Source organism: Dipteris shenzhenensis, chromosome 32 (assembly GCF_047967505.1).
Source record: "Dipteris shenzhenensis isolate YYH24624 ecotype China chromosome 32, Dip_SZ_1.0, whole genome shotgun sequence".
Classification (NCBI taxonomy): domain Eukaryota; kingdom Viridiplantae; phylum Streptophyta; class Polypodiopsida; order Gleicheniales; family Dipteridaceae; genus Dipteris; species Dipteris shenzhenensis.
The window spans coordinates 42,284,835-42,356,923 of NC_141627.1; the positions used below are offsets into that span (position 1 = coordinate 42,284,835).

The 72,089-nt window shown below is 42.0% G+C and overlaps 2 protein-coding genes across 2 annotated transcripts; one reads left to right on the plus strand and one right to left on the minus strand.

Moving 5' to 3' along the window:
* Positions 1 to 275: 275 nt before the first annotated feature.
* LOC147880780 (uncharacterized) lies at positions 276 to 19,563 on the minus strand. The gene is made up of 3 exons (XM_087371303.1): positions 18,637 to 19,563; positions 1,299 to 1,508; positions 276 to 1,174 (listed from the first exon to the last, which is right to left on the minus strand). The coding sequence occupies exons 1-3, from the start codon at positions 19,419 to 19,421 to the stop codon at positions 373 to 375; spliced, it is 1,797 nt and encodes a 598-aa protein (XP_087227429.1). The 5' UTR covers positions 19,422 to 19,563; the 3' UTR covers positions 276 to 372.
* A 15,248-nt stretch (positions 19,564 to 34,811) lies between these two features.
* On the plus strand, positions 34,812 to 38,235 carry LOC147880781 (putative pentatricopeptide repeat-containing protein At1g56570). The gene is made up of 2 exons (XM_087370362.1): positions 34,812 to 35,169; positions 35,637 to 38,235. The coding sequence occupies exons 1-2, from the start codon at positions 35,146 to 35,148 to the stop codon at positions 37,740 to 37,742; spliced, it is 2,130 nt and encodes a 709-aa protein (XP_087226488.1). The 5' UTR covers positions 34,812 to 35,145; the 3' UTR covers positions 37,743 to 38,235.
* Positions 38,236 to 72,089: the final 33,854 nt, after the last annotated feature.

Here is a 72,089-nt window from a genome sequence, read left to right on the forward strand (position 1 = left end):
CTCCTGCATTACGTTTTCCATTATTTTTGTACAAGCGTAATCACAGCACAATTTCCCAACCATACAAACCATTAATCTACATTCTAGTCTATCATTCTGATTTTCCCACATGGCTTCAGACAGACAATTTTTTAAATTTCTACGTTCGGCTATCCTCTGATGGGCATGCTAAGAAAAGAGGAGAGAGGGGGGCGGGGGGGGGGGAGGGGATGGCATAGAAAGCTTTGTGAAGAGCTTCATGATGCCATAAAATGGACTAGAAGATAGAGACTATATTACAGAACGATGCAAAATTTGTTTTTGAAAGCATAAAGAAAATCCAAACACTGGCACTTATGAGGAAGTAAATACTGTAATGTCTGATCTCGTAGATTAATATCTGGACCTTCCTCTTCCTCTTACAAACCCTCTGCCACCACCGCGCCCTCTTGAACCCCTGTCTTTCCATCCCCCATCTTCTCCATTATTTCTACCACCGTAGGACCTGTTCTCTCTCCAAGCCCCATCACTACGTCTTGAGTAGCTATCATCATCATAGGAGTCACCTCGGTAACCTCTTCCACCTCTGCCTCGGCCATACACACGAGTTCCTCTTTCCCTGAAGTCATTGCGTCTGCCATCTCTGCGGGGTAACTCTTCATCAACAAATATGTCATCATCATCTTCATCCGTCTGCGCAGCACGCTTAGGTTTTGATGATTCCTCATCTTCATATCCCTTCACTTTCATTTTTTTCCTGGAATCATCTCTACGATCAGGACCTCGCTGATCCTGCCCCTTTCTAGGAGAGATGGCTTTCTTATTGTCCTTGACCAGGTCAGAAAGAGAGCTCTTTCTGGAAGTGTCTTTTTCACTTGCACTTGAATCCTCGCTTTCACTGATACCATCAAAAATGTCATCTACATCGCTATCATCACTGAGCTCATCACTTCCATCCTCTCCTGACAATTCATCAGGAGAAGACAAAGCCTTTTCTTTCCTGGCTTGCCTCTCATCCACCCGGACCTTCAAAGCAGCTGTCCTGGAGCTTTTAGCCTCCTCATCGATGGAGGACATAACACTGGACTTCTGACTTGTCTCGTGGTCCAAGTTTGTAACAGATTCAGTACTTTGAGCCCGTTTAAGACTGCATTCCACACATCTGTTCTTTTGATGAAGGTTCATGAATGAGCACCTGCAGAATTCGTTCACACGTTTTGACAATTCTCATAAACAAACTCCCTTATCATAAATAAAACGACAGTGGAATAGGCTATGTAGCACATCCCAATTGTACTAGCAATGACTGGGGTAATCACCTGGGACATTTCCACTTCTCAGATTGTGCCACAGCTCCTGCTTGAGCATCTGCTCCTGCTTCTCCTAGTATTTGAACCTTGCCTGGGATCCTTGGGCCTTCACCTCTTTTGTCCTTCCCCAGCTTGTTCTTAGGCTCTCCTTGATCCTTCTTAATAATTTCCCCTTCATCCGAGGCAGGAGCTTTTCCCTTGTGCTTTTGTGATAAAGATCTGCAAAAAAACGGGATGGGTACAAGCTAAGGATATCATATATTTCAAACCTTCTCATTTGATGGACAGCCATCAATTTTTCTAGAGATCCTGTAAACTACTGTGACAGGAAAGTGTCACCCGGGCCCCTGTTATAAGCACAATACCTCAAAATAATTAATGTATCATTTATGTGTGTTTCTACTAGGGAAATCAATTCTATTTCCGTGATTCAGCAATGAAAATTTAAGAAAATTTGCAAAGTTTGCTGGATCACACTTTTTAAGAAACTTCAAGCTACAGACAGACTCTGAGGAGAGAGAGAAGAATGATGCTTACCCATTTTTGATAAAGATAACATACACAAATAAATCAGATAATGAGGTAACACAATAGAGATTAAAATACATGAACAGAAGTAAATATGAGAATACAGAAAAAAAGAATCGGTAAACATACAGAGCAACAACTTCATCAGGGTAGACTCACAGATTATCCACAAAGGTCATAAAACAAGAACTGAAAGAAATAAACCATGAGGAGGATATTCCTATCGACACAAGATCTCTCATAAATCGGCCGAAATACATTCTCACAACAAGAAGACAGATCTTAGTATTGGTCAAATTCAGTACATATAAAACACTGCTGGATAAGCCCTAATCTCCAATCTCAGAGAATACAAGAACTTCAGGTACTTGCATTACCGAAACCGGCATCTTCAGCTTGCTCATCACAAACAATATGTAGCATAACAAGCCTATCCACATTCTGCTTTTTACCATTTTGGCAACACATTGTAATTCAAACCACCTGAATCGATATGAGGAAAATGCCAAACAGGGAATAGGTATCGTACTGCTCGGCTACACCCAGATCCATCTCCCCCATGTATCGACCATCTCAATGGGTCTGATTCAGGTATCTTCACACAGGCTACAGATCAGGATAGACGAGCAGAGGGCATCCCACGCAAAAGACGGATCTGCACTTTATCTAATACGCAGGAGACCGAGATAGAGGATCACTATGCATGTAATATGCAATAGACCACGATAAAGGATCCCTATGCTTTCAGATGCCTGGCAAACTATGAGATCTGTGGACGGCACCACTGGTGATTTAGTACCGGTTTTTGCCCACTTAGAGAGTTAATGGCATACCCAAACCCAAATCGACTGCAGGTGGTTATTTTCCTTCTTGAGGCCTAGAGACACAGAGATCATCTCATAAGAGCACAAATAATAGAATATGCGGGACCCCGAGTGGACACTCACATAAGTATTGTAGACATATCCTCTCTCCGTGATGTGGAGAGACGGACGACTGGAGTGACGATGACACTTGTCACATAGTGGCCAAATCACAAAGACTAAAGAGGCGGGATGGACCCAAACAGGTGCCGAAGTGACAGCAGCGTTCTCTCATTGATTTTCTCTGGAGGCCAACTCTTGTCAAACCCAAATCCACTGTAATTTGAGCTCCTCTTGTCTCTCCTCAGTCGTCCAACCGTGTTGGTCCCACAAACAGCATACACAGGTCCAGTCACTCACGGAGGGTTGACTGATTTATAGACAACGAGGGGATTCGAATCCCTTTGTGCTTGGAGGAAAACCCCAAAACTAGTTTGACTGTAGCTCCACCTTTGTGGGTTTCCCTTGCAACAATAGCGCAATGCAATACTTTTATTTCTCGTCACAGGCATCGGGCCCCACCCTAAGGTTCCATTATATATGGTTTCTTTTCAGTCTCACAGACCCTTTGGTCTTTCTTAGACATTAATAAACTCTCTTTTTAAGCAAGAGAGCTAAATGGAGGATAGGGTAGGCACACATAAGGCTCATCACTAGTAGATTTTGACTTTGAAAGCAAACGCATGCCTCCCAAGCGGGCCAAATGCGAAAAACATTATGTCACATTTTTCATTCACAACCCCTTGTGTCATCTCTCTCTCTTTCAAGAGGAGCACGACTTTGGTCCACTCTCACGGTTGATCCACCTCCATGACCAAGTCTACGTTGGGCTCTATCTAATTGAGATGTGACAGCGCAACGAGACAGACTCTTGGGTCTTGATGGAGTTAGTTTTGCAGTCCTATGATCTTGCAGACTTCATTTTAGTGGGTTTCCTTGGCCAGATCCTCTTAAAGCAGACCTAGGGATCTTGGAGCAGAAGGATACTAAGAATTTGGCTTAGTTTTGAAACCAGGTCAGTGCAAGGGTTCACTCTTCCATTTTCTTGAATTGCACTTATATCATTAATCATGTTAATAGCCAAAGGGATTTGGGAGCACTTAGTGTCCTTGTACAATGGAACTTCTCTGATGAAGAGAGTCTCTCTTGAGGTCGGGGGAAGAGTGTTGGATTCTGCATAGTCATCGACCATGTGGGAACATATCAACAAGCTCAAGGTGCTTCAGTAGGATATCCTTCAGGCAGGAAAGAAGATTTCATTTGAGGACATGGCCATTACTTTGTTATCCTATCTCTCTTTTTTATTATTTCGCATTTTATTTATCTTTGATTACCACTTTAAAACAATAAATTTCTGAATTTGTACGATTGGATGTATTCTAACCTTACAAAGGTATACTCGATCACCAAGTGGGAGGATGGATACACTTTACATGGAAGGAGTTAGTGCTCGGAGGCTTTGTCAGTCTCGCTGAATAAAAGAAGAAAACAAGGTAGGACCTCTTCTAACAAGAAGACAGATGCAGAGAAGAAAATACTTAAGGCAGAACATACATGCAATCACTATCGCAAAAAATGTCATTATTCGAGGAAGTGCCCTAGAGGACATCCAACAAGGGTCCTAGTACAAACATGTGGATTCTGGATAGTGGAGCCTCTCGAAACATGTGCTCATCCCAATAAGATTCAAGAACTTGGTGATCATCGAGGGTGACATTTGCATAAGAGGCAGTTCGACCATCAAGGCTCGCGTGAAGACAGTCTTGAGATTATTCTGGATGGCAGAGGGAGAGAGCACTCCTCTCAGGTACTGTTTGTTGCGTTTCTTGGGTCTAATTTACTGTTAGCTTGTGAGACATGCAGGCTTGGCTACTGGCACAACAATCTTGTTCGATGTAGGCTATGCAAGGATGAGGGACAAAGTAATTGGCTAGGTAGTATGCACTGGTATGGTGGATCATGGCATTTACAAGTTTATGACGCTCTCTTCTATCATTGGGACCCCTCAAGGTGGCTTGTTGCACGTCAGGTTTGTCACTTAAACATAAAATGCACTACGGCGAGCTGCTCCAAAGCAGATGGTTCTTATTTGATGTGGGTAGCAAGCATGGGCACTGCAATTCATGTTTACTAGGGAAGCAACATTGAGAAGCCTTTTTGAAGGACGCTACCATCAGGGCTTCTTAACCCCTTGAGATGGTTCATATGGATGTTTGTGGACCTATGATGGTCTCGAGCCTTCGGGATGCTTGGTTGGTGGTTTCAGCAGATTTACATGGGTATACTTTTTAGCCATAAAGCCCTTGGCGTATTCTTGGATTGGAGAGTGATAGCGCTCTTGCGTTCTTTTTGAAGGACGCTACCATGAGGGCTTCTAAACCCCTTGAGATGGTTCATATGGATGTTTGTGGACCTATGATGGTCTCGAGCCTTGGGGATGCTTGGTTGGTGGTTTCAGCAGATTTACATGGGTATACTTTTTAGCTATGAAGCCCTTGGCATATTCTTGGATTGGAGAGTGATGCGCTCTTGTGGAGAATGAATCCAGGTCGATCGTGAAAGCCCTTAGGGTTGACAAGGGTGGTGAGTTTTGTTACAAGTATTTAACGAGTTTTGTGTAGAGAAGGGCATACTGCGAGAGTTTGAAAACATAGGTATTGCCTCTAAAGTAGGGGTAGTTGAGAGGAAGAATAGGACAACAATGGAGACGTCTGGGAAGTTCCCAGTTTTCTCTGGGACGAGGCTACAACAACAGCGGTCCACATCCTCAACCGTTCTCCAACCTCATATCTTAAGGTAATTGCTTTAAAAGCATATTTTGGAAGGTAACCTGATGTCTCAGAGTGTTTGGTTGTGATCATGTTCCCAAGAAGGAGAGAGGGAAATTTGATGTCATCAAATCTGCCAAGATGATCTTTGTTGGGTATAACTCTTAGTCTCCAGGGTGGTATCAGTTGTATAATCCTATGAGGAGAGAGATTCTACTTAGTAGGGTTGTCGTCTATGATGAACAGATTCAATCCTTAGTGGTTGGTGAGCCACCCATTCCATTCGAGCCAACTGATGACGACGATAGTGCCATTGTTCCTGTGTCAAAGTCTGCACAAGTGCCAATATATTTTCTAGAAAGTGATTGAGACAGTGAACTAGATGATGATATACCTCAGGTGGCAAGGGAGGGTTCAAGTCCTAGAGAGTACCCAAGTGGTTGATCGAGACCCTTTATGATTTAGGAATGACTAATATTCGCTCTTATGGCTTAGGGAAGAGAAGGTCCTCGTAGTTGTTGCCATCCAATTACTGGTCCATTGGAAAGGTGGGTAACATTAGAATCTGACCTTGTTCTCAACCATCTCACACACAATAGCCATTTCGGAAGGAAGGAGTAGATCTGAAAAGGGAGGCTGGGTGGGAAGCAAAGCAAAGAAGGGGACTGAGGGAAGAAGAGAGAAGAGAGATGGAGAAGACGGTGAAGAGACTTGCTACCTACAATATCTTCACATCCTCACTGTCCCGTCCCTACAAACGCCTCATCTCCGAGCTGAAAATGCCCTCAAACAAGTCGCCCCTTGCTACTACACACCCAGACAATCCAAGCCTCTTTACACTCCTCTTTAGGCAGCTCTGAACACAATCCCAAATCTCCACGTAGTTTGCTGGCTCCAAATGCAGATCATCAGCCAACCTTTGGCTCTGATACCTTGTGAGAGTGGAGCAGAATATGAACATCAAATGGAGAGCACACACCACAAACAAAACTGCGAAATAAGAGAGAGAGAGAGAGAGAGAAAGAAAGAAAGAAAGAAATTTTATTAGAGTCTTCGGAAGACCGATGGGTCTATGAGACTGAAAGACAACCTGATACAAATCCCAGTAAGGGTGGAGCTACTAAAACGAGCATCATCACCCGTGCTGAATCCTAAGTCTAAACATACATAATCAGATACATCTAGGTATGACAGTGAAAAGAAAAAAGACTGGAGCAGAACATAATCCTCCATATGTCACGTCGCCCTAGCTGGTGCATAGCCAATAATGGGGCGCGGGTGTCCGTCAAGGGGTCCCGTGCGTCTCGGTCTCCTGGAGGAGGCTCGACACAAGACCAGAGGTGATGAATCCCTCCTCCGAAATACAAAGACAGTGATCTCTGTAGAAACTCAGCTTCACTACAAGCTCCCTCGACTCCAACCAGGTCCTAAAGGTGTGTAGGTGCAAGAGATCCTCTCGAATGACCTGGTTGGTGTGCGGCCCGATCGGGATGGTAGGTGAGAATACCCGAGGAGCATCCAAATTGTACTGAAAAGGAGGTATCCTATCAATGTGAAACCCTAGTCTCACAAACCATCGTGAGTCCGTGCAAACCAACATCGCTCATCTCCCTCTGCTGCGAACCTCATGGAGGAATCAAGAGCTAACTATGGCAACCTCTGTCTCCCTGATGTGCAGTCGCCATATGATCTAGCCCAGTGTAGATATGTGATGGTCTGAAAGGCTGCATCTAGCTGGAGTGGAGAAGCACCACACTCCGCCTGAATGATGTAATGTGGTACAAATGGTTTTCCCCGGATCATCCGTGAGAGCATGAGGATCTGCAAGCACTCCACCCATGTGCACTCTATCTCTGACATGTCAGGTCCCCAACAAGGGCTGCCATACATACCAACTGGTGGGACCAAGAAGTTGAAGAGAAAAGCCTTGGTCCGAGGGTCCTGAAAGTGTGAGTGGAAACACTGCCTCTCTAGCCGAGCCAGTAAGGCGTATCCTTTGCTCAGTCTGGCATGCATCGCTCGTCTCCGAACGCCCCCATGAAAGTCTCCAGCGCATCGATATAGAGGCCAAGCAGAGTTGGTGATAAGGGACAACCCTGTTTGACCCCTATGGTACTCAAGATCTCATGTGTCCAACATGCGCCTGCTGTCGCTGTCCGAACTCGGCTTGAGACTCTCATAAAGTGCCATGACTGCCCAACTGATCTGATCAAATCCCAGTATCTGTAGGCGTGTGATGAGACGAGCTCGAGGTACTGTGTCAAAGGCTTTGCGAAAATCCACAAAGCAACAATATACCCTCTCCTTCCGTAATCTGGCCTCCTCAAATGACACTCCTGAGTGTGAGTATGTGATCCATAATCCCGTGGTCTCGCCTGAAACCGGCCTAACCCTCTACTCTGAGCCCTCTCATCTCTGCAAACAGGCTGACTGACGCATCCAATACAGCTGCATAGATCTTGAACATCACATGCCCAATCATGATAGTCCTGTAGTTACTATAGTCCTATAGTTACTCTGGTCCATGGGATCCCATGTCTTGTGGATGAGGGTGATGGTGTTGAGTGTCCAAGTGCGGACGAAGCCAAGGCAAGCAGCATCATTGAATAGCTTTGCTAGGATCAAGACTGAAGTGTCGATCCCATATGCGATAAACTCAGTGCATAGCCCCTCGTGATCCTTAGCTCGGCCATTGTGCAATTTCAATGTCGCGTCCTTGACCCCCCCTCTGGTGAACAACGTGCAAGTGGTGGGGCGAGGTGTGTGTATGAGATCTGGAGTGGGCTGGTGTGGGACATCATAAAGATGGTGTGCATACGTGTGCCAGACTCTCGTGTCGGTGAGGGGTGATAGAGACCTACGCTCAAGAAATCTCCGCCAAAAATCCTTAGAGTTGTTGCTGTACAAGATGTTCACCAGCTCCTCATTTCGACGAAGAAATGTTTGCTTCTTCCGGCGTACAAGGCGTCGGTACTTACGTACCGTGTCTGGTGTGTTCGGGAGGTGACATCTGGTTTCAAGTCGAAGCTGTCGGCGATAAGCCTTGCACTCCTCATCGTACCAGTTGTTGTAGGGTACAGAACCAAGAGGTGGTGGTCTAGTGGACCGTGCTGTGTGAGGAAAGATTTAGAGGACAACCTCGTGGAGTGTACGACTAATCAAGGCAGCACGGTCCTCTATGAGTGGTATGTGATTGATGTAGGTTAGGAGTCTGTTTAGGCGTCCAGAGTAGGCTGGGAGAGAGACTGTGATCAAAGTATATGTCGTAGTAGGTGTCATGCTTCCTATGTAGTGTGTGTGGTGTGGCTAAGCGTGGGGTGGCGCACAGGGTGACTTGAAAAGGATGGAAGCTCTTCAAAAATGGGCTAAAACGAACATGCATGTTTCATGTGTCATTGTTGAAACCACATGTAGCATGTGCACATACTTCCAGAGCTTCAACCCATGCAGTGTAACCAAAAAACGTGTTTCAGGGCACCAAAACGCGACGAACATTTCACCCAAAAACTTTCAGCGAAATGCCCAAAACGTGGGTGTCTTGGGAAAACCGCCCTGGTACAAAAAAGCCCGTATGCAATTTTTGACGTTTTGTTTTGCATCGTTTTGGCCGCCGATTTTCTGCTCTTGCTCCATGTTTTGCTTGCAAATCACTCCCTACACTTGTAAATATTTATAAATATATATACTTTATGAAAAACTGCAATTTCTACCATGTTTCTAGGCGAAACGCCTATCAAAATCTAGAAACGTTTCTTGTGACACTGAACCTATGGATGAGCAGGTTCATACCATGTATGTCCCCAAGTGCATTGTGGGTTTCAGAGATAGAGTACTTTGCAACAAGGTCTACATTGAGTACCTCGTCAAATGGAAAGGACTTCTAGAGCACGAACAATCATGGCAGCCAAAGAGCATTGTCTAGAGTACCCTTATCTTTTGAGGCTGATCAGCATCACTTTGCTGTTTCAGCAGCTTGTGTGACAGCCGGAACATGTAATTTTGACGGCAAAATTCTATGGGAAGGAATGGCTGTATTGAAGGGGGGGGAAGGGCCAATTTAGTGGCCCCTTTAGCTAGGGTTAGTTGGAAATGCATCCACCACTCATTGTACACTTACACTTTTGATGCGACATGTAATCCTACCTACTCTCCCTCCTCCTCCCTCCTACTTGCAGCCTACTTTCTCTCTCTCCCTCTCTCTCCTTCCCACCTCTTCCTCTTCCTCTCTCTCTCTTACCCCTTCTCCTTCTTTCACCCCGTCATTCTCTCTCCCTTCAGCTCTTCTATCCTCTTCCTCTAATCTGCCCCTACTCTCTTTTCTAGAAATTTGTAGTCAATTGGTTGTCTTGACTAAGAGTGAGTTAGGCTGAGATCTTTCGGTTGAATTACCCCTTTGTATGAGGATATCTATTGCTATGTTTGAGCTCATTCGCTGGTGTATCAGCCATATAGAATCAGAGTGTGTTTGAGAGAGAGAGAGAGAGAGAGAGAGCTGGCTATCCCAAACCACAAAGTGTTTTGTAAAATCCTTTTAGTGGAGGAAGTTTGAACACAAATGGTGGTGGACCTTGAAGAAACAAGCATTCCAACCACTACAACCATAAATCTCAGAGTCAACTATACCTTTTGGTCAAAAAAGAGTTTTGTGAAACCCTCAGAAGAGTGCTTAGTGGATGCACTAAAGCAAAAGGCCCCTTGCACTTAAAGTCCCTGCATCATTCTTGGACGTTGTGTGCTTGGTTGCACCATTGTCAAAATACCATATGTCAGTAGTTTCATTGAGATTGAATAAGTAAGACTCCCAAGAGGCATCGCAACTAAGTAAAGAATGCCCAATCATGCTTGAAAAAGTTGATAGTGGCATCATCCTTACTCGCATCTGAATGTGAAGAATCTGCAACTACCATCTTTGTTTTTCTCCCTTGCAAATCTCTATGGATACTCGTTGATGTGGTGCCCTAGCTTTTTGCAGTAATGGCGTTTGCCCTTATTATTAAGCTCTTCTTGTCCTTCCTAGATGATTGTCTTGCATCATGCTTTAGCTCAGAACCAACCAACTTTGACTTTCATTTGTGCTTAACAATAAATGCTTGCTCTCCACCATGCATGTTAACTAACATGTTTTCCAAAGTCTGTTCCTCTTGCAACAGAAATTCCACAAGCTCCTAAAAGGTGAGTGGGTTTGGATTACCACTCAGGGACACCTTGAGTACCACGTGAAAAGACATATATTCAAACGTTGCTCATAAGATCTTGAATTTCAGTCACATGGACTGACATTGAGTCTCCTTCATGCATATACTTATTGAATAATTACAGAAATGAGACGCTTGCCTCGTTACTACGGGCTTGATAAATTCCATTCCAAATGTCCCAAGCATTTATAGAAGTTTTGCATGGTATAAAGACAAGGCCTACACATTGTGGGATCCCATCTTCTCTGATCTAGTGTTGGTTGAGCAAGTGCTTGGCCAACACCTCGACCAACGACAAAGCCAAAAGCTATAGCTCTGGGACAGGCTTCATCTATTGTTATGAAATTCCACAAACCTTTGAAAGCAAAATCTTATTAATCATGAAGCTCCAAACAGAATAGTTGGTGCCATTCAACTTCTCCTCTTCAGGGAGGGCTCTAAGCACATCACCCAAATTTTGAGCCATCTCTGATATATGACCTTTGAAAAATTCACTTACTATGAATTAAGCTATACCAACAAAGTTCAATGCTCCACAAGCCGATGCTTGGCCGAAGTCTGCAAAATCTGGCTGAAATTAGACTTGTACCTAGAAATAAAAAATACCGTTGGCACGAGGGCCAACAAATCCAAGCAATGGAGACTAAAAGCCCCAAGGCAAAAGACACTCTAAATGCAAGTGAAAACAAGGCAAAGTTGAGCAAGAAAGTTGCAGTCTGTACAATATCCAAAAAACACCAATATCCTCCTCCAAAACAAGTCAAAATGTTCAAGGTAGCAACAAATGTTACTTACATATTAGGGTTTGCTACAGGAGCTTCAAAACAGGACGCAACCGATATAAAACCCTAAAACCAAAATCTAAAACGTACAAGTCTGGAAAATATTATCAAAAACACATTTTGGGCAATAGAAATGTCTTTTCTCGAAACATTTTCTCACAATGGGTTGTTTTCCACAAAACCCTAACTTAATTTTTGTGCAAGAGTCGCATGCGGCCGCCATACTTTGTTCTCCCGCATTGCTCTTGCTTGCGGCCCTACACCTTCTTGTCTACTTGCTCCAACTCTTCTTAGGCTCTACTCGCCTCACCATCCCTCTAAAATCCAAGTTTACACATGTGTATTAGACTCTAGTATTTCAAACTATGTATTGTTATATTCTATATCTTATATATTAATTATGTGTGTTTCTAGGTAAAAACCCTCTAAGATTTTTGAAACGTTTCTATTCAAAACCCCAAAATGTAGAAAAGGGGCAAGGGCAGATAAGAGAAAGAGGGTAGAAGAGCGGAAGAGAGAGAAAATTATATATTAATTATATGTGTTTCTAGGCGAAAACCCTCTAAGATTTTTGAAACGTTTCTATTCAAAACCCCAAAATGTAGAAAAGGGGCAAGGGCAGATAAGAGAAAGAGGGTGGAAGAGCCGAAGAGAGAGAAAATGAGGGAGAGAAGTAAGGAGAAGAGATAGGAGAGAGAGACAAGAAGAGGTCGGAAGGAGAGAGAGAAAGAGGTGGGAAGGAGGGAGAAGGAGAGAGAGGAGGGTTGAAGTAGGAGGAAGGAGGAGATAGGATGAGATGTCACATCAAAAAGTAAATTGCAAGGAGGGGACCTCTTTATCCCCTTTGACCTTCCTATTTTTTCCAAACACCCCCAAGTACTAATAATCCTAACCCCCACTAACTTAACTGGCTTTTGGCCTTCATTACAACCAGCCCTCCTCAAAAGGAATCCTGTCCTCAACATTACAAGTGACATTTAAGCACCAAGGCCCCTTGCTATGACATACATTATCATGCATGCCACCAGGGTCAAAAGGAAATGTGATATATTCCTTTGCATTGGGTGTTGTGGCACCTCCGGGTTGTGTGGGTGGGACTCCATCTTGGCAAGATCATCACAAACCTCCATAATCATGTAAGTTCCGATTGTCCCAATAGTTTTTGTTATGCACAACGCATTGTGTTTGCTGTCCACTTTCCTCCACATGGGAAGCATTGATTGCTTTGCCATATACCCCACATAGTCTTTGCTTATGCTGTCCTTACCAAATGTGAAGAACTGAAAATTATCTTCATTATACCTAGATGAATCCAAGAACATTCCCAAACTCATCCTCTAAAAACACAACATAGTGCAGTTTCAATCTCACGAGAGTCACTCATAAGATTGAAAACCATAAACTCCATCACGCATAGCAGGGACTAGCTACTTTAACATCCCCACTGACGTCATGGTGTAGACCATAGTATAAAAGTATGCCCTCACACATACAAATCCACACACCCACACATACTTGACCATCCATTTATACAAAGTCTTCGTACTGAGTTTCTGTCGGCACTCCGGAGGTGAAGGGCAAACTCAGCCATGACGAAGGCTAGCACTAAAGGAGAAGGCTAATCAAAAAGTAGTCCAAATCTCTTCATTATAGCTGATGTACTTGAACCCAAACAGCTCCATAAGTTTCTCTCATCCTTCAGCATCCCATGGATCTAGAGATAACACAAGGCTCCAATACTTGGATGCTAGCAAAGATGATGTATTAGTTGCAACCATAGTTTCCACGAGTTTCAGAAATGGGGAAACAGAAACCAGTGGGAAACAGTGTTTTGGAGTTTCGCTCACCAAACGAAATGCTGGAAACGGAGTTCTCGTTTTTAAGGTTAATAAAAAATATTATATATATGTAATTATTATTAATACATGTCATACGACAAGGCCGAAGAGGAGGACAAGGAGGAGAGGAGAGGGAAAGGGCTGAGGAGAGCAAGGAGAAGAGGGCAAGGGATCAGGAGAGCAAGGAGGAGAGGCGAGCAAGAAGGAGATGGAGAGGAGAACAAGGAGGATAGGAGAGGGCAAGGGATGAGGAGAGCAAGGAGGAGATGTTGGAGAGGAGAGCGAGGAGGGGCAGCAGGCTGAGAAGGGGGTTGTAGGATGAGAGGAGAGGCTGGAGAGGGAGAGCAAAAACTGCCCTACCCACTAATGGGATTCTTCCTCAGTGGGGTGTGTGGGCTGGTACTTTTGCTTGAGCATTGGTGTCTACAAGTTCTTACATTGCTGCTTTATATATAAATGGTTCCCTCGCTAGACTCCAGAGGCACTGTAAAAAAAGCTGCCCTGCCGGAAACGCCGTTTCTGGTTTCGAAAGCGGCGCCGAAACAGCGAACCGTTTCGGGTGCCTAGAAACGCCGTTTTTTTAGCACTAGCATCTAGCCTCCGAACGGCCTAATAATCTGAGGGGCAAATCAGGCCTGCTAGGAGCCGTGTAAGCATGGTCCCATAATCTTTCTTCGTCACACTGGATCCAAAGTCCAGCCCCCGACAACAAAATAATGAAACACATTGTCTAAACCTATTTTGGTAGAACAAGGAGCATGCATTGAATGAAACAGGCAAATGCCAGATCCTGTTTGACCTCCATTTGCTTCAGATTGAAAAAAAGCAGCTGTCCATGTTCCTGTTCTAGTAAGCAAACATCCACATCCCCCAAAAGCTATCAGCCATGTGCAACCCAAAGTGCATGTGTTGTCCATAGTCTTAAGTACGCATGACATATTGGCTGCAGTTGAGCACCATTGAGCAAGTCATCTCTGCCATAATCCTCAAATATCAGTAACCAAGATTCGATCAAGCACTCTAATAGTACCCCTTCATTCTTGAAGGCGAGACATGAACTTGCATGTGTTGATATTCAAGATATACTGCAACTAAATCTGTAACAAAATTACCATTTGCTGGCTGCATCCTTCTGGCCCCTTTCCCACGTATCACTGCGTTAGGATTGCAATCATGACAGCTGAATATCGAGGCTTGTCTTGCTGGCTTATGTCTGCACCTTGCTGGGCAAAGACCTTTTTTACATATTTCTTGAATTTCTAGCCCATATACCTTTGTAAGACTAGAATAAGTCCAATCATACAAATTTAGATCACAAGTCATAGTAGATGAACAAAATAGATGTATAATGCTGAAATGTTGAATGAAGGAGATTAATTTCTCAGTTCTCTCTCTCTATGCCCCTAACTCAGCTTTGGAAAGGAAGGGATTATGGGAATCTTTGCAGTGTGCAGATAGTAACTGCATTGCAATGGAGGATTTTAATATGGTGGGAAGCAAGGCAGACAGATGGATGCGAAAGGGAACATGCATAAGAGGCTTTGAATTATTGTCTTGGGAAGAGTGCAAGGATCACTGGAAGTTGGTGGATGTGGGATCATGTAGGGATTTCACTTGGTGCAATAGTCAAGTTGGGGACAATAGAAGGGAGGCTAGATTGGACAGGTTCTATGTTTCTCAAGGTTTACTGAACAGTCATCTTTCTTTGAGAATAGATACTCTCTTCTTTAAGTTTATCAGATCATAAAACTGTCTCACTTAGATGTAATTTTTGTTCTAGTGAGAGAAGCTCTTCTTGGTTCAAAGCTGACCCTAAACTCTTCCTGTTAAAGAGTGTGCAAACTCTAATTGGCAAGGATTGGCATAATGCTTTCTCTAAGCACACCTCAGCTCAAAAAACTACACAGAAAATAAAAGAGAAGAAAAAAGAGGTAAACAAAAACATTTATGAAAAACGAAAGGAAGACATCCTTAGCAAGCAAAGCAACACTTATGTCATCATCATCAGTGCCCAAGCATAAGCAGCATTTCTTGAATTTCTAGCCCATATTTTAGTGATATCTGCATGTTACTAGTAGTCCACCTTGACAAACTATAATTAATAGTCCTGGCATCACCCTGATAGTTTTGTTCAGCCTCATTGTGTGCACATGGTTTTTCCTTTGCAAGTGCCAAAACATGGCAGCAATATTTTCATGTGCTGTACGCAGCATGAGGACACATTCCGAAGTTCTGCCTTTGCATCTACAGCAGTCCTATGAGAAGCCATTGTTTTTACTATGGCTGCTAGTTGTAGAAGGCAAGACTCCCAAGTATAATCACCTAGTGAGCAGTACTGAAGGGCATATTCCCTATTGTCATGCTCCTGAATGTGTTCTGATGCAGCTTCACTATCACGCATATCTTGCTCGTGCTGCACAAGCTGCTTCTGGTCATTGTGTGCAAGTTTACTTTGGCATCCTTTGCTGTCAACTGAGTGGTCTTCTATCTTGGAACTCCGGTTATTGGTATTGCTTGAGGCACACACGAATTCGATGATCTCCTCAAGAAGAGAGGTAGCGCTGCTTTTAGGCATTGCTTGGATCGTCAGGCTTAGACTGCATCTGCTGCACACACTGGTAGCTTCTGCTATTGCGCTTGGATGAAGGCTTGAGCAGAACAATTGAGAAAGATGTAAAGTTTAGGCTATGGAATCTGATGGATGAGCCGCTTATGTAGAAGTCCCATAGCCGGCCTAAATAGACAGTCTTTCAATGCAGGGCTTCTGACTCCAAAGGGAACAGTGTCACTTCTTGCATTAAGGGCCCTTTCATGTCACGTTTTTTTTTTTCCTGCGTTACCTTGTGAAAGGTTGCTACATGGTACGAACTCCAGCGATGGCACGACTCTGAAGACAATGGAGATCTGTGGCGTGGTGCTGTAACTCAGAGTGAAGGGTGAAAGGAAAGCACAAAGGTGCCAGAAAACGAAGTTCTGATACCAATGTAGAAAAGGGGGCAGGAGCAGATTAGAGAAAGAGGGTAGAACAGCGGAAGGAAGACAGAATGAGAGAGAGAAGAGGTAGAAGAGAGAGAGAGAGAAAGAGAGAGAGAGAGAGAGAGAGAGAGAGAGAGAGAGAGGGGGGGGGGGAGAGAGAGAGAGTAGGCTACAAGTAGGAGGAAGGAGTAGGATTAGATGTCACATCAAAAAGTACATTGCAATGAGGGGAGGGTACTTACATAGTACCTCCTTATCCCCTTTGACCTTTCTATCTTCCAAACACCCCCAAGTACTAATAATCCTAACCCCCACTAACTTAACCGGCTTTTGGCCTTCATTACACAAAACCCATTTCTGGTGACTAATCCAGAACAGCCTGTATCTTGGCCAGCTTCAGCTGCAGCAGCTCAACATCAGTATAAACATACAAAGAGTGCAGCAGGTAGTGATAGCACAAGACAGGTCCATTCAGGGCCGTACTGCAGCTGTACGGCAGGTGTACAATAATCATGACTGCAAAAAACAGCTCCAAAGAGCTTTTAAAAACAGGTGCACAGCAGCAATACAGCTCAAAACCAGTAAAATGAAGATTATTTTCACAAAATCAGGGCAGCTTGATGTAGAGCACCTCCGGGAGCTCTACCAATGCCAACACTGAAGGCAGCAGACTAAAACAAGTGCTCCACCAAGGTTTTTGGCGACAAAACTCTGTTTTTGCGACAATAATGGGGCGGGGAAGGCATGGGGATGTGAGAGGAAGCCTGCTCTGATACCAATTGCAAGAAATGGAAGCAAGGAGCACAACAGTGGAGGACCACTGGCTAACTACTTTATTGAGAATGATTAACAATAGAGAGTACAAGGGTATAAATTCCTCAAAACCTAGAGTTAATGAAACCCACATGGGGGGTTAAGACCCATGCTAACACAATAGCTGAGCCACTAGACATGGTTAACAAGGGAAAACCCTCAATGAGGAAAAAAAAGCCCCTAACCTTAAAATTAACCTGATACTCCCAACATAACTATTGAGAGGGTCTTCAGAAAGATGTGGTAAGGCTAGTTGGTTGCAGCCATCCCAATCCCCAAACACATATTGCCATGGATTTCATGGCCCCTTTCTGCGGACACAGGATGAGACAGTATTTATCTGATGGCCGACACGCTTACTAAGCAAGCCCATTACATTCCCATCACGACATAATGTTCGGTGTCTGAGACTGCTTAGCAGTTTATTGACAATGTGTTGAAGCACCATTGGTTTTCCACGGTGATTGTCTCTGACAAGGATTAAAAGTTTATGGGTCAAATTGGGGTCCGGGGACGAATTCTATAATAACGTAGTCCAAGTCCAGCATAAAATCTTAACACAATGGTCAATCTCATAAGGTGAACAAATAAGTAAAGAAGTACACGAGACACTTCTCCGTACCCCAAAAAGATCTTGGATAAAATCTTGCCACATAACCACAGAGAGCATAATTTGAGATACGCCTTTTTGAGGCAATTCGTTACAATGCCTTCCTCTGTGGCATTCATGGCTACCAAAAATCAATAGACAGAGATGCTCTTAGGTTGCTTAGCAATTTATTGACCATATGTTGAAGCACCTTGGGTGCTCACAGGTGATTGCCCATGACAAGGATGCATAGTTTATGGGTCACATTGGACTCGCATTATTTGCTAACGTATGCACTACTCTCGAGTCTCACTTAAAGTCCGGCATACCATCTTACCATGAATAGTCAATCTCATAGCGTGAACAAATGAGTAAAGCAGTACACGAGAAACTTCCCAATAAAACAAAAAGGTCTTCAATAAATTGCTTGGACTTGCGAAATCTCATTACAATAACACGGAGCATAATTTATCGACCCTACGCCTCTTTGAGGCAATGCGTTAGAATGCCTCCTCTGTGATTTAGTCTTTGAACTGAGTTTATGTGAGAATCAAGGTAAAGGGCAGACTAAGGATAATGAAGGCTAGCACAAGCTAATCAAAAACAGTGTGTGCTGTCTCCATCCAAGCTAAACCTCCTCTTGTCAAGACAATTACGTTTACTTTAGTCTCCCCTTGGACATTGAAAACGTGAGGATTCACAAAGCCCCCCCCCGCTCCCCAAAAAAAGAAAAGCACAGGTCTAAAATGGGCTCAGCCTGTGTTTTAGTCTTTGAACTTAGTTTATGTGAGAATCAAGGTAAAGGGCAGACTTAGAATAATGAAGGCTAGCACAAGCTAATCAAAAACAGTGTGTGTTGTCTCCATCCAAGCTAAACCTCCTGTCAAGACAATTACGTTTACTTTAGTCTCCCCTTGGACATTGATTCACAAAGCCCCCCTCCCCCCCGGTCAAAGCACAGGTCTAATTGGGCTCTTAAGACGGAGCACACTAACCTCTCTGGGTCCGTAGAAGAAGACTTCACGTTCACTCCCTCCTTAAGTCCCTTTTCAGATTGAGATTTCAAAACGCTAATGTCTTTTAGAATCGAACTGATTACTTCCTTTTGATTCTTCAACTGTGCTCGAACGCGGTCAAGAGACTGCCTCTGATCTTCGATGATTTTTTCAAGCCTCTTCACTGAAGATTTAAATTCATCAGGACCATTCCCTTCGCCTGCGACGTCTGGCTCTTCTGTAGGCGAGTGCATTTGCTGCTGCACAGCTGCATTTGAATCGTCTTGGCTAACGCTAGATTGCGCAGCAACGGCAATTCCGTCGTCTGCAGAGAACGCAGTCGTTCCGTCTGTAGGTGCAGTCTCCACCACCTCCTGGGCACATTCTTCAGTTGAAACAGCCACGAAGTTAGCAGCTTCCGCACTGCTAAAACTTCGACAAGAGAGAAGGTAGTACGAGACCACGTGATGACGGAAACATGACCTCGCGAGGGTCACACGAGAAGCTGCCAACGGAGAAACAATACCAGGGGCAGCGGAGGAGGAGCCATCCTGAATTAAACTCGGAGACTGGATACGAAGCGGGCGGGCTCTTAAGTACGCAGAGCTGGGGCAGGAGAAAGAATGCAGGGCATTAGCCTGGGCGACGGAAGAAGCAGAAGCAGAGGAGGCAGGGGCGGCAGCAGCACAAGGAGGAGGAGGAGGAGGAGGAGGAGGATGAGGAGAAGGCGAGTACTTGAGCTGCCGTAGAAATTTCAGGGCCTTGAGAGATCTAGTGCTCGACATGGTAAGGCGAAGCGCGAAGACGGACGGAGGAGCTCAGCAGCAGCAGTAGCAAAGTATGAACGAGGAGGACCTTCGACCTAAAACCCGCCTTAAACCCTCCTCTCCAACACTAGGGATCCTCACTTCATCACTCCAAGGACTTAACCTAAGGAGGAGGGTAATTGCAAAGGCGCATAACCCCTTTACGTCGCTTAGAGACCCGCTCCTTTGGGTCTTGCATTGGAATCATAGGTTGATAAATTTTAAGGTTTTATTTATAGATCTTAAACTTTTGAGAAATTTTATGAAATGTTCAAATTGGATTTAGATCAATCTCATTTAGTTCTAAAAAAAGTTTTCGATAGCATTGCATCTCTCTCTCTCCATTTTACTAAATGTTCAAATTGCAATAGCCAATTGTTATCAAAAGTGATCCAAATTGATCCTTCAACATTATATACAGGTGTGACCATGAGATACAAGGGGTGGGCAAGTGACGATTTGTTTGTGGATGTTGGACTCGATCTCATCTACTATATGTACTGATTATGATTTTCTTTTCAGAATTTTGTGTCAATTGCAGAATTTTCAGAATTTCAGAATTTCCCACCTTTGGAACATGGGATAACTTTGCAGGGCATTTTGGTATTGCTTCCGTTGCTTTTCAAAGATTTCGTGGAATTTGCGAGACATGGCTAAAGGAAAAGCTAAACTTTCTAGATGAACTTGCTATTAGCTTGTGTGTGCTTGACACTACACAAGGGTTTGCAAAAAACATTGATTGGAATAAAGCTACATTTGGGAAGTTAATTAAAGTTGTAATGCGGTCCACACTATCTGCATCACAGTTTGTTCCTTTGTCCATTTTGAATATGACAGAGATGGCTAATCTCAAGAATGCCATTGATGAGTGTTCAATTTGGAGTCAAAGATTTATGTGTGTTATTCACACAGAAGATGAGGTGCTGATGGGTTTGCTGATTGAAACATTTGGCATTTTGACATTCTTGAGCTCAGATGGTGGATATGTCAAATTTGATCACCTCTTGCAAGTTACCAAGCCCTACAACATACTTGAGGATAATATCATGGATGATAGTGATGATGAGGAGAAAACAAAGGATCTACAAGAGGCCATCAAGGAACACATTATGAAAGAAAGCATCATGTGTTTTTGCAGGATGATCAGTTTGTAGTTGACTTCTTCACCAAAGGAGTTGTGACAAGGCATGCGTTATCCTATGAAAGAAGAGTGGTGTCGTTGGTGTTGACAAAAGCACAAGCCGTAGAAGTCGAGTCCATTAGTTTTGATCTTTTAACAAATGATCCAAAGATCAGATTTTGGTCCGGAATTGAAAAGCCACTGCAAACACGTGCTACTTCGCCACCACCACATGATTTAGATGATGATGGTGAGCCAATGGGACCGTTGCCTCCTATAGCTGTTGAAGAGGTTATACATCTAGAAGGAACCCCAACATCATACAGGTTGACATTGCCTACTAGCTGGAAGATGAAGATGGTTTCCATGTTAGCATCTTGAAGCCATTTAAGGGAGAACCACCGGTGAGGCCTATTGAAGAAGAAGAACCAGAACTTGAAGACGGGGTAGAATTACTTGTTCCGGAATGAATACTATTCCATGAGTTCAGGAGTACCAAGAATAGACAGAGATCTCGATATTTGGTAAAGTTTAAAGGATATCCTATGGAAGATGGTCAATGGTTCGATGAAGATCACTTGAAGGATTACCCCGCACTTGTTGAAGATTATTTGAAGGCACACAAATGAGGAGATCTGCTTTTCTAAGCAAGAGAGCATGTCACGACATGATTATTTGTATTAGATCCTAGTGGATCATTCTAGGGAATCTGGCGATTACCCTATGGTTGTAACATTGTAAATTGGCCAATTGAATATAATAAAATATGCACATATGCATTAGGTCCTAGGATGGTTAGGAAAGGGTAGCATTGTGCATGGGTATTGCATTAATCAATGGTAGGCATAAAGAGTCATAGGCTAAGGGTAGAATAATGGGGTATGCCCAAGGGATGTGATTCCAAGAGGCATGAGGGTTGCACCCTCTCGTGGCATTCATGGAGTGTGAGTATGGGCATTTGCATGCATAGGATTGTGCGGAGCATGTAGAGAAGAGTCTAGCAAAAAATACACTCACATGGGCACTCCTTCCACCCCATTTGGAGGGCCAATACTTCTCAAATTATGCATCATCTACACACGTGCATTTCTGCATTGAAGAATGTGACAGCACCATTCTCCTTGGCATAGAATTATGGAGGAATGGCAGTGGTTTGATTTTTCTTATTAAGTATATACTTTGACAAAGTGCATCTTTATTGCAACATGGTAGGACGGATGAATCATTTGCATTCACCAACTGACTCAACGATTGCAGCTAATATTACAGGTATATATTTGTTTAGTAACTAACTGTTAACTTGGTTTAGTTAATAATATATTTTTTCACATTTAGAAATAGTCAGGTCCAAGGTATTGGTCAGCTCTAGTGACACCACAGCTATTGGTCAACTTGCTAGAGATGGCATCTTACCTTGGGTGAATAAACTATCCTTTTGTCGCTTTATTTTTTTTGCAATAAGTGAGACTTATTTCAGCTATGTATTAGTGCGTAAGATTGATTCTATTTTTTCTTATAGATGATTTATTTTCCTTGTGTATGTATGACATGGAGTTCTGAGACTCCACAGTACAATCGTGACCAACACCTAAGTGGGACTGCAGTAAGTAGACGTAGGCTTTTTTATTAGGATGTTCATTTTTTGAATGATTAGAATGTAAGAGCTATGATTAAAGGTGTTTATGAACACCACCAAGGTTCATGAGATGATTCTCACTCCATAAATTCCAAGCTGTTTTAAAGACTATGACTTCAGAACCATTGTTCCTGCAAACAATTATGGAGGAATGGTTTGGTTTGATTCTCCCCAGAAATACTATAAAGTGAGAATTTAATGATGTTTGATTTCACAATGAAATGTTCAAGTTTTTAAGCACAATATTGCATGGTTTGTGTTATGATGTAGTTATCAAGGGAGAACATAGTTAAAATTTCATGATTTTGTGAATGATAATGTAGTTGCTTTCTCCTATGTCTCTAGTTTTTCACAGAGGAAGGCTACAGTTTATCAAAATATTGCCAAGCTGGGAATTGGGATTTTCCCAAATTATCTAATATGGTCTTCCCACCTTTACTACACAAACACAACAAAGAAGTCTTTGAGTTCCTTGAAACAACACCACATATTCTAAAAGCAAGAGATCTTAGACAAAAGACATGTAGCAAGAACATTCAAATTCCAAATGGTGCAAGGGACATAGCATGGCTCCACACTGTACTAAGACTAAAAACATGAATGATAGTAGAGATTTGTTTCGGAAACCTAAACATTGAGGATGGGATTGTGAATGGCACAGAGGGAGTTTTCCAAGGCTCAAGGATGAGCGACAAACCACCAATCACATGAATTTCAATTCACCAATGACAACACAAGGAGGCAAACAAGGATTGAGAACTTGTTCCTATACTCCAAAGACACTTCAATAACATGGAATTTACTCATGCCTACGGACACTCTTGCATTCAACCCTTCCAACATGAAAATGCATGGATTGGTTTACACTGCACTTTCACGGATACCTGACCCCACAAACATTTTCATATGAAATAACTGGAGGACAAACACATCAGGGTTGACAGATGCATACTGCAAGAAATTGAAAGACTACAAACAACAAGCAGATGGGAGCTTCTTCAACATAATTTTAGCCACAATGAGACCATGGCTACAACCATACAATCATTGAACACAAGAGGATACCAAGCACACAAACATGACATTCTATCAGAAAAAATAAATCTAGCTTCAACAATCTTGTGCTTGCAAGAAACACACAACAAAGCTTCAACTTTCCCAAAGATACAAGACTTTGATCTCATAGATGTAGACTAGGGACTTGGAATAGCAACATACAACAAAAAATATATTGAACTCCAAAACTATAAATACATCTACCAACCAGGAGTGGAGTCTCAATGGAGTCCTTGCTCACCATTCTAAAATTAAGATCATTCAAAAAAATTGTAATTATTAACATTTACAAGACTCCAAAGGCAAATATTCAAACAGTTTTATGCACAATACAAGACGAACTCCATCAAGTGCAAGATGAAACAAAAACTTACATCTTAGGTGACTTTAACATTGACTACACACACAACAAACATGCACTAAAACACTAAAGTATTTCATGCAAGAAATGAATTTTGTACAACTAATTCATGTACCAAATACCATCCATGGATCTACACTAGACCATATTTGGACAACCACCAACAACGATAATCACAAAAGCAGTCTTGACTTCATCAATTGGTCCAACCACTATCTCGCAACAAGCACAAACAACACATCGGGCAGGCCCATTGAATGAAATTGAACTTATTTGATATTTAATTGGTTTAACATGTTAGCTAGTTTGATTGCCTTTTTAGATGTTAACATTCAATCATCTTTAATAATTTGCAGGTATTGTCAATCAGATAGCAAATAAGAAAAGCAAACTTGGCAACGGATTTGACACTCCACGTAAGTATGACATTGCAAGATCGAGTTATTTTTGTGCAACACATCCAACGCTAGATGTGCTCTCTCATGTGCTAGACATCCAACATCGATGGTGATCTTTTATAAAATAGGAGAAAGGCACGTTCTCCTATGATTATAAAGTTACCAAGAGAGTTGTGTTGATTCTCCACCATACATTATGTATGGATTTTCAATTTTTTTTGCCCTTTTCCCTCTCTTTCCCGTTCTTGTGCACAAATTCTAATGAGCACCTTTTTCTCATGCCTATTTTATATTACTTTAGTTTTCTGCACCAAACCTACTAATCCTTTTTGTTTTTGTTTGCTTTTCCTTGAGTTGCAAATTCAAAACGGACATCAAACTTTGGACAAATATATTCTTTAAAAGGTATACATACCACAACCTACTACATATGTTACAATTTGAAATGGATGTTTAGAAAAAAACAATGTTTGAACATTAGAAAATATATATAAAACAAGGTTGTATTCATCATGTCTGTTATCATGCACATTGAAAATTATAAACCACTCCTATCTACTAACCTAAATATGACTTTTGCGTATGTTTACATCCAAGCTGGCCAAGCATTCTAGTTCAAAAATGGGGTCATTGGGTGATTGCATATGATTGTTGTTGCCACGATCCTTTGTTCCTATTGGTTGCATGCCCCACAAATCATGATCCCTTTGTCGACCAGCTGCCAAGTGGCCATTTTCTCAGTATTGGGGGATTCTCTTTACCACTATCAAGGAATGTTGGACACGTGTTAGGTCTCACAGTTGGCTAGGACTATTCGACTAGCTTGTGTATCCTTCTTGTTCCTTTGATTGGTCACATGTCCTTTGTCCATTATCACTGTGATTTGGCGTCACCATCTGACTCTATTGATACATAGTCCTGCTTGTTGTGTAGTCTTTCGTGGGGCTACTGCATGCATAGTCCTACTAGGTGTGTAGTCTTTTGTGGCTGCTGTCGAGTTACCATACTATTGAGGTCACCATTGGTCGAACAGACTGTGTATGTTGTGCAGTCCATTCGTCCTCTGCTGACCGGAGTCCAGCTCAATTGGCCACACGCCCTCATGAGCGGCCAATCAACCCATCTTTTAGTACCATGTGGAGAGAGGTGCTGGTCAGGTTGCACCCTGATTAGCTTGCATGTTTTGTGGTTACCCCACTGCCACCTCCAACAGACCATGAGTCAAAGCCTGTCAAGGAATCCACATGTCTCCATGACATGTTGCCACCTGCATGGCACTTTATTGAGGGTGTGGCATGGTGAGTCAGATCCTAAGATCCTTGTGTCACCCCTAGAATCCCTTGTTAATGAGTGTGACTCGTTACACTGCTCGCCCCTTCTCTCTAAATGGCTTCCCCCTTGTCTTATTTTTGGTTACAATAGGTTGGGTTAGGTTTGTCTAGTTACTTGGCTAGCACTAGATCATTTTTTGAAATACTCAAATCTTATGAAGCCATGTTGCATAATGTAAACCATTAGATCCGAAATAAGAAAAGATACAACATGGGTCTAAAATTTTCCTAACAATAGTGTTGCGACCCAATTGAGGAAAGCACCACTTCCTTTTGTATAAAGCCTCTAGCTGATGCCAAGTGTGCTCAGCAAAAGTGATATGGTTGGCCTGGTATGCTCTCTCCCTCTCTCTCTCTCTCTCTCTCTCTCTCTCTCTCTCTCTCTCTCACACACACACACACACACACACATATGCATGCACGCATGCACAAATAAAACAAAAATACATAGATCTTCTGAGGTTTGTGTGTTATTGCTTGCGTACATATGCCTCACTTGTCATGCCTCCTGACTAAATCGGCTTGCCCTGCTTTATCACAGCTTATCAGCCAAATGGCGACCCTCCCCTATCGTCAACTGATTGTCAAATAAGGTCAGTTCTTGGTGTATGGTGCCCAATGGAATTTGGTGAATTTTCTAGACCATGTGCATTAAGGATAGACAAAATCTTGCAAATCATCAAAGATTTCAAGGCTGTGACAACGAACGCCATCTTTGTAGGTGTAATGTTGTAATGTAGAAGAACCTGATTTGACAATAAGTTGTTATGGTTCCTAACAATTAAAGATTGCAAGTAAAGGTGCCATATGCAGACCCAATAAACAATCCTAGTAGGGTCCACCAACGGCGTGGAGATTCATGGTGCTAATGCTATCAGTTCACGAAGGATGGCACGTGAAGACAGGGTTAGGGGCTCATTGGAGAAGTGCTGTAGGTTCCCATTAGACATAAAGGATGCCGTGTCACTTCACATCGGTTTTTTGAGCATCTACAATCCAATTTTGCACTAAACAGCGATGTTGAGTATATACGGTGAAGGCCAAAAGGAAGAGGAAGAAGGGTGGCATTGAGGAGTCAGCACTAAAGCTTTCTGATGATCCATCTAGCACAAAATATGAAAGTCGAGAGGATGGCCAATTGTAAGATAGGCCTACCTAACCCGCTTAGAAAGAGCAGAGATGGTGGGCTCTGAGCCACTGAGACGTATTGCTATGTTTAGGATGTTACCATGAGGCAATGCGAGCTATAAAGTGAAGCTTACACTAGGACTTCCAAGCTTAACATTTGCTCCAACCTTTACTAATCTAAAATTATAAGAACTTTGTAGCACAACAGTTGACCCGCAAACTTATGAGCTATGTGGCCTTGACATCTCTAACAATTTACCGACGATTTAACAAAGGTATTGAGGCATCCTATGAAAGCTGTATGGCCCATGATTATATCGAATTCTCCCAATGCCTCTGTATAGCTACTAGTACATGCTCGGGCTATTGAAAGCCTCCAAGCTCTAGTGACTAGTCATGGACTCAGAGTTCGGAGTCAGGACTACTGAATTTCGTAAGTTTGCTTCCCTTTGGAGAGATAAATGAGATGAAGCTATTGGTGTTCTTCTATAAGCCACACTAAGAGCTACCGACGCGTGTTGTCTGATTTTCCCTCTAAGACGGAGTGTTATGCGATCATGAGATTTGTGAGGAAATTCCATTTTTGAGAGGTGGAGGGCGATACGTTCTCTATCATCCTATGGCAATGGAAATCATAGGTCGTCTGTTGTTGCGAATTTATGACAATGTCGAGGATGTCACAAACAGTTTCCCAAAATGTACAGTGGGTCAAGAAATATATTTTCCAGCTACATTTGACGATCTTTAGCCTTCACATAAGTTCGACATTGCAAGATTGCTTTGTTTTTATGCAACATATCCAACACTGATGCACTCTCCTCTATGCTACACCTCCAACACTCATGGTGATCTTTTTCAAAATGGAGAAAGGCACGCTCCCCTATGATTATAAATTTATGGAGAGAATTGTGCCAACTCTCTGCCATACGTTATGTATGGAATTTATTTATCTTTCCTTGTCCTTGTTCATGCATTCTAATGACCACCTTCTCATGCATGCTTATATTTAGCATTCCATGCCAAACTTTCTAATCTTTTTTTTTTGGGGGTGTATTTTTGCTAGAGTTTGCAAATCGAAAAAAGGGGCGCATGATTGCACAAAAGCACTGGCTTTAGCTATGAGGCTCTATTAATTAAGGCTCTATCCAAATGAAATTTTAAAACAATTTTTGCACGCATGTAGTTGAAAAAATGCAATAAGGTTGATAAAGAATGGAGTGGGATTGTGAAAAATCAGGATATTTTGCGAACATTTTGAACATCAACCTTTCTATGGATTTTGCAAAAAATTCAGGGCAATAGTGCCTTCTTTTGGGGTTGGACCTTGATAAGGTATATTATCGCATTAGATGGGATTCCATTCTGAGGGTGCTTAGTAAACTCAGGTTGGGTGGTAGGTTTTGCAACATGATTGCAATGCATTTTGGGAATGCCTCAGCAGCCCTATGTGTGAATGGTGGGATTGTAGGGGCTTTTGACCTTACCAAGTCTATCAGACAGGGGTGCCCAATAGCTCCTTTACTCTTTGCAATTAGCACGGTTCCCCTTATACATTTAGTGAAGCTGAAAGTAGCTGAAGGTAGGCTGCATGGTTTAAGACTTCCAAATGGAGAGCAGTTGGTGCTGCAGCTCTTTGCAGATGACTTGATGGCCCTTTGTCAGAAAGAGAGATCATTTAGTAGATGCCCTAATGCATTCAATAGCCCTCTTTTTCCAGGCATCAGGTTCTATATGTAGTTGGGTTAAGTTTTATGGAGTCAGGCTCTTCAGAGATACCCCCATTGATTGGTTAAGTGGACTCTCAGTAAAATGGATAGGAGAAGGTGATGTCATTAGGTACTTGGGGCCCCTTATTGGGATCGGCCTATCTGTAAAAACAAAGATTTTGGTGGTTTAAAGAGAATGTTAAAGCTAAACTGAGGGTATGGCATGGCATATCCCTCGGTTGGAATGCAAGATTACTAATCGTAAAGCACATTCTGTCGGCTTCAGTCACCTACATAGCCTTAGTTTGGGCCTTCAATTAAACACACTAGAATGAGATTGAGAAGGTGTTCAGAGCCTTTCTCTGGGCTGAAGATGATGGAAAGAGGTGAATGCACTATATTGCATGGGACACTATTAAGAACCCAAAGAAGCTAGGAGATGTAGGGCTACTTGATATTTCCACCAAAAATATGTCCTTGGTGGGAAAATGGCTACCACTTTTACTACATAGCAGCACCCTCTGGGTGGTGTTAGCATGGTGGTTTATTGAGAAGGGAAAGGAATGAAGGTGGGGGCTTGGAAAGGCCGCCTATGGTATGCGAAGCTATTCTCAAATTTTCCACTAAGAGCTAATGTTGATATGATGCAGGGGCTGATATGTGCTTGGAAGGCCTGCATTGCTATGATGACATGGAATGGATTGGGTGGGCTGAAGGGAGATGCCAACCTAAGTGAATCCATTTGGTGGAGTAATGCAATAAGAATGGAAGGTCATGCTATTGCAAGACAAGACATGCAGAAGGCACGTGCCATATGCAAGAAAGGCCTAAAGTACTGGTCTCAGCTATGGATCCTGTCAAAGGGGGATTAGAAGACCATTGGGGATGTTTGTTGCAAATTCTCTCTATCAATCCAAGAGATGGCATTCATACATAGAATTCAATATGGACTACTCGAGAACTAGCCCACAAATTGCACTGACCCGCCTAGCCAGTAGAAACTCATAATGGTTTCTTGGAAAGACATGTCTCAAAAAGCTTAATGCAAAAGGGATCTACAAGAATATCTTTACAACCCTCTGTGTATTTCTCAACCTCAACAAAAAATGGGGATTACGTTGCTCCTTTAGTTGGTGGAGAAAAAGACTAAGGGAAATTTGGCAAGCATGCAAGTTTGCCGTGGAAAATATTACACCGGTAGTTGCCTGTGAGGGCTGGCCTAGACAAATCATGCAGAGGGAAACAAACACACCAATCTTGCTAACAAAGAAGGCCAAGGATAACTCTTAATGAAGGAATGAGTTTCAAAAATCATGCTTCAATATAACTCACACACGAACACATAGAGCTCCATAGAATTAAGGCTAAGCTCAAAGACAAACCCCTAGAGTTAACTGTTCACTCACAACTGCACAAGGACAAAGATTTATGAAGACAATGAATATTTATTGAAAGAGATGACACTCTACTAAAAATGACAACTACCTCAACCCAACCAATTGCGTCTCAAATTAAGAACCCCAACACACAATCAAAAGTAACAAAGAAGAGCAAAGACCTCCTACCAAAGGCACTAGGCACAATGACCATGCAACACCCATAGCCACCTAGACAGGCTCAGCTAAAACAAGCAAGGATTCCAACATGAGCCAAAGTGAAGCAAGGATCAATAAGCGCTCAACAGAGATGGATAGAGACATTGAGAGGCACCCTCATCACACTAGTAGCATCAGAAGTAGCTTTATCTGCAAAGAGAGAATATTAGAAGATGCGAGCTGACAAATAAGGCCGTTGTACTCGCATAACACTATGGCATGCGAGCTTGCAAAGAAGCTCAAACAAAGCTTTACCTGAGACCGGTAATGTGGGAGTCACAATCTTCAAAGACCGTATTCTCTAAAACTGACAAAGGTGAATTCATAAAAAAACACTCCTCATATCTATGCAGAATGGAACAAGCTCATTCTTATCGTCTGTGATGCAAACGCTTGAACCCGTGTCATCCGTGGAGCAAAGGAGATCATCATATGGGGAACATTCCCAAAGGAAATCCTATTGGAATGAATTAGTATCCTTAGCCTCCACAGATCCTTTAGGTGTTGAATTCATCAACAAATAGTTGCATGACCCTCCTAGGGAAGTTTATAGAAGACTGAAGCTCCAACGGTAGTAGAAAAAATCGGGTTGGTACCCTAATTTGCCTTGCTGCTTTGTCGTAAGCTTTAGCATCTTCCTCGGGAATGTCGCAGGTGCCCAGCCACAATCTCACACCTTTGGAGGGATGTCAGATTTCTACAGCCCATTTTCCTCACCTTCATTGTCTCACCCCTCTATACTTTCAAGACAATCCAAAAGGAGTGGCTTGGTCTCTCTAAATTGCAAAATTTTAACATGGGTCCTCTTTCGCAATCCATAGGAGGAATGCCTAGTCTATTCCATGTCACATTCAATCACATTTTGGGGTCCATTCCTGCCTCTTTTGGATCCCTATCCAACCTCATCTCATTGCAAATATGGGAGGAATGTCTAGTCTATTCCATGTCACATTCAATTGCATTTCGGGGTCCATTCCTGCCTCTTTTGGATCCCTATCCAACCTCATCACTACAGATATGGGTAACAACATTTTCTTAGGCCATATTTTGGATGGGTTCATGAGGAACCTCATTCAATTGTTCTACTTCTATCTCAACAATAGCAACATCATCGGGGTGCCCGTTGATATGAAGAACTTACAAAATCTGGAGGTAATTTTTCTGGATTTCAACGATCTAAGTCTGGGCACCATTACCGGTCTTGCTATGCTTCCCAAGTTCGAGGAGCTCCACCTCGGCTCTAGTCAACTGTTGGCCCCTTTCCCAATGTGGGTTGCTACCTTGCAGCTTGCACAGTCATCCGATTTCTTAGAGCCAACAATCTACTTATCCAATAATGCACTTACCAAAAGCATTTTTGTAGAGCTAGGTTCTGTGTCCAATCTCAACTATTTATCTCTCCTCAACAATCAACTCTAAGGGCCTATCCCAAGCTCTTTGGGAAATCACTTCCTGCCTTGGAGTTGTACTACACTGTCAATTGTAAAGTATGTGGACACCAAAAGCCGCTCTTTGCTTATGACTACTCTCGATTGAATCGTGCTGGAATGGGAGTTTGTCCAAGGAGTCTTTCCATTCAAGAATTGCAATTTGTCGATTACCTTCGTCAAGGGCTTGCTCGAGTTCTGTTGTTTTATAAATGTGACATGAGTGGTGAAGGAAATCGACATTGTTTTTGGTGGAGTGGAGTTTCATGAGTTTCATAATGAAAACCTTGTTTCCCTGGGGTGGCTTTTCAAGTTGCTTGAGAGTATCCGCATCATTCGCCTTTTCCACTCCACAGTTTCTTGTTATTGCTCCACACTTGAACGATTACCATTTGGGCCCCCCATAAATTTGGCTGCTGGTCATGCATGAAGGCATTGCTGTTGCTGATCAATCTAGTGCATTGCAAAGGATGCTGTGAATTGTGTTCAATCTGACAAAGGATCGTTGCTTGCTTTGTAGATGGTCTCGCTTCCTGGGCAGAGAGACAACAAGATCAAGAACTATTGGAACATCCACTTAAAGAAGAAGCTCCGCAATATGGGCATCAATCCCTAGGCACACCAGCCTCTCGAAAAAGTCTAACTTCCATAGGCATCCCAGAGTATCATGCCAGTTACAGTCGCTGCAGGCAGTCGCTGCAGGCACCACCACTAAGTTCCATTTTGATGGCTGCCTCAATTTGAATTAGAAATGGATTCTTCACTCCAAGCTGGGAGCTAGGACCAACCATTGAATAGTCTTGTTGGAAAATTTCATTCCCTGGCTTAAATACATCAGAAATATCTGATTTGTAGTAACTTGGAAAGTGCGGGACAAGCTTCTCTTTGAGCTCAAGGACCATAAAATTACTGTGGCTAAGATAGGCTCCAAAGACCATACAACATCCTTGCTTACTAATATGTCCATAGATGCCACCACACCATGAAAGATTAGATCCTTCCTAGAAGGGTGGTGTATGCACCACATATAGTTATATAATGTCAGCAAAACCTATAGCATGAAAAGCTGCAGTGGTTGACAATAAGTCCTTCTAGATGGACTTGAACTCTGGAACAAAAGCCACATCCTGCAAGAGCCGCACCAGGTCCCACCCTATTACAAGGCAATCTTGAAAGCATTATCTAAGTATCTTTACACAAAAATCAACCTCATCCTGCCTTAGCTCATTCAATGCACGGTTTTTGGCCATAAAATGGTCAGGCAGAAGGTGAAGATAGGCGAAAACTGTATTGTCAAAAGGCTCGAATTCCCAATTAACCAACTCCAGTTGCTATGCAATATATCTAGCAGTTGGGTTGAAAGCCATATATTAGCTAGGCTAATATCACATCCAACAATGCATCGAAGCAAAGAAAGACACAGATTGTCAACATTAGATGTAGCCAAACTAATTAGTTGTGTGACAAGCCATAAGAGTTGAGTACGGGACAACTCAAGGAGCTTTGGATAAGATTCGTTTACAAGTCGAAGAAGAATGGATACAAAGGAGGCGTAGCCGTCGCTAGCAACCACTGCAAGATATGTGACAAGGGATTGAGAGGTTTGAGGTTGTGTCAATATACCATATAGCAAAGCTTGGTTCAAAAGAGCAATCTCGACAGAAGACTGGGAGGGAAGTTGATAAGGAGGAATCAGTTGAGACTGCTTGTGAAATAATGTAGCAAGGTATTCTCAAGCTCATCTCTTGCATCATAAGGACCTCTTTGCATTAACTTGCTCTTCTTTGGCTCATCCAGTGCCTCAGAAGGACCCCCTACTCTTCAATTTCATAGCCCTAGCTTCTACCAGAAAACTTCCCCTGTCTCCACCCAATGAAAAATCTATGCTTGGCAGACGAGCAAGAACAATAGACATTTGACAAGAAGGCTTCAAGGGCATTCCTAGGCCCTTTCCTTCTCCCTTCTAATAACCAACCATCCTATCTGTTGCCCATAAAAACATGGCATAAAAAATGTTGCCACAGTGGGTGAAATGGAATCGCTTGGTACCTAAGCTCAGGTGCTGGCCATCCCAATAGCACTTATCTTCAGCCATGGAGATTAACGCTTATTGTAGCTTCTCTAGCTTTGAATTTCAAAGCTAAGCCTATAGCTACGGATCTAACTCAATTGGATGTGTTGAAACGTGCTGCCCCAATCTGTAGGCTGATTCGGCATCTCGACCTCATCGCCACTTGTCTCGAGCACTGTATCTTTCGCTGGAACTCATTTGGCACCATCTATAGCGAGCATTCTTGGTCCGTCATCTCCATGTTCTCTAGCAGCTCACTGACGATCGAGCACAAAGAAGCTTCTTCTCCTTCACAAGACGTCATTCACACCAACTCCAAGCAACCACAAAATTTTGTGGAGCCCCTTAATGTGGTCGGGACAGAAACTTGTGTCTGCAAGTGCTTTAGAGCAACCTAGATAGGCAGAAGGAGAGCAAAATCATACAAGAGACCATGCTTTTCTCAGGTAGTCCTTATTTAGATTGAGAAATTCGCCCATCCATAAGTAGAGCTTCACCCATCCAAAAGTAGAGCGTAGGAATTTCAATAATTCCCCAAAAAAATTGAATAATCACAAAACTTTAGCCAACTCGATCCTTAAGCACTGTCTCTAGGAGAGCCAGTGCTAATAAACATCAAGCTTTGGATAAATATCTTTTTCATAAGGTATGCATTCCACGATGTTCAAAACAAGTTGAACAAAGTTCAAGTGGCCTAAAATGAAAAAGAAGACGAAGGGGATGTGGCGCAAGGAAAAGAGGGCAGGGGAAGAAAAGGAGAGAGAGAGAGAGAGAGAGAGAGAGAGAGAGAGAGAGAGAGAGAGAGAGAGGACTCACCAAACGAAAAAGGAATGATACTAACTAAAAGTGACAACAAAGAATGAGAATTTATGAAAAGCCTTTACTAAGACCTCCACCTACGGTAGGCCAAAAAAGAGATTGTATTAATCATGTCAATTATCATGCACATCGATAATTCTAATCAAAGGAATAGAGGCCATACCACTCATGTCTAATAACCTCAATACGACTCATGTCGCATGTTTACATCTAAACTGGCCAAGCATTAAGTAATGTTAGGCTAGGTTAGGCTAGCGGGTGTTAGTAGAAAGCTTTCAAGCTCTGTTACACACTGCAATTCATGCCCGATTCAAACTAGGCCGGTGGAAGGCCTCAAGGTTTTGAAAAAGAAGGACATGACCACCTATGTGGTGGTTCACACCACCCGGCGGAAAAGACATAAAATACAATTGAGCATTTAGTTTCAATGGTAGTTGATTGGCTTGGTGGATGAGGAGAAGACCCCGCTACCCAAGTTCAATACCCAACAAAATTCATTTGCTTGGTTCAGAAATCCTTTGCTTGGGCGGCCTTCTTACATTGGACAACTTTTTTCTCTTTGAGCATCCAGGCCAGGGACTTTGATTGGGACGACGCCCCGTCAACATTCCTTTTGGATGTCTTCCGCCAGCCTAGTGTGGACAACTTTTTTCCCCAGGCCAGGGACTTTGATTGGTCAACGTGGGCCAACGCCCCTTCAACATTCCTTTCGGATGTCTTGCCCCAGCCTAGTCTTGCTCAGATGGAGCAATATCTCGGTGCGTCAGAAGTGAGGCTCCAGTCCTCGGCGGATCTCTGTCAGAGAGTCCAAACTAAGACCAGGCTCTCTCTAAGCCGTAAAACGTTAACCACAATAGCGCACAAGATGTGCTGCGAGATCACCTTGAAGGCGTATGACAAAACACGCGTCTTGGGCGATCAATTGCCCCGTCAACAGCCCGTGGATCGCGACCACTTAGTCAGCTTCTCTGCAGTGCATCGTGCCGCTTGTTGCACAGTCGAACCGAGTTCAAGTGCTGTCCAGATAGAATTTTTAATCAACGTTCTTTTACTCAATGGCCTTCTTTGTCTTCATTCTTGTAACTTTCTGCGCTGCACTCATGTGATTTTGTTGATTATGCTGGGTCATTTAGTATCATTTTGTTAAGTTAGTTCTTTCGTTGCGTCTTCATTGGTTATGGGCCTACAGCCTAGGCTGCCCGTGTGCATTCAGTTCTTTGTTGTACGCAAAGCAGGAAATGCAGTCCATAAGAGGTTGCCTCAGCGGATTAAGGATACGGGAAATCATTCCCCTAAAGTGTCTCGTTTAAATGGGCTTCCAAATTTTAAGGAAAACACTTTGATGCATATGCATGTGAAGCGTGGGAGCTTGGTGGATGCTCGCCGTGTGTTTGATAACATGCGAGAGCGCGATGTGGTGTCATGGAACATTATGATCCTGGGCTATGCCAAGCAGGAAGAGGGTGCAAGGGCTTTGGAATTGTATGCATTGATGCATCAAGAAGGTGCCCAACCAACTGACCGAACCTTTGTTGGTGTGTTGAAGTCTTGCAGTAACCTGGGAGCATTGGAAAAGGAGAAACAATTTGAGAGAAAATTTGAGAAAATAGGATGCCTCAACAAAGGTAGGTGCATACATTCCCAAGTCATAAATAAGGATTTGGACTCAAATATATTCGTGGGAACCACCTTGGTTGATATGTATGCAAAATGTGGAAGCATGGAAGATGCACGGCGTGTCTTTGATGAATTGCCTCATCGTAATGTGGTCACGTGGACTATTATGATTCTTGGATATGCCCAGCATGATGAGGGTGCACAAGCTTTGGAGCTATATGCACAGCTTCACCAGGAAGGTGTCACTCCAGATCTTCATCATCGGATTTTTGTTGGTGCATTGAAGGCTTGCAGCAGCCTGGCAGCACTTGAAGAGGGGATGCAAGTTGACGGGAAATTTGTGAAAATAGGATGCCTAGCCAAAGGTAGAGCCATCCACTCCCAAGTAATAAAGAGTGGCTTTGAGTCACATTTATTCGTTGGAACCACCATGGTGGATATGTATGCAAAATGTGGGAGCATGCAGGAGGCACGGTTTGTTTTTTATTATTTACCTCAGCGTGACGTTGTTTCATGGAATGCCATGATCCTGGAGCACAGCAAGCAGGAAGAGGGTGTGCTCGCTTTGGATTTCTACAGACAGATGCAACAGGAAGGTGTCCAACCAAATGCACGAACCTTTGTTGGTGTATTGAAAGCTTGCAGTAACCTGGTAGCACTGGAAGAAGAGAAGCAAGCTGACGGGAAATTTGCAAAAATCGGATACCTGCAGAAAGGTAGAGCCATTCACTCCCAAGTAGTAATGAGTGGCCACGATCCGGAAGTATTTGTGGGAAATTCCTTGGTGGATGTGTACTCGAAATGTGGGAGCATGGAGGATGCACGGTGTGTGTTTGATGAGCTGCCTCATTGTCAGTGCGATGTGGTAACGTGGACTACCATGATCCTGGGTTATAGCAAGAGGGAACAGGGTGCTCTCGCTTTGGAGCTGTATGCACTCATGCAAGAGGAAGGTGTCACACCGGATCAACGAACATTTGTTGTAGCATTGAAGGCTTGCAGTAGCATGGCAGCACTAGAAGAGGGGAAGCAAGCTGATAGGAAATCTGGGAAAATAGGATGCCTGGAGAAAGGTAGATGCATCCACTCCCACGTGGTAAAAAGTGGTTTTGAGGCAGAGTTGTTTGTGGGAAACATTTTGGTGGATATGTATGCAAAATATAAGATGATGGATGAAGCACGGCATGTCTTTGATGAGTTGCCTCATCGTGATGTGGTGTCCTGGAACACCACGATCCTGGGGTACGTTGAGCAAGGAGAAAATGAGGAGGCGTTTGTACTTTATGCACGAATGCAGGAGCAAGGCCTGTCACCAAATTGCTTTACCTTTGTCGCCATCCTGCAAGCATGTGGCAACAAAGCAGCTCTGGAAACTGGAAGGGAACTCCATTCTCAAATAAGCAGGGTTGGTTTTAATACCAATGCAATTGTGGCAACCAGTCTGATTGACATGTATGCTAAATGTGGGAGCATGGTCGATGCCCAGCAATTCTTTGATGGATTGCTCCAAAGGGATGTTGTACCATGGAATGCATTGATTGCAGGATATTCACACCAAGGAGAGAGTGAACTTGTTTTTAATCTGTTTGAAAGAATGAGGGAGGAAGGCAATGCACCCAATGGTGTCACATTTCTTAGTGTTCTCAATGCATGCAGTCATGTGGGTCTAGTAGACAAGGCCCGGAAGTACTTTCAGGCTATGAGCAAACAGTATGGCATTGTCCCAAGTATTGAGCACTATACTTGCATGATTGATCTCCTTGGCCGTGCAGGCCAAGTGGATGAGGCAGCGGCTATGGTGGAGAAGATGCCTTTCCAACCTGATGCTGTTGTATGGTCGGCTGTGTTGGCTGCTTGTCAAAAATGGAAGAATGTAGAGATTGGAAGGCATGCCTTTGAAAATGCAGTGAGATTAGACGTAAAACTCCATTCACCATATGTTGCAATGGCAAACATATATGCAGATGTGCATGTTCAGGAGGACCCTTATAGAGAAGCTTGCAACCATGAAAGAAGGTTAGAGCTGCTGGACTGACCTTGGGAGGAATATACAGTCGTGGTGTGGGATAGAAGACACCCCAAGATGTAAAGCTTGGATTTTTTTTGAAACTTTGATACAGAGGAAATAAAGATTACCTGCAGATCTTGTAACACAGTCCAAAACACAGGTTTGCACAATCACAAAGGCTGAAGTTCTTTCCAATTGTAGGGAAAGAAGTCTCAGGCCTGTTGGTAACCTCACAGCAACTGCAGCAGTGAGATGTGCAGATGCAAGGATATGACAGACTTTTTGGTGACACAGACCTTGATTATCCCTCAACCATGGCATTGTACTTTGCAGAAGAATCCAGTGAAGTAATTCCAGAGATTTACAGACGGTAGATCTTCAGGTCCGAATGGAGAGTCCTGCGTGCTAGTGGTGAGATATCATTGAACTTCGGAACACATCATGAGCTCCAAAGAACAATTATAGGAAATCCTCTTCTCCCACAAGTGTTCCTAACTGTTTTCTTATACAATACAGTAACAAGACCTGTTTATTGTGGCTGGTGTAAGAATTGGAATGTGAGTGCTATGGTTCCTTCTATTCCTGGAATCAAGTGTTCACCTACTAACAAAGTAGCTGAATTACTGTTTATGAGTTGTGAGTATTCAAGTATGAATGCCATTTTCTGCTCAAGATAGTATCTTAGATGAGCGCAGAACCTGAGCATCGGCTTTGCTTATTTGGTAGATTTCCTTTCTTATTGCAAACCCAACCCCCCCCCCCCGGCGCAAAATTCCTCTTCCTAGTCTCGTCTTCCATTGTTCTCGATTCTTCTGCTTTCAGTTTTGAACGGTTTTCAATCCTTCAGGTTGAACACAGTCTTGTCTTTTATGTGATAAATGTCATCTTCCGGCTGAGCTTATGATTGTGAATTACTTACAAGTCTCAAAGTGTTCTTGATTGAGTTGGTTTTGATTACCAAAACATTGTACCAGATATCAAGATCATTGGCTCAGAACACTGTAAAGGTCACCAAAGTCTTTACTTTAAGCTAAATGCATGTGACCTGGGGCTAGATATTAGCATTAGTGGCATCTAACACGGAAACACTGCAGCACAAGCAGAGGACTCCTACCTATGTTGCAGGGCGATGTTTGGTGAGCTGTAAGAATGGTGTCATTATCGTGTGTGCTTAGGGTTGAGTCATAGATTCTAGCTGTAGGTGGTGAGTTCTGGTATTGAGGTCTTCATTGCAGATGATGGCTCTCGAGAGTGATGTTGCCTGGGTAGCGTGCCCCAATTTGGGGATGCCATGACAAGCTGCATATTGTCGGTAGCAAGGCGCCCTTGGTTTAGCTACTCCCATGCCTATGTATAGTAGTCGCAACACAGTGAGTCTCTATATGTAGCAGCCAGCTGTCTAGAGCAAGGTAATTCAGGTAGTAAGTCCTCTAGGAAACAATTAGAAAACTTAGATAGAATGAGTAGGTTTGGTAGTAGGATTAGTAGCCGTAACCTGATTCACCAAAATCAAGCAAGTTTTCTCTTGTTTTCTGATTGTCCTCTTAGCCTTTGTGTGAATGAGTAGGGGATTAATATTTGTCTTCATAGAACTTTTAAAGCATGTTTCTTAGTTATTCCTTTCAATTCACATTTGGTGTGAATCATATTAGGGTTATATTGATGCCACTAGGGCTTACCTAAGATAATGTCAACTTCATAGGGAGTGCTACTAGGAAGCCCTGTCTATCTTTGTAAGGCTAATCTGATACTTGTAAGTTCTTGACCTCTCTAGTACAATTGTACTTTGTTTTTGTGAATGAAGCCTTAATTTAATATGAGAAGGGATGGACTCTAAGCTAAATAGTGACAATGCTCTTTCCAAAATAAAGTCATGGGTGCTTCCATCATCATGCAACATAACAACCTTCTCCCATTGATAAACGCTTTAATTTTCCATAGTGCATGACAATTGTATTTACCTTCACCTTCGAAGTGTCTGCTTGATGTGTTATTGGTTTCCTTGTCCTTGATTATATGTACCTTCGTAATTAGAGTCTTCTTTCTTGGTTGCTACATGCCCCTCCTTGTTGTATTTGTGAAACATAGCTCCTACTAGAATTGCTAAGAGAGATTTGTTTTAGGGGTAACTTAGGGTTTGTTTAGTAGAGAAATAGAAGAAAAGATAGAAGAGGGGAAGGGTTAGGTCTCTCTTACAAGAAGAGTGCAAGGGACCAAGTAGCTCCTTTGATGGCTGCCTAGCTAAGTGCCAGATGGTGTCCTTGGCATGTACAACCTGTAGGTTGATGCTTAGGAAGAGGTAACAAATGAAAGAGTAGAATGATACCTGCATTAGTTTAGAATGAATGTTGAAAGTACAGCTGAAGCCTTTATATAGTTTTGGAAAAGAGTGCCAGCACACCATTGCTTATGGGATTACACAATAGGGTTACCACGTGGCAAGCCCACAATCAATCCTGAAAACACAACTTAAAATACAAGAGAGTACTAAAGTGTTTACAATGAATGAGACCCTCTTTTTGGGCTAATTGGGCCCCATTTAACTAGGTGATGCTAAACCTAGAACACTCTATTGTTACAATCCCCTCCTACTTACAAAATGAACACAAATGATGCAACTATCTGAAAAGAAAAGTGCGTGGGTACTCTGGCCTGTCATGAGGAGGAAAGACTTTAGCTCAGCTCAGCAGGTTTGGAAATTTTGCAAAGTGCTCTCAGGCTACCATGTGGAATCCACCTCTTTGCTTGTGCTCTATATTAGGATGTCATCAAAGAATACCAATACAAACATAGAAAGGTAGAGCCCTAGAATTAAGTTCATTAGTATTGGAACCCAAAGGCCATCACTTTAAACTCATTTTTTGTTTTGTTTTGAGAGTCAGCTTTGCTGTGTGAGGCTTACAACCACCAACCATCTCATGGAGAACTCTTTCCCCCCGCCTTATTTATTCAGCGCCACCACAAGTGTGGACCCTCTGCAGAACAGTTCCCTTTCTGTCATAAAAGCTATGTTGTATTCATCACCCTCCTTGATTCTTATCTGGTGGTAGTGCTATATTATGTAAAACATTGGAATTCATTCTGGATGTCCCATGTTACCTCGATTCCCATTTTCCTCCACTCAATTTCAATCCCAATGAAAGGGTCGATGCTCAGATTACAAGCCGACTCTATCAAAGAGTGATCTTCTTAGAAGCATGCCACATATCTTTGTTCAAGCAAATGGTGGATATAGGCTACTTGGAAATTGAGCAAAAATTGTATGGTGCGAAGGCTTTACAGCAGGATCGACTGGCATGACACAAGTTCCATAGCTACTGGACTAAAAGCATGGCAACCCAGGTACGTGCTCGCAATTAGCCATAACCCAAGGACGGGTAATAAAATGGATCCGGGAGTATGTTGTCTCTGTGCCAACATGGACTTAGGTAGTACATAATGTGTGTGTAGAGTAGCGGCAAAGCTCTACTTATACTTGCATAAGGCTAGAAATAATCCCTCTTAGAAATCCAACTTGCATGTTCTACATGCAAGTACTACATACGATTCCTGATAGGAGGCAAAAGTACCAAATATCTATTGAAGGAATATCAATCCATTTTGTCCTCCATGAAAGGATGTTTTGGCACAATTGGAGTGCTCACCTACCACATCAACCTCAGTTCTCGCATATGACAAGGTCCCTTGACTTGAAGTGATCAAAGAGTGTCTAGAGACCTTGCTAGAGGATCTTCCTTGACACACTAGATTGGGCCATGTCCTCAAGATGAAGCCAAATCCATTGTACAATGATAGAGAGATTTACAAATATTAATCTCTCATTCCTCAACCATCTTTGATTGTTGTGGCCCTTTTTTTTTGGGGGGGGGGCCGGGGGGGGGGGGGCCTACTGGCAGACTTTAGATCCGCACTAGACAACTTCTCAATGACACAAATAGACTACAAAATGTGAAATCTATATCTTTTATGGCTCAAGCTCAGAAGCGTCCTGTTCATGGAGCCCCCCTCGCATACGATGCAATTGATCGAGAAAGGGAGAGCCTTGTCGGAGGTATCAAAAGGAACCAATGTGGAAGCTCTCCAAGGAGGCGATTGAAGCCCGTTTCAAGCCCCCGCTACCTCAAAGTAGTCGGCGTGGGAGCAGCTCTCACCAAGAGCAAGGAGGATGTTCTGCGACCCCTCCATCGCCACCGCAGCAGAAGGAGATATTGAAAAAACTCGATCAGATCCTGGTTGTGTCCAAGGTAAGATTCCTACTATGAAAGTCCACAACGAAATGTTGAATGAAACTAAGAAATGGCTCTGCTCTGTTCCTTGAATGATGGGTGAGGAATTTTTGGTCTCGAAAAGGCCTGAATGTCACTAGCGTTCACTTTCTAAAGAACAAATACATTGTTTTCCTTTTTGAAAAGCCCAAATTGGCATCAGAAGTACTGGAGAAGGGCTCATGTACCGTTAGGAGTCAGCTATGTCTGTCCAGATGTGGGAACCTACCTTCAACCCTGACTCACCTCCGCCCTCCAAAGCACCAATTTGGGTAGAATTCCCAGACCTTCCGCTTTCCATCTTCCCACAAGTTGAGGCCCCTAGGTCAATTCCTAGCCTTGGAAATTTAAAGGTTCATTAGTCCGAGAGGAGACCCCCAAGCTTGCGTCTTGATGGACCTAGCTACAGAGCCGCCAAATGCCATCCGAGTGCTAGATGGGGACGGAGCGAAACTAATCTTGAAGTCTTCTACAAAAGCATTCCCAACTCTTGTTTCCTCTCTGGCATGGGAGGACACTTCATTAAGGACTTCTTGGCTAGAAACAACCATAGGAAAGAAATCCCAGAGGGATGTGCAAAGAGAAAAAGAAGCCCCCATAGTCGACCCCAAAACTAAGAAGAACGGGAAAGATAAAGAAAAGTCAGTGGAGGGAAGTCAGGAAAGAACAACAAGTAGAGCAGGTAGACTTGAGAGAGACAAATGATGAAAAACAAATAGATAGCTTAGAAGATGAAATATTTGTAGAAAACATGTAGGACTTTGAAGCCCAACTTGAATGAGCTGAACAAGAAGCCTTGGATAGAGATGACCCCCCCTTACTCTAGTGAAAGGTAAAAAAACTCTTCAAGGTGAAAGGCAAAGTCTTCACTTAGCCCCTCCCCTCTGAACGAGAAGCCCAAGGAGCTAGGAGCCACAGAGAGCGAGAAGAGAAGGCTATCAAGAGGCTTCAACCTTGTGTAGCAAGTGAATTTTAAGAAGAAAAGAAACAAAAGCAATACCCAATGATGCAAAAACAAGACCTATTCCCTTTCCTTAGTATCAATGTCCAAGGATTATCAAATGATCTTAGACCAATAATTCTCAGAAGATGGATCAGAAGCAAAGGTCTCACCATTGACTTTATAGCACTTCGGAAAGTAAAGGTCGGGGGTTCAAAGCTAAGATGGCAACTCAAATAGGTTGATGACAAAAGGGAGTGGTATTGCACTGATCATGAAGAAGGCAGAGGGGAGGCAGTGCTGGGCATTGCCAAGCACCTCTGCCTCCTGGGCATTGCCAAGCACCTTTCCCAGGTGGTAGGAGGGATCTGAACTACCTTTGGCCAAAATAGAATAGGGGTTGACTTCACGCATCCCAATCGAGAGTGTCAACTATTCTCGATTTACACATCCAACTCTACTAGAGAGAGGGTTCTTATGTGGGAAGGCAAATCCTTGAAAGATAACATTATCCTACTGGGGGACTTCAATATGGTAGAAAGCAGAAGAGATAGATGGAATGGGCTAGGTCACGTTCTAAGAGGGAGTGAGTTGGCAGCTTGGAATGCTCTCCAAGATCAAGCCCTCTTGATCAATGCTTTAGAGGACTAGAAGACTTTTGGATAGTGCTCTTTGCCACAAGGCCAGTGCTCTCATGTCCCTCCCTTTCTTTGACCACACAAGCGAGTACTTTTATCACTGGAAAAGGGAGAAAGGAGGAGATTCTGCTCCTGGTTCAAAGCCAACCCTTTTTTCTTTTAGCTACCTTATGTGCAGACCAAGATTGCAAGAATCTAGCAAATGGCATTCGGAGGAACAACTAGTACCATAGATAAATGGGTGAGAGCCATTGAACGCACATGACACTTCTTGAAAGCGGTTAAACAAAGATTGGACAAATCTAGTCAAGTGAGGAGACAAGTCCTAGAAGACATGATCAAGAGACTGGAGGATGACTGCTCACCCCAAGGACAAGATCAACTAAGAAGGCCAGGGAGAGAGGATTGGTGGGTCTCGAGGATATGGGACCATGTGTAAGACTCGTTTGATAGGTCCCCTGAGTTTCCATAGGTGGTATGCTTGCAAGCAATACAAGGGTGATATTGTTACACATAGATGAGGAGCACGAAGAGAATGGGCAATGCAAGTAGTGCATCTAGTTCTTGGGAGAGTTATTGCAGCAATCGATTGGGTCTCGAGGATATGGGACCATGTATAAGACTCGTTTGATAGGTCCCCCGAGTTTCATTCAACATAGGTGGTATGCTTGCAAGCAATACAAGGGCAATATTGGTACATGTAGGTGAGGATCATGAAGAGAATGGGCAATGCAAGTAGTGCATCTAGTTCTCAGTAGAGTTATTGCAGCTACCCACACCCAGATCTCAGGTGCATGTAGGTGAGGCAATTAGTTAGTTTAGATGTTCACATAGGGCCACGTGGGCTTGGACACTCATTATGAGCAATGCATTGATGTTGCATCAAGGCTAATGCAATGGCGCTCTGATGCTATTATTGCATCAATGATGTGTTAAAGCTATCTCCTCATGCGTAGCATTATGGCCAATTACACTACGTCACGTTAAGTCCATCTCCCCCATATGCCACCTTAAGGGCATCTCCTTATGCACTATGTTAACTAATGTTAAAGATGATGTACAAGGGTGATTTTGTTACACATAGATGAGGAGCACGAAGAGAATGGGCAATGCAATCGATTGGGTCTCGAGGATATGGGACCATGTATAAGACTCGTTTGATAGGTCCCCCGAGTTTCATTCAACATAGGTGGTATGCTTGCAAGCAATACAAGGGCAATATTGGTACATGTAGATGAGGATCATGAAGAGAATGGGCAATGCAAGTAGTGCATCCAGTTCTCAGTAGAGTTATTGCAGCTACCCACACCCAGATCTCAGGTGCATGTAGGTGAGGCAATTAGTTAGTTTAGATGTTCACATAGGGCCATGTGGGCTTGGACACTCATTATGAGCAATGCATTGATGTTGCATCAAGGCTAATGCAATGGCGCTCTGATGCTATTATTGCATCAATGATGTGTTAAAGCTATCTCCTCATGCGTAGCATTATGGCCAATTACACTACGTCACGTTAAGTCCATCTCCCCCATATGCCACCTTAAGGGCATCTCCTTATGCACTATGTTAACTAATGTTAAAGATGATGTGTTAATCCTTCTGCAATGTGTAAGTTGAATTCTTTAATGCAACATGGGTAGGTGACTGATAGCACTGCTGCTATTGGCAGTGTCAAAGTTAGGTAGATTATTGCAACATTTGGTGTGTTATATTGCAACATCTTGCTGCATTAGCCTTATTGCAACACGACATTGTGTTAGTACTTATTGCAACGTCTTCTCTCCACATAGTCTGTCAATGGGAGATTGATGATTTTATTAATGATTTTGGGTTTTGATGCAGGGTTTGTGAGCTTTTAGGAGTGATGTCCTACCTATTCTACCTATTGAAAGCCCAAAACAACAAAAAACACATTTGGGGCCCAAGATGGGGACTTTTCTATGATGTAATAGCTTTGTACTTCCAAAGAGCTAATTCACCCAAAAGCATCGTTTTGCAACATTTTTCTTGGGGTTTTCTTGCCTAAACACCTTAGCAGTCCTCTAAGCTAGATTCTACTAAGATTTAACATCAATAAACACCAAAAACAACTCACATTCACCTCACATGCTTCAAAAATGGAAAAAGACCTCTTTTCTTCTCAACCATTTCCTATTCTCCACAATCAACACTCCTAGTTAAGCTAGAAAGTGTTGGGAAATTGGTAGATAATAGAAGAATATAAGACATAATGTAAAAGCATACTTTGCTATCCCTAGAAAAGGTACCAAATTTTCTTTTCCTAGCTATGACTCAGTGTCGTGGGGTTGTTTTCCAATACCTTGGTGAGTGTCACTCCACTCTACTCTGGGTTGGGAGCAACATAAATGCTTGCCTTTGCTTTTCTGCAGATTTGGTCTTTTCGTGATTTCAGTACAGCAGCCATCTTGTTCAACACCCACCTAGAGAAAGAGGGAGGAAAGGGGAGAGAGGAAAAGGGAGTGAGGGAGAGAAAAGAGCTTGGAAGGGGAGAGGGAGGGAATTTCATTTTCTCTCCCAAGACTGCCTCTTCCCTATGCCTCTACCCCTCCCCCTCTTCCCTATTGCATGTAGAAAACATGAAAAAAACTCATAGAATAAGCTTTGAAAGGAGGAGTGAAAACAAGAATATCCATACGGTAGCTTCTTGGAAGAGTGTCTTGGCTTTCTCCTTGCTGCCCACAGTGCCATTGATGTAAGAAGTGGGTGTGAGGTGGTTGTAGAATCTGAAGGGGAGAGAGAGAGAGAGAGAGAGAGAGAGAGAGAGAGAGAGAGAGAGAGAGAATGTTCATGGCCATCAAGTCCCATTTGCATGGTCAAGAATGAACATTTTCATGTTTTTGCCCATCCATCCTCTACAGTGGTACAAAACATAGAAGTTTTCATTCTTGATCATGAAAATGGGACTCGATGGCCACAATATTTTGCACAAGCCTCAAACTAGTGAGATTAAGGTTGGTGCAAAGTATCATGCCCATCAGGTCCCATTTGCATGGTCAAGAATGAACATTTCCATGTTTTTACCGGTATAAAAAATGGCCTCGAAGGACTTCTAGGCATGCAAATAAGAGGCAATGGACATGATACTTTGCATGGGCCTCAAAATAGGTGGATTAAGGTTTGTACAAAGTATCATGCCCATCAGGTCCCATTTGCATGCCTAGAATACCTTCAAGAACATTTTTTGTAACATCATAGTAGAGGATGCATGGGCAAAAACACGGAAATTTACATTCAAGACCATGAAAATGGGACCTTGCTCTTGGTGTCTTCAAAAGGGATAAAAACACCAACACACATACACTTCTGGTAATGGAACTACAAGAGTCAGGCTCACGTTTGACTAAAGTCAGAAAGAGACAAATCAGAAATGCGCATTCAGAGAGACAAAACATTGTTTTAAAAGACAAAGGCTTGCAACCAGTTTGTATTCCCATCTTACAGCATACTACTCTCTTAAAAAAGGAGATGACATGGTGCTTATAACATATTCTGATAGTATTCCGACAATAGTCAGATTTCTAAGCATCATTCACTAGACAAGGCCACTATTCTAGACTGTGAGTAGTTACAAAATGACCTCCACTCTTATATTGCTGTTACTCCCCAAAATGATGGCCACATGGGTGAGAGGTGGGTCTCAACACCTGGCACTGCCCAGTGGAGAGGTTTTTTCCAAAAATCGGGGACACAGACCCTTTACTTGAAATATTCCATCAATTGTACATTGATGGTTTGTGTACATTTGATGTCAATGCTTCCTGTCTTGGCAAGCTGGGGGTCTGTCCATTACTTATCATTGGCTACTGCACTTTCAACTGGTTCGTTTTCCACACTTTGTTCAGTGGGTTCAACCTTTAGTAGAGCTTTTGTTTGCACATCATAACTGGGCTTTCCTATGGTAGCTTTATTCTGCTTTGTGGCATCTGTTAGGCTACTGTGTTTTGTGTCTTCCTTGGTAGGCATAGAGTGCAGAAGGGCCACTTTAGAGTTTAACAACTCTGCCTCGAATACATCTGGAACCGTGGCCTCCTCAATCTGCACCGTCTTTGTTCCTGCACTATGAGCCTTTGACTTTACCACTTCCATCTCACTAGCCATAATGTTGTATGTATAAGCGGTTGAAGCAAACGCTTCATAAGGCCGTTTAGCAATCACATATAATCTCTGTTCCAAATTATATCACATGCCTTGGGCGATTTCGGCTAACTGTCACTTCATATCTCTGAGGTTTGTTGAAATGAGAAAAACACTGTCGATTCTTTTAGCCATCTCCTTCAAAGATTGCTCTACCCCTTTGAGTGCATGAACTCTTTCTTGGTGTTCTCAATTTGCAGATCCATGTGTGAGGCAGACAGTCTCTCTAAATAGAGGAAAAACTCCGATTTCATTTCTTCTAACCAAGTTGTGACTGTTGGTAGACATTCTCTTTGCACCCTAATTTGGCCTGTAAGCTTGGAAATCTGCTTATGCTGCATTTCCTTGTATTGGGCATATGCTTGCTTCACTGCTGCAAGTTCATTTTTGCTCGCTTTGAGTTCTTTTTGGGCACTTTGTTGCAAAACAATGTAGTCATGTACATCTTGTTTGTCCTGCTTCAATTCCATGATCTGTTTGTGAAGTTGCATCTGTCCTTCTCTTTGCTGCTCATGGAATGTTTGCAATACCTACAGTGCATGTTCTGCCTCCATGGTCAATACCTTTGCACCTTTGCTTGTGGTTGAACTAATGTGTGGAGTTTTCTCTTGCAATTCCATCAGCTTTCAGATAGGGGAGAGTGCCTCGAGCGAGCTTCTTTGAGAGGTTGTTGGTAAAAAACGAGGCAGATCCTCCCTGAGTTGTTGCCATTTCTCCTGATTTGGAGACATTGACTTGGACTTTGGATTCAATTTGATTTCTTTGCCGGCTTGGTGGTCCAGCCAAAAGCTCGGCATTGGTGAGAGGCATATCATAAAGTTTCTTTGCCAACGAGACGAAAGACCATACACGGCCATTGTGGCTTCTTCCTTGGTGTAGTGTGCAGCTTCAAGATCTTGAATGACTTGTTGCTTCCCTTTTACATCATCATCATCTGGATTAACCATGGATGTGCTTTGTTCTTTCTTCCTGATACTATACAATTACCTCAAGGCACTTTTGGCTTGCTTGATGAGCATACTCGAAAAGAGCACAAATAAAAGGTGTAATTTTGGTGTGGGCATTTGACATTTTTAAATCCCTCCTTGCAATCTCACTCATCAGCCTGGAGTGAAGAAGATGTGCCCATGAGATTTTTGTAAATTTTTTCTCTGCTACACGAAGTGTTGCATAAAAGTTACGACTCATGGTGTTGGTCTTGACTAACAATTGCAATCGTTCCAAGTACCATACAAGTTGTTAATGTCTGCATGCATCCTCAACTTTGGCGATGAAGAAGTAATTTTAATGGTCTCGGGCGGACCGAATACTTTCTGCATGTTTGCATCTTTGTCTTTTTTGTACACGACTTCTTGCTTTATAAAATCGGCAATTGGAAAAATTTAGCAATGATTTCCAAGGTAACCATGAGATTTGGGGTCAGCATACCTCCGGACTTCTGAAAAGCTTCATATTGGGCGAGAGCTCAAGCTGGTCCTTCCAAGAATTCCACGGTAGGCTCGCATATGGCAAAAGACCAATATTGTGCTGTGCTTTGCGAGGTCAAGTGAGGTCCTAAAATTGGTGAGGCTAGTCTGTACCATTTGCTTCTTGAGAGGGGGCAAGGGCATCTCGTTGCTGTCAAACTCCGTGTCTTTTGGATCGGGAATGACTATAGCTTTTCCTCTCCGATTTCCTTCTTTCAAGGACTCTTACGGGTAGGGGTGAGGCTTGTCTTCTTCCCCATGTCGGCGTCACGCAGGGCGATGTTGCTGAGAAGATCAAACGGCTATTTAGGAGCTTACCAGGCGGCTAGGGTTGTGAGTCTGAGAGCTAGTTTGGGTTCCATATATGGCTCTGGACAGGGAATGGAGTTTGTGGCAAGTGGATGTGAACACTGACTTGCTGCTGCATGCATGAGCTTCAGTGATCTTGTCGTTGATCTAGGAGAGGTAGAGAGACTCATGCAAAGTCTCTTACTGGTGCTATTTATTTTGTATTGTATGATTAGTTTCTCGTCTCCAAGTTGGTAATGATCAAGGCTTTCGATTTATGCACCTTAGGTGAGTGATTGATCATGTCGTCGAGATTTGTAATGATTCTCATACGTCTTGTATGTGTTCGATCGTTCACGGTGTGATGAATCGGGGTAGCCGTTGAAAGTGTCGGAATGGGCGTTATGAGTTAGACACTAGGACCATGGTCAGATCGGACTCAGCTTAGTCTTCTTAGTTGACTACATTGGATCGGAGTCAAAATAGTAGGTTGGACTTTGATCGAAGTCAGATTTGCTAGGCGCGAGCAGCTCGTTGGTTGGATTGGAGGTAGACATCGTATGGTCGGATTAGAGCCTTGCCTGTTTTTGCCACTGTGCTTGTGCATGCTCACACCCTTGTACCTACATTATTCAATTGCTTTGATGTTGAATGCATTAAAGCTTACCTGAGACCTTTTGAGGTCGTTGATTTGGTTTTCTTCTGTGCTAGTCAGACTCTTGTTGGAATTTGATCGAGGTGTCTGGTTGTTTTTGGCTCGAATGGTGCCTTAAACTAGGTGGTAAGAGCTGAAGTGAAGCTGCTTCATGTAGTGTTGCCTTATGTACTTCTTTTGATTATGGTAGGATCATAGTAGAAAATGTTGAAATTAGTTGCAATCCACGGAGAGAGTTGTTGTAGATAGTGATTGGAGACATTTTCTTGACCAGATTTGTATGTTGCCCTAGCTCTGCTAGGTTGAGGCCTTGAAGCTTGCTATCTTGAGTGGCATCGGAGTTATATTAAAATATCTTGTTGTTAAAGTCTTCAACCTGAATGACTGATACAAAAACATTTTCTTGATTGAAGTCGGTAGACATCTACAGAGATATTGTATTGATCTTGGCCTGGGTTGGATCAAGTCCAATGTAGGGTTTTACCCTAAACCATTTACTGGCCTTTCAAAAGCATTGCCGTGAAGGTCAACTAATTGGAAGGTACCTTGATCAAAGTCCATCATACCTTAGCTTGAACTTTCCTAGCATTTTACCCAACTTTGTATTGAACATCAAAACTAAATAACTTGAACTTGATATTTCTATTGATCCAAGTAGCTCTTCTTTTTTGAATGATGTTAGCAGTGTGCGAACTGCTTAGTCTATCTTCATCTAATTGTAGAAGTTGCTGCAATCTGTTTCCTCTGGTGATACCTTATTATCAATTGTAACTCTTAAGCTGCCTGCAATAAAATCCATTAGAACCACTGCCTCACATCCATACACCAATCTGAATGGTGTCAGACCGATTTGAAACCTTGTGAGCTATTCTGAGGGCCCATAAAACTGAATCCAAGTGCTGAACCCAATCTTCTGGATGATCAACCACCACTGTCCTTTTGTACACCTTTTTCATAAGCTTATTAGAGCTTTCTGCCTGTCCATTAGCTTGAGGATAATATGCTATGGATTTTTTGTGCAACATCATGTGCATCCTTGGTGTCATCTTTCTAATTGTTTTGTTGATGGAGTGGGTACCTTTGTCTGATACTATTTCAATAGGTACTCCAAATCTAGTCACAATATTGTGGTAAAGAAAGTGTGCCACAATTTTGGCTTTGCATGTCTTAAGGGCTATAGCCTCAACCCACTTTGTGCAATAATCAGCTACACCCAAAATATATTGGTTACCTGTAAATTTTGATGGTGGTTTGATAGGACCAATAGAATCTAGCCCCCACTTTTGGAATGGTCCCAAAGGGAGAATGGGCTGATGAGGCATTCTATTAGTATCAAGTGGTCTATCATCCCTCTGGCATGGTAGATATGCCTTTGCATAATTGTGAGCATCTTTTAACATAGTAGGCCACCATAAACCAGCTTGTAAGATTTTCTTAACTGTAATGTCTCCAGAGAAATGTCCTGCTAGTCCTCCATGAGCTTCTGCCAGGACATCCTTTTGTTCATGATCTTGCACACATCTTCTAATGACTTGGTCAATTCCCCTTCTAAATAAAACACCAGCAAAACAAAAAATGGCCTGCTTTGTAAAACAAGTTTTTTCCTTTGATCCCTACTTAGGAATCAATCCATCACTAAGAAAAAAGAGCATCTTATTATACCAGTTTGAGGGTTCCTCAATTCTTACCATGAAAATGCTTGCATCAGATAGTTCATCAGGTATACTTATTGGAGCTTCCCCTGATGTAAGGCTACTCAAATAATCAGCAATGGCATGCTGCTTTCCAGGTCTATGTTCAATGCTGTAGTCAAATTCTTACAATAAGAGCATCCAGCTGGTTAATGCGCTTGTTGACCAAGTAAATAAGTGCCTGATGATCCATGTGGAAGTTGACCTTATTACACAACAAATAATTTCTGAACTTATGCAATGCATAGATCATACCTAGAGCTTATCTCTCTGTGACTGCATAGTTTTTCTCATGTTTTGTTAGAATTCTGCTAGCATAATACACAATTCTAAACCATTTAGCCATTTTTTGCTGCATAAGTACTGCACCCACAACTGTATCTAAAGCATCAACAAAAGTTTCAAATGGGAGAGTCTAATTTGGAGGTTGGAGGATAGGAGCAAGCATTAGCATTTTCTTCAATATGTTGAAGGCATACTCTTGTGATTCACCCCAAATGTAGGGTTTTGTTTTGTAAGTGGATAACATATGTCAGCTAAATATGTGAGAAATCTGCAGTGCCACTTGATTTGACCAATAAATCTCTAAAGTTGCTTTATATTTTTGGGTGGCTTGGATTTTTGGATAGCAGATCCCTTGTTGGGATCTATCTCCATACATTGTTGAGAGATGATATGTCTAAGGAGATTGCCTCTACTAATAGCAAATGCACATTTGGCAGGATTGAGTCTAGCCAACCTACATTTTGTGAAGCATAAGGCCAAATGATGTAAGTGCTTCATCCTTTTGCCAAAAACTGAAAAGTCATCAAGAAAAACTTTCATAAAACCTGTAAGATAGTCAACAAATACTTCCCGAATGTATTTTTGAAATGTTGGTGGAGCCTTCTTGAGTCCAAAGGTCATCACATTGGAAGCAAATACTCCCCATTCTGTAACAAATGTAGTTTTATCTTTATCCTCAGGTGCGATCCTGATTTGGTTGTAACCAATGAATCCATCAAGAAAACTGTAAATGTCATGACATGCCACAACATCTAACAAAGAATCACAAAATGGTAGAGGAAAAGGATCAGTAATGGTGGCAGCATTGAGCTTTCAGTAGTCAACACAAATTTTGAGTTTTCCATTCTTCTTGGGGACAATTACAATGGGTGATAGCCATGTAACATGTGTGAGAGGATAGATGAATCCTACTCTGAGCAACGTGTCTATCTCCTTCTTCACTTGTTTTGCATAATTTGGGTTCATTCTATATTTGTTTTGCACCGCTAGAACAACATCCTTTTTCAAGTTGATCCCGTGTTGGCATAACTTTGGGTCTACCGCCTTCATGTCTGTGTAATGCCATGCAAATATATCTTTGTATTTTGTCAATAAGTCTTTGAGTGCCATTTTGAATGTTGGTGGAAGACCTGTACTGACCAATACTACCTTGGCATTGTCTTGGTGGTGGAAGACCTGTACTGACCAATACTGTCTTGGGGTTCTCCCCAAGATTCATTTCTTCTAAGTCATCCTGTCTGACTCTTGCAATCCTTTTCATATGCTCTTCAAACTGACATTTGGCTTTAAGAATGGCTTGTGCAAAAGATTTGTGGCTGCTCTCTGTTAAAGCATCCTCTGTATCTGAGTGATTGTCACAATTTGATTTGCTTTTGATAGTTTATGCTTTTGACTGCGGTTCAACACTACTCTGCTCTGCAATTGTTGATGCTCTGTCTCTGTCTCTCTGTCTCTCTCTCTCTCTCTACACTCCATATACAATGTACAAAAGAAAGCGATATGGAGGGTTGGGAAATTCCCAACCCTCCATATCACTTTCTTTTGTACATCTCTCTCTCTCTTTCTCTCTCTCTCTCTGTGTGTGTATCTCATTTCCCCCCCACCGTCTCTCTCTCTCTCTCTCTATTTGTGTGTGTGTGTGCTTTTCCCTCCCTCCCTTTGTGTGGTTCTCTCTCTCTCTCTCTCTCTCTCTCTCTCTCAGCTCCATCGTCGAAACACACAGCTTAGAGAGAGAGAGAGAGAGAGAGAGAGAGTAGCATCATACACACACAGAGTAAGATGAAGAGAGAGTATCATGACACACACACCTTGAGAGAGAGAGAGAGAGAGAGAGAGAGAGAGAGAGAGAGAGAGAGAGAGAGAGAGAGAGAGAGAGAGAGAGACCTTTCTCTTCCATTGTGGCGTGGAGACTCGACAATCGCTAGGCATCAAAATGAAACTCGAAAGCAGTGTGGAAACTCGATAGCAGCGAGGCATGGAAACTCGAGCAGCAGTGGCGTTAGTCTCTCCAAGAAAGAAAATCGAGGACGATATAATTAAAGCAAACTCGTGATCGTTGGGGGGGATATAGTGACTTTTGGCACTACTTTCGAGGCACACGTGCGATTATTAAACACAATTTAATATTTGCAAAAAACGAGGTGTACATACTATTTTTATCCAACAACTCCTTAATTAGCATAAACGTCTATTTTAGTACTCTATTAGCGTAAACGACTCCTCTCCATCTGTTCGGGGAAGGAGCTTCTTGATTTGCATAACATCAATATTAGTGACGAAGTCCGCCTCCTATCCATCTATTTGCCTCCTCTCTATCCATCCACCTCCTCTCCATCAGTTCGCCTCCTCTCCATCCATCAAAGTCATCCTCCTCTTCATCCGTTGGCTTCTAGGTTCTCTCTCTCTCTCACGCTCTCTCTCTCTCTCTCTCTATATATATATATATTCAAATGGGAGCAGGTCATCGGGGGAAGGAGAAGAAGAGGAACAAGGGGGAGGAAAGGGAGAGGTGAAGGCAGGGCATGCTCTTTGGCTTCTCTCACGTTCTTGTGTATAGGTTTCGTTCAATGTAAGATAGGTTTCATTCAATATAAGACAATCATGAAGGAAAGAGAGGGAGCGGGAGAGGGAGTTGGTGAGGGAGAGGGAGGGAGAGGGAGATAGTGTACAAAAGAACGCGGGAATTTCCAAACCTCCATATCGCTTTCTTTTGTACACACTCTGTGTACACACACACACACATACACACACACACACACACACACACACACACACACACACACACTCCTTCCCGTGGGGACCCTTGTGATCCTAAGGGGTGCAAGGACCACTAAGTTCATCTAATGTGATATTAGTAGTCACATGACTATACATGGGCCACATGCACACACCCCTCCATCTCCTGGGGGACCATGGGAAATGAAGTGGATTATAAGCTATGGATAATACCCTAGAGGATGTATATATGAAGCTATGGAGTGGAATATGTGACCATGGACCTCTCTCCATTGGTAACTTTTAATTCTTTACATTGATGAATGTGATGGCCACCAACAAGCTTTAGTGCACGTCTCATTAGTGCTTTAGTGCCCAATTGGGACAGGGTACCTTGGATGCCCTTTGGGACCACTTTTTCGGAGGAAAAGGGAGTACAGTCTCGGGGAGCTGAGTACAAGGCAGTTGCACTTCGCTGCCTATGGGGTGGAAGAAAGGAGATACGAATCTCGACCAGGTAAGAGATTGATTCCTCTACACCGTATTCTGCGTATTCTTCATCTCCTTCACAGCTCTGGCATGGCATTCCCAAGGAACCATTTGCCCACGAAACAAGGGAACTCTCAGACTACGTAGACGGATCTCTGTGCCAGGGAGTTTACGACAGAACTTGGACCTAGCGTGCGATTCGGTGAGCCAAGAGCAGTGGATTCCTACGCCACTGTCTTGTACTGGCTGCTTGGTTCGTTTGTTTATGCGTAGTTCTATCTTGAGCAGTAAACCCGATCTCTCTTGTTAGGTCCATCAGTTTGTACGAGTACTTATGCTCCCCTCAGGTGCGAAAGCCCGATGATTTCCCCTCCTTTTGCTGTGCCAAATGGCCAGACCCTCATCCCGTCTCCTATTTTTTATATCTCTCCTTGCATCTAAAGAGCTATGTCGAACCATATAACTTTTTGAGCAAGTTGCACAGACTTTTTGAGGTGTGGCCAACCAGAAAGGATAGTTTGCACAGCTTACGATTAGCAACAGAAACTCTGCCCTCTCCTAGTTCTCTACATATTTATTGAAACTTTGCCTTAAGATCAGAACGGGAAGGCGGCGTAAAGGGTATTGGTGAGTGACTCGAGCTTGAGCTCGAGTAGCGGTAGGAATGGAGCTTTCTGGGGTCTTGGCATTGGCTTAGGCTGTGGCGTTGGCTGGGGTCCTGGCTTTGGCCCTGCCTCTGTTGGATTCGTCGGTGGTGGCTGTGGCCTCGGCTTTAGCATCGGCGTCACCTTCGTTGGCTTCGGCATCGGCCTCCCTTCCAGTGGCCTTACCTGCTCTATCCTTCAATTTTCTCTCTTTCTATGTTTACGTGCGTAGACCTCAGGTCGCATTATGTCGTGGAATTATTTCAAAAAGATTGGAAACACCTCGTTGCTTCCTAGAAGCACAAGCACGATGGCTTTCTTACCTTATTCCTTGCGTAGTGTCTCATATGTCCTTGGATCATGGCACCCTTGATCATTTTAAAAATTGTGTGTCTCCTTTCGAATTATGCCATTGCTCACGGACGGCATTCTCCGCAATAGAGTAGAACTTAGCTTAATTAGTGGTGCCACCTATACATTATAGAGTCTATGTTTCTCATAATCTATATATGAAGGAGAAAGGATGCTAGTCAAGCAGGCACTAATGCTCTTTAGTCGGTTTCATTATTTACACTTCACTTTTGGGAACTGGCTAATTGCAGTAATTTACAGGCTGTAACAATAGCAACTTTTAGCTGTTTTGTAGAGAGTGTAACTTTTGCTACAAATGTCTGATTGAAACGCTTCCAAAATAAAAATTATAGCTTGTCCAAAGATTTGAAACTTCCCAGTTCAAGTTAGATTGCGATTCCTTATGTATTAGAAGATATGCAGCTTGCAATATGGCTATCCACAAATTTCTATCACTACATGAGAAGGCGGTAATTTACTGGCTGTAACTACAGCAACTTTTAGCTGTTTTGTAGAGGGTATAACTCTTTTGATACAAATGTATGATGGATATGCTTCCAAAAGAAAAATTATAGCTTGTCCAGAGATCTGCAACTTCTCAGTTCAGATCAGCTGCGATTCCTTATGTATCGCAAGATATGCTGCATACAATATGGCTGTCCACAAATTTCCGCCACTACTTGAGAAGGGAGTCCTTTGTAAATTGATTACCTTTTGCTTATTTTTGGGTCTTCCTATACTCCACCCTTTAATAAAACATGCCAAGGTTTGAAGTATGGGCTCCTCGAAGATTTCTTTGACCTCCCTCTAGAACTTCATGGATATGATTGGTAAGTGAAACATGGAATTGTCTTGGGTATGAGTTGAGTCAAGACAAATTTTACTCGTGTTCTATATGCAGGTTTCTATGCATCATTTTTTCAGGGTTCTTGTTTGCAGGTCTAAGATGATTCAACATTATGATTGGATAAGAATTGAGAATAAAGGACAACAGGGCCTACAATTATTCCATATATTCCCTTGAGAATTACTTTCACATTTTATACGCATTTCTTTAACTCTTAAAAAGCCAACCTCTGATCTTTTTCGCATACTAGAATGCCAAGATTTAATATTGCTAGTCTAGATAGAGTAACACGGATAACAACTGTGTGCAGGCCCACGGTGCATTGTATTCATGTTCTAACATGCTGTGCTTGTGGATGGATGCTGGTGAGTTGGCACCTCTCCATCGGATTTGCAAGTAGAGTCTTGGGCATGATATTGCGGAAAAGGATGTTGGCTACCTTGAAGGATACACTTGGGTGACTTATGATGAGAGATAAAGTACTCTCGACCCTATCATGCACACTTACAAAAATGTATCTGTTAGCAATGAGAACTAAAAATTGAACTATCTTGTAACTTGTTGAATTTAGAAACTATGTTATGGTTTTTAACATTGCGGAAATTGATAAGGAGTTATTCTCTTAGATTCTCAATTAGACATGCAACTAGAAATTACTCTCTTGGATTCTTGATTAGAGTAATTAGATAGAATTCTTCTTGCTCAGGAATTCTCTTTGTTGCACCCTTAAACATTAACATAAATGTATGAAGCAAGAAGAGGACGAGAAAAAAGGAAAAGAAAAAATGAAAGGAAAAAAGAAGAAAGACAAGGCAGAGTCAAGCAAGAGTGGCAAAAAGGGTTCTAAAAAGTAGCACTTTGGAATGCATTTAAAACATGCCATGGAAGATCATGGGGAAGAGCCTGATATTGAAGACAAAGGCAAAAATATAGAAGAGGCACAAGAGTTGGATGAGGAGGATATTAATCTTGAGGAAGAGAGCAAGGAGGCTGCAACCTTGGATCTTGTAGCCTTAAAGTCACAAGCAGTAAATGGAGCTATGTCTATTGAAGGATTGGATTTTGAGACAAGTAGTTAAGCTATACCTATCCTTCCTTCCTTCACTATTCAAGGTCAAGAGTATTATCTGCTCTCAAATATAGGCGTTATCTTTGACCTCAAAGAAGATTATGCCTTGGCCTTAATTGCTCAAGTATGTAGAATAGATAAGGATGTTGGAATTGAAGACAATGAATTAATGGTACTAGAAGATATATTTGATCCCAAGGAGGTGAAAACTGTGGATGAGGAGGATATGGATAATGAGACCTTTAACAAGATTAGAATGCAAAAGTTGGAGGAGCAGAAGGATATACAACCAAAGGTGAAGGAGCAAAGGAAAACATAAAGTAGCATGGAAAGAAGCATTAATCTTTGGACCGATAAAATTTTGGAGGATGATGAGAATATGAAGGTACGCTATCTCACTAATGTCTCTGCTAGATCTTTTTTATCATGGATTGTATATATTTCTCATTGCTTCTTTTTTTATACTATCTCACTATTTTCTCTGCTAGATCTTTTTTAGCATGACTTGTATATATTTCTCATTGCTTCTTTTTTTCTACTGTAGCTCTATATTGAAGATGATAGTTTTTTGAGAAGGTCCTGCGGGAGCCGAGAAAGGGGACTTGGATAGTTGTCTTCCCTTGCACAGTACATGAACAAGATGTCATCTACCAAGATTATGATATACCATAGACAATTAAGTAACGATGGAGAGATAGCTGTCTACTTTTTTAAATGTTTGTCAAAAATTCTTGGTGGGTACCAGGTAAATTGGTGGAATGACAAAGTTATATTAATTGAGAAATTATTTGCTTTAGGCATTTTTGGATATGGCCTTGGTAAGCAATGCTCAAGGGCAGGGTACTTTTTGACATACCACTGCTTACGCTTTAGCACTTGGAATCAAAGATCCTAGCCAATTAGATGGTTATGGAAAGCATCATTTGATTAGGTGTAGAGAGCCACTTCTTCTAGATTTTGAGGCTAAACAGATCGAAGGAGAGCAGCTCGATGTAAAAGAAGTACAAGAGTAAACTCAAGTATATTGTATCGTCAAAAGTTACAAAGGACACAAAGTCCTACAAGAAAAGATAGTCAGCTCAGAATTTGTACTGATTTTTTTCGGAAAATATTACAAAGTCTCTCTGCTTCATTGTTATAAATCTCCATAAGGTTTCCAACTCTATCCATCCACTTGTCATTCACATAGTCCTTTGATTGTATCTAGTCTGCATGTTTCTATGCAACTGTTGAATTGTCAAGTATCTCCCTTCTTCTTTTCGTTTGTGCCATATTAAAGGCAACTTTAACTTTTGACAATGAAACTTTTTTTTGGATCTGCAACCTTTGAAGTATACCTCTAAAAAACCACTGAAATACTTCTTTGAGACTATTTGCCTTATGTGCTCCTCCAAAATGCTGTGTATGTTGGAAAAAGCATTTCTTGTTGTGTAATGAGACTTTTCCATTTCTTGTGTTGACCATATTGTAGGGCATCCATACTTTTTTAACAAAATATGAAAGGTGGTTGTAAAGAATATGCTGCAATCATAGTAGAATTTTGTAAACCATGTTTGAAAGTACAAACTATGCATACAAAACAAATTAACTCAGCTTACCATGTAGTGTGTTATATTGCAGCTTGTCCATGCTTATTTCATGCAGTTTTGCTCCTCTTCTAATGCACGATGATCGCTCTTGGTCCATGTCTTTTTGTCACAAAGTTGGAAAAGCTTGTCTAAGGATTTCCATACCTCTGCTTTAACATTTTGAGCAACACCATCCACCATATCATCTTTGACTGCGTTATGCACATGCTTCCAAAGTCTGTATCTCACCCTGGAAACATATCTTGATCGTCTACCAAGTTTCCCTTTTCTTTGTGGTTCTGATAAAAATCTTCTTGCTTTGACTCCACCAGTTGATGGTTTGATAGGAACATCCTTTCAATTTGAGGACTTCTTGATATTTGTTATGATATGAACATCTCCTCCGTGGAGACCCATGTTCGATAATACTTTTTCTAATGCAGCAATGACTTTCTTCCTATTTTTCCCTGGTCGAAGCTTCCAAGCAAATCCAATATACAAAAAGACCAACTTTTTAATGCTTCTACATAAAGCATGCAATGTGCATATATGTACATTGCACAAAGGAATATCAAGAATTGCTTTAAATTTTGGATCAATCTTGTCCCTATTAGGAGCTTTTCTCCACCATTTAGGATCCATGACATGGGCTACCCCCTTGCAGTAAAGGCATGGAGATTTTGAATTACCTCCTTTGCTTATGTTAAACATACATTGGATTGTCTTGAGGTCCCCTACCATATGCCAATCAACTTGGAAATCACCCTTGTCTTCAACATGAAGTTGCCCTCCTTGAGCCTAGTTTTTGATGAACTTTGGTATTTTGATATGGTGAAACACTCAAAACAAGGTTTGCTGGTCCTCTGTCTTTACCTACCATTAAGAAGAAACTATATTGAAGCATCTAGATCTAACAAATGAAATCAAAGAGCATTATATTTGAAAAATGAAAGTTGACGCTTACCTCAAATGCTCCCAACCACCAAATATGCTTCTCAAATTGTACACTAAAATGCTTTGAGTTTTCTCTAGTGATTAATGTATCAAGTGTCCTATTCATAAGTGTGATGGTCACTCTTTCAGTATTTTTCTCTTTCACAATTTCACATTCATCCAACTTTATGAAAAATATAAGCCATCCTTGACACTCTTCAAATGTGATTCCGTAGAATTCAACCATTCTTTTTTGTAATTGTTCAAGATCAACAAAAATATTATTCCAAGGATTATACACAGTGGTCCCCTTACTATCTTCAAATACATCCTCAATATGCAACCACTGACCAATAAAATCATCTACTTGTTCGTTGAGCGAAGCTCTTAAATTCCAAACTTCTGCAGGATTTGGAAGAAGCACACATTTGATCCTCTAATCTTTAAAAGTTAATGATACTGCTTTGAAAATAGAAGAATAACCTTTGTGCTAACTCCACTCTCATCGAGAGCCTCTTGAATTAAGTTTTCATCAACTTTATTGCTTTCCACGAACTATTGCACAACATTGCATTTGATGGTTTTTAAACTTCTTTTCCTTAATCATACCTTTCGCAATAATCGTTGAAAATAGACCTTTCATTTGTTTTATAGGAAGAGCGTTCGGATCAACATTTTCCTCTTGGGGCTCCAACACTTTCCTATAAACTGGATGCGTAAATAAGAGTTAACAAAGGAATATTTACATAGCCACATTGCAAATAGTAAATGCTCTTAATAATCTCACGCTTTAAACAATCTCACCTTGCCACTTGTACTTGACACTTGCACCCTCCACTTCCTGCTTTCAATTTTGCAAGGTTGCGAAGTTTTCTACTTGTAAGCCTATCTCCCAAAGGGGTCGCTTTTGATCTTGCTTTACATAACTTCTCCCTCATCTTTGTATGTTCTTCAATTTCATTATGTAACTACTCTTTCAATCTGGAGCTTTCAGCTATCTGCTATATTTTTGTGTTCACGTCTTGCACATATAAAGACTTATACATGTGCACAACTTGATATTGAGCTGTGATGTATCCATGCATACCCTTTGTTCCGTCGCCCACAAATTTCAGCAATGTTTTCGGATTTGAGAATGGTCATTCTATTTTCTCTTTGCATGGCACCGACGTGTTGTCATTTTGGAAGAGGCGCATATTCTTGAGCTAAATCAATATGAAGATGGTTTTGTTGTCTCTTGTTGCCTTGTTCTGTAGAGTTGGAGTTTGGTGTTGCCATTTTGAGTGTAGTGTTTTTCCATTACTTCACGATTTCATTACTCTTTCATAAGGCAAAGAATCTTGAAGGCGATAAACTTTAAAAAACAAACATATGGCAAGATTAGTTATGGTGTTCTGACAAAGAAGTTTAATGATCGTGGAGATGGCTAGAAAATAATTGAGAGAAAGACATGGCGGCTTGTAGGAGCATTGAATAATAACATTCATGAGATATGGGAGTGAATATAGAAGAATATCTTTATTCAGAAGAATATCTTTATTCTTTCATCCTTTGTCATCCTCTAACATGTTTACAGTACTTATGAATATTTTAAGGAGTATTTTATTACTTTCCCATATTTCGAACTCATGAAAAAAGAAGAAATTGTGGATTTCTCTCATGGCCCCAAAATGAGCTCCCTTTTTTCCTAATGTTACACCACAATTCACATTGTGGTCCTTGTCTATGGCCATCCAAGCCATAGTATGTGCATGCTTGATCTTGGTTTTGTCTTTGTTGATTTCCCCAATTTTGCTAATTGGGTCTTCTTGGTGCTGCATTGTGGAATCTTTGTTGTCCTTGCCTGCCTATTGCAACCTGATTAGCTGCCATGAGTGGGGCCTGATTTTGGATTTGTTGAATGTGTGGTGGGACTCGTCTTCTATAACTTGGACTGTACCAGCATCTCTCTTTTTCATGGTTGTCCTTCCCACAAAAGTCACAGTGAACTTCAGGTGGGGTTGGAGGTGGCTTCAAACTCTGCAACTAGTCTTGTCTGATTACTTCTTAGTCTTTGACTTTTCTTTGCTTTTGGTCTACTTGTCCTTTTTCTTTTTCTTGGTGTGTCCTTCCTCTTCATTGTCTTCATCGAATGTTTCAGATTCTTCTTTCTCACTATCCTCTTCCTCTGCATCAGTATCTGTCTCTATCTCAAAGTCTGCGTCAGAGTCAAAATGTCTCTTTTTCTTTTGCTTTTTGGCCTTTGACTTAGTGCCAAGTCTTCTTTCTGCCCTTTAGGCTACTTCAACCATGTTGTTGAAGTCATTAGCACCACCAAGCTTATCTCTACCAGCTACTGCAGTTCTTAATTCTTTATTTAATCCTTTGTAGAAATAATCTCCCAATTGCTCCTGAGTTGGTTGCTGGCTTGAGTGAGTCTTCTATTCAAATTTTGGAACATCTGAGCATAATCCTCCACTAAGAGATATTTCTACCTCATGTTTCAAAGCTTCTTAAGGATATCTTCTTGCATTTTTTCTTTCAAAAAATGACTTAAAAATGTAGTTTTTAGCTCATCATACGTGGTAAAATGAGCTACTCCATACTACATAAACCAATTCATTGCCTTACCATTTAAGGTTGCTGCTGCAAATTACTCCTTTTTGGTGTCGTCTAGGAGTCTGCCCACTTTCTATCCACACCATGTCTCAAACTGCCCAACATGGCTGTCAGGGTCTTGGCTTTTTCTGTGTGTGAACTTGGCTACTTTCACTAATGGGTTTTGCATTCTTGGTGGAGTTGGATTTTGAGCTAGAGCTTTGGCTGGTACTCTCCTTTTTGGTTGTGCAGGTAGTGGGTCGAAGCTCAATTTTCTTTGGGATGCAACAACCACACTTGCTGCCATATTTGTTGCAAGAGTTATTTTGAGGTATTCCTCTGTCGATGTAAATATCATCAACGTATTGAGTTTAGCATGAGCTTTGTATAATTCTCTACTCTGGAGTGAGCTGTTAGATGAGCTTGTTCCACTTGTTGTGTAATTTGGATCTGGAATATATCCTATTGATCTTGGTCAAATTGAGTCACTACCTCAACACGAGCTCAATTACGTGTGAAGTAGACGTATCCTATTCATCTTGGTGACAATGGCTCCTGAAAGCTATCTGACATGAGCCGAGATATCTGCCAAGAAAGAAAAGAGAAGGAGAACTAATGTCACTAGATTATGTCAGACTGCTTATACTGCAGCCTTGCCCCACTAAGTTGTTTGTAATGTCGATGGAGCTTGATAATTTGAAAGCTTGTGTAGTACTTTGTTGTTGATGTAATCATATTGATCTTGATTTTATTGATGAACTACTTCAAAACAACCTTCTATCGCTTTGTCCAGTCGAAGCCGACATCGATCTGCTTCTGTTGAAGACCTAATCCGAGGGCAGGCTTTGTAGTCATTTGCACCTTATCCCAGTTCTTATGACTTGTTCAGAGGTTGCTAGAGACTCTTGAACATGTTCTTTCTATGAGTTCTTGCTAGTAGAGAGTCATAATCTATCTCCTACCATAGTCCGCTGGAAGTTGGATTTTCATATGAATTCATCTTTGTTTTGTATTAAAGTAGCCTTTCTGCAGGCACTCTGCTATTGATTGTCTTCGTTCAAGTTTGGTCTCTATTGTTGGTTTCTTGCTGTTCGAGTCATTTTGGATCTTATTGTTGCCACTCTTTTGCACGATTGCTATGTAGTAGCAACTGGCTGGAGTTCGAACACAGTAGAGGATTGCCAATAGTGCTACTGCTATCTTCAAAAGGGAGAAAAACTCCAACACACATCCACTTCTAGTAATGGAACTACCAAAGTTGGATTCACATTTGACTAAAGTCGAAAAGACATGAATTAGAAATGTGCATTCAGAGAGACAAAACAACATTTTAAAAGATAAAGGCTTGCAACTAGTTCGTATTCCCAGCTTATAGCATACAACTTTCTTCTAAAAGGAGACAACATGGTGCTTATAACATATTCCAATAGTATTCTGACAACAGTCAGATTTCTAAGCATCATTCACTAGACAAGGCCACTACTCTAGACTATGAGCAGCTACAAAACGGCCTCCACTCTTATATTGCTATTACTCCCCAAAGTGATGGCCACATGGGTGAGAGGTGGAACTCAACAAACCCGATGAAAATTATACTTTGCAAGGGCCTCAAACTAGGTAATGTTTAGGCCCATGCAAAGGATCATGGCCATTGGGTCCCATTTGCATGGTCAAGAATGAAAATTCCCATGTTTCTGCCCATCCATCCTCTACAATCATATAAAAACATGGAAATGTTCATTCTTGACCATGCAAATGGGAACCGATGGCCATGATCCTTTGCACAAGCCTCAAACTAGGTGATTTTAAGGTGCATGCAAAGTATAATGGCCATCGTGTCCCATTTGCATGGTCAAGAATGAGCATTTCCATGTTTTTGCCCATGCATCCTCTACAATGGTACAAAATTTGGCCTCACATGCAAATGAGAGGCGATGGCCATGATACTTTGAATGGGCCTCAAAATTAGCATATTTAAGGCCTGTGCAAGCTATCATGGCCACATCAGGTCCCAATTTCATGCCTAGAAGACCTTCAAGGCCTTTTTTTGTACCATCATAGAGGATGCATGGGCAAAAACATGGAAATGTTCATTTAAGACCATGCAAATGGGACCCGATGGCCATGATACTTTGCATGGGCCTAAAAGTAGGTGAGTTTAATGCCCTGCAAATGTTCATGGCCACCAACTCCCATTTGCATGGTCAAGAATGAACATTTCCATGTTTTTGCCCATACATCCTTGACAATGGTAGAAAAGATAGCCTCGAAGGTCTTCTAGGCATGCGAATGAGAGGCGATGGCCATGATACTTTGCATAGGCCTCAAAATAGTTGAATTTAATGCCCCTACAAAGTATCATGGCCATCAGGTCCCATTTGCATGTCTAGAAGACCTTCAATGCCTTTTTTTGTACCATCATAGAGGATGCATGGGCAAAAGCATGGAAATGTTCGTTCAAGACCATGAAAATGGGACTGAATGGCCATGATACTTTCCATAGGCCTCAAGCTAGGTGATCTTAAGGCCCTTGCAAATTATCATGGCCATTCAGTCCCATTTTCATGGTCTTAGTATAATGTAGTGATGGCTTGTATCAAAAGACCTTCTGTTGACCCCTCCACACCATCATCACCTTGACCCAATAATTGAATTTCCAACTTGGAAATTATAGCTTTTTGATTTTGCCACTCCATGCACTTATCTTTATACTTACCCAATGTGGAGGTGTATGCAAGCTTTAGACTATTGAATTGTTGAGCTGCTTTTGGATGCCTTGGAACTTGATCATTAAGCATGTGGAGTTGGAGTATCTCTTGTTCTTGAGTGTCTAGTTCTGCTTTGGTGTGCACAAGTATTTCCCTTGATTCCATGCCTTCCTTCTCTAGTGCTTGAATTTGATGTTCACCCTCTTTGAGGCTATTTTGCAACTCATTGTTTGTGTCTAATGTGGCATGGAGCTGATCCTCTTTAAGTAATAATCTTTCATTTAATTCCACCAACTTTTTTATATCATCACAAGTGGCTTGCATATGGGAGAGGGATAACTCGACCTTCCTTTTGGTTCAAGGCCTTAGATAGCTATAGGTGTTTATCTTGGAGAGAAACCGTGTCTTGTAGGGCATCCTCTCTACTTTCTCCTAGAGCATTGTGTGCAAGGAGTTGTTGCTACATTTGTTTTGCCATGCTTTCCTTGAACTTCATAATTTCAGTCTCGGCACTTTGCAACTTGGATTGGAGTGATGGGAGCATCTGTTTTTCCATTTCTCTTTCCTGCTCATCTGACACCATGGTAGCAATAATTGAGACCATTGTTGTAACTATTGGCTATGATGTCGTATGATCTAGAATGTGCTATGGCATTGCTTGTATTGGACATACAGTTGGTTCCCATATGCCCATGTGGAATTTTGATCTATGTCTTGAACAATAGTTTGTTGTATGGTGCCACTAGAGACATTTGGGGGTTGTGACTCTAGAGTCATGGAGTGGTCAACATTGGTGACTTGTGATTCTTGGAGAGCTATGCTATTTGGCTCTCTTGCAAAGTCATTATGTGGAATGGTATCCTCTTGGATTTCCATGCTCGAGTCCTTTTGTTGTGGGAGCAAGACTGAACTGAGTTGCAGTATTGTTTGGCAGAGTTCCACATTGTCATTCCCTGGAGTCTATTCGGATTGTTGCCCTTCCATGGTATCCTCATTGAGAGTAGGTGGAGGGTCTAATTCCCATTCTGGCGATAATATCAATTCTTTATATCTTGTGTTGAGAGGGGTGTAGAGTCATCCTCTTGCTCTATTGCAAACCCAATTATTATGGCCAATAGATGGGCAATGTAGCTTTTGCCATTATGGGTAGTGGATACATAATTGGTTAACACCAAGGATATGTGTTGAGCCCAATCTTGTATTTTTGCTCTACCAAGGACTGTAAGAGTTTTTACTGACATATAGTTTTTTCTCACTCTTGAATGATTGAAAATGTCAGCCAAAAACTTAGCTACCTCTTTGCATATGGGGTCCAGAATCATATCATGGCGTATTCCCCCACTTTGTGACTTTATGCTAGGTGGGAATAAATCCTGAACTTCAGAGAATCTTGCATTCAAAATTTTTTTTTGGGATATTCTTCTTGTGCATTTGGAATGAGAAAGACTCCTGCATAGTGGATCTACTGAGGTAGATCTGTAAGGTCTTTTCTTTATATGTTACTGTTCCATACTTATCTTTCTCCAACTCTCTGCTTTTATATCTCTGCTTTTATATGATGTTATGAATTGACAAATGTATTCTGTCATAGTAGGTGTTGGTGAGAAGGATTTTAGCTTCTTAAAAAGACTACCTAGTCCCTTTGACTGCAAGAAGTTGTAAGCATTGGGTGACATGGCGAACATTGAGACTCATGGCCATACAAGCTATATTGTTCCATCTGTTATTGCTAGATCTTTGTTGGTCTGGTCCTCAAGGTGTCCTGCACCTACATCTTGCATAGTCAATTGCTGTGGCTCAATTTCTCCTGCCTCTAGTATCCCTTGGTTCTGTGGCATTTCTTCTTAGCATGTTGCATCTATTTGATCATCAGTATCATTGTCCAGATTTGAGGAGGGCTGTTGAGGTTGAGGCTTAGGCCGTTTGGCATGGTGTCACTTTGTTGATGGTGTTGTAGACCATCTTATGGACTGTCTTCACCCTAGCATTGCACACATGAATCAGGTCCTAGTTTGATAGTGCCAATATAGTGTCATGTGCTAAGAGTGCATGTTTCTTTTGTGAGTGGCTAATGCATTTTACTCTTTTTGTGATGAGGGTGTTGTGTGTGTGGATTTAAAACAAGTATTTCTTGGGGCTTTTATTTGTGTAATTTATTCATGGTGCTCAAAATGTGTGGGTGCACTATCATGACTAGTGAGGTAGGCATTCCTCCTATATGCTTAATTTGCTAAGGGAATCATAGGGCAACTAGGACACAGTCATCACCTCTGAGCCCTAGGTTGAAATCGATTGAAACTACTTATATGTGCGAAGGCGTACACACTCTAGTGAGTGCTCGTGAAACAATCTAGTCCTAACTATGGAAGACTTGGGATCCTTAAATCTTCATTATTGTCAGGGATAGCTTGCATGTTGATGTAGTACCACTTCAGTCGGCTCCCATGTATTGTCGTTTGTGAACTGGACTCCATCTAGTGTTTCTAGCAGCACAGCTCCGATGGGATTCATTTTTTTGACTCTATAGGGTCCTTAACCTAGAAATTTGAGCTTGCCCTTATGGACTTTGGTATTGTACAATAGAACCAGGTCACCTTCTTTGATGTCTTTATCTTTGAGATTTCTATCAAACCATGCCTTCCTTCTTTGTTTTTTTGTTGTCATGGCATGGTAGGCAACTAATCTGCTCTCTGTATGCTTCTCTAATTGGTAGAGTCTTTCTTTTAGCGATTCATGATCTCCCATATGTTCTTGTACTACTATGCGTAGACTAGATATTACAAATTCAAGTGGGACCACAACTTCAAGGCCATACACCAATTGAAAAGGTGTATTTCGTGTATTGACCTTGAGTGTGGTTCTATATGCCCATAAGGTTGCATTTAGTTTCTCTGCCCAATCAGAATGCTTTGGTTCTACTACCTTGGTGAGGACAATACATAGAATTTTGTTGGTGGATTCGACTTGTCCATTCCCTTGGGGGTAGTAAGGTGTGCTCTTTCTATGGATCACCATAAAGCTAGACAAGAGTTCTTGGATGACCTCATTGACAAAATGTGTGCCTTTATTTGACACAATTTCAATGGGACATCCAAATCGGGTGATCACATTCTCGTACAAGAACCTTGTGCTGCTTTTGGCATCTACCTTTCTAATGACTTTAGCTTCAGCCCACTTAGTAAAGTAATCTGTGGCCACAATGATGTAGCATGCTTGTGTTCCTTTGTTGGATGGATGGGACCCACAAAGTCAATCCCCCATTTTTCAAAGGGTACTTGTGCAATGATTGTTGTTAGGGGATTGAAGTCTTTGTGGTGTGGTTTAGAAGTTTGTTGGCATACATCACAGCTTTTGACATATTCATAGGCATCTGACCAAAGTGTTGGCCACCAGTATCCTGCGAGAAGGACTTTTCTTGTTGTTGCTTCCCCTTGGAAATGTCCACTTGCAATGCCTTCATGTGCTTCACTAAGGATTTGGCATGATCTCATGTGGCATCACACATCTCCTTAAAACAAGGTCCTTGCCCATCTTGTAGAGTTGTCTTGCAATGAGTTGATAGGGTACAGCTTTTAGAATTAGTTTCCTAGCATCCACTGCTTTCATTTCACAAGGTGGTCTTCCTGCCATTAAATACCCAATGATGTCTACACACCAATTAGGCACAGCGTCTATTTGAAATAATGTGGCATCTGGTAGGTCATCTTCTATTCCTTCCGGATCTTCTCCTATCCTCAATCGTGACATGTGATCGGCAATGAAATGTTGAGCTCCTTTTCTCACTATGATTTTAGAATTGAATTCTTGTAACAGTAGAAGCCATCGAGTGATCCAGCCTGTGGTACATGGCCGATTCACAAGATATAATAAGGTTTGATGATGTGTATAGAAGATAAAGTCAGTAGCCAATAGATAGTGTCAAAATTTCTTCACACTGTAGATCATTGAAGGCTTCTCTTTCTGTTGTGGTGTAATTCATCTCCGCATCATTTAGCTGTCTGCTTGCAAAGTATACTGGGTAGTCTTTGTTGTGTTTGCCAGGTTGACATAACACACTCCCTACTGCATAATTGGAAGCATCAGTATGTACATGAAAGTCTATGTCCCAATTTGGTGCCATTAGAACAGGGGCTATGATCAATCTCCACTTGAGGGTTTCGAATGCTTGTTCGCATTCATTTGTCCAAATGAATTTGACTATGAGCTTGCATAGGGGCCTTGCAATCATGGCATACCTCAGTATGAATCTTCTATAGTATCCGGCATGTCCCATGAAGACTTTAATTCCCTTGCCATTTAGCGGGGGGGGGAAGTTCCATGATGATCTTTATTTTGTCCATGTCAGTTGCAATCCCATGTCGAGAGACTATGTGTCCCAAGACTAGTCTGTGTGTGACCAAGAACTGGCATTTTAGAGGATTCAAAGAGATTCCATACTCCCTGCATTTTTAAAGTACTTCTTCAAGGCATTTCAAGTGATCCTTTTTTCCTGAGTGTACACACGTCATCGAGGAAGACTTGTAGGAACTTGTTGAGAAATTCCTTGAAGGCGGTGTACATTACCCTTTGAAAAGTAGATGGGGCATTGCATAAGCCAAATGGCATGACTCTGTATGCAAAAATACCCCATTCCATGGCAAATGTTGTCTTTGCCTGATCTTGAGGCACAATTTGTACTTGGTTGTACCTGCCGCTAAACCCATCCAAGAAGCTATACACTTCAAATCCTACTACCCTTTCTAAAACTGTTTCACGTAATGGTAGGGGATAATGATATCTGATTGTTGCTGTATTGACGTTCTTGAGATTCACACATATTCTGAGATTCTTGTTTTTCTTAGGAACAATCACAATTGGTGATACCCAATCAGTATGCTCGATCTCATAAATGAAACCAACCTCCAAGAGTTTTTCTAGTTCTTCATAGACATGGCTGCCATACTTGGGATTTATCCTGTAAGGTCCACATACCTTTGGTTTGGATCCTTCCCTTAATTATATGGTATGTACTGCAATTTCTGGGGAAATCCCTTTCATTTCTTTGTAGGACCAATGCTTTCAATTCATTTTCTTTTTCTAGAGTGAGTTGTTCACCAATGTACACTGGCTTTTCTTCTTCATCGTTCAAGGCAAGATTCAGTTTCCTTGTCTTGGCTAGGCCATAAATTGGGGTATCCTCAATATTCTTTATTTCTTTGAGCTCTGATTCCCTGATTGGCCTAGGCATTGCTATTGTTGCTTCTCCTCTAGTGTAGTTTTTGAAGTAATCGGGAACTTCCCTTAAGCCTTCATGGCACTTTGAGGTTCTTGCTTGGCTGCTAGCTCCACTAGAATATGTTTGGTCCAATTCACATGTGTTCCCTTGTTCTTCTTTTTTGTTACTATTGACCTTTTCACTCTTCATTCTCACATTGGGTTTGAACTTTCTAAGCTTTTTGCTTAGTGAGACTAGTGATGGTGGGGACCCAGGTGCTTTTGTGGGCTTAGTCAAGTACAATTCTACCACTCTTGTCTGCATTCTTTCGAATTCATTGAAATGCTCTATCTTGGCCTTGTGGTGCTGTACACCCTCCTTCTTTTTCCTAGACCGGTTGCTTTTGGATTGTGATGGAGGGTCGATCTTGGGGAATTCAATGGCCATGAGTGCCTGTAGGATTGCCAAGTCATTGTCAAATACTTGGCCTTCCAAGGATGCATTATCAGCTTCTATTCCCAGATCCCACTTTATGTCGACACCGTAGCCTTCTATTATGGATTCTTCAGGGTCATTGTCCCATTCAACGCCTGTCATGAAGACTGGCATTTCCACTACTTCTGATTCATCATCCCAAATTGGTGCTTCTAGTTGTATCATTTGGGCATCCACATCTGGCAACATTAGATGTGTTGTTTTACAATTATCTATTGTAGCCAACGTCTGTATTTAATTGTTAATGTCACTTTGTGTATCCCCTTCTATGGGCTTTTGTGCATTGGTAGGTTTAGGGGATGCATGACTCGTGGTTGTAGTGGAAGAAGTGTCTTCAACATTTCTAGGAATAGTGGATTTGATTTCCCATATTCCCAGATTTATCTTTACAGTGGTTTCTC

What these genes read in the sequence shown, in the direction of transcription:
- LOC147880780 (XM_087371303.1), bottom strand. Translation starts at nt 19,421, where the DNA reads ATGTCGAGCACTAGATCTCTCAAGGCCCTGAAATTTCTACGGCAGCTC. An exon ending in TCTTCTACGGACCCAGAGAG is followed by an intron (nt 1,509 to 18,636) that starts GTTAGTGTGCTC and finishes GTTTTTTTGCAG; the next exon opens with ATCTTTATCACAAAAGCACA. An exon ending in GAGAAGTGGAAATGTCCCAG is followed by an intron (nt 1,175 to 1,298) that starts GTGATTACCCCA and finishes CGAATTCTGCAG; the next exon opens with GTGCTCATTCATGAACCTTC.
- LOC147880781 (XM_087370362.1), top strand. Translation starts at nt 35,146, where the DNA reads ATGGCCTTCTTTGTCTTCATTCTT. An exon ending in CCTTCTTTGTCTTCATTCTT is followed by an intron (nt 35,170 to 35,636) that starts GTAACTTTCTGC and finishes GGTGTGTTGAAG; the next exon opens with TCTTGCAGTAACCTGGGAGC.